This window comes from Salvia splendens, chromosome 21 (genome assembly GCF_004379255.2).
Source record: "Salvia splendens isolate huo1 chromosome 21, SspV2, whole genome shotgun sequence".
Taxonomy (NCBI): domain Eukaryota; kingdom Viridiplantae; phylum Streptophyta; class Magnoliopsida; order Lamiales; family Lamiaceae; genus Salvia; species Salvia splendens.
The window spans coordinates 9,119,828-9,191,916 of NC_056052.1; the positions used below are offsets into that span (position 1 = coordinate 9,119,828).

General features: G+C 39.3%; 1 protein-coding gene, 1 long non-coding RNA gene and 2 pseudogenes across 2 annotated transcripts; 3 read left to right on the top strand and 1 right to left on the bottom strand.

Annotated features, from left to right (window-relative positions):
* Positions 1–8,308: 8,308 nt before the first annotated feature.
* On the top strand, positions 8,309–40,107 carry LOC121784178 (annotated as a pseudogene).
* A 924-nt stretch (positions 40,108–41,031) lies between these two features.
* LOC121784179 lies at positions 41,032–42,782 on the top strand (annotated as a pseudogene).
* Positions 42,783–43,675: 893 nt separating this feature from the next.
* LOC121784180 lies at positions 43,676–45,209 on the top strand. Its single transcript, XM_042182351.1, has 5 exons — positions 43,676–43,683; positions 43,774–43,891; positions 43,973–44,042; positions 44,725–44,804; positions 45,006–45,209. The coding sequence occupies exons 1-5, from the start codon at positions 43,676–43,678 to the stop codon at positions 45,207–45,209; spliced, it is 480 nt and encodes a 159-aa protein (XP_042038285.1).
* A 3,084-nt stretch (positions 45,210–48,293) lies between these two features.
* Positions 48,294–49,476, bottom strand: LOC121784872. Its single transcript, XR_006046845.1, has 2 exons — positions 48,994–49,476; positions 48,294–48,845 (listed from the first exon to the last, which is right to left on the bottom strand). It is a non-coding gene; the product is annotated as an uncharacterized LOC121784872 (long non-coding RNA).
* Between the last annotated feature and the right edge of the window lie 22,613 nt (positions 49,477–72,089).

A 72,089-nucleotide genomic window follows, 5' to 3' on the forward strand; every position in this document is an offset into this window, starting at 1 on the left:
GATCTGTTGGAAGATTGTATTGAAATCTTCATGGACGACTTTACTGTCTACGGGGATGATTTTGATCAAGGGCTGCATAGCTTGAACAGGGTATTGGAAAGATGCCGCCAGAAGGACTTGGTTCTGAATTTTGAGAAATGCCAATTCATGGTCACAGAAGGGATAGTCCTGGGTCACGTAGTGTCAAACAGAGGAATCGAGGTTGACCCAGCAAAGGTAGCCGTCATTGCCAAACTTCCATACCCCACAAATCAAAAGGAGATCAGAGCCTTTTTGGGCCACGCTGGGTTTTATAGAAGGTTTATCAAAGATTTCGCAAAAATAGCCCAGCTGCTGACAAGACTTCTCCAAAATGATGTGGAGTTCGAATTTTCGGATGACTGCAAGGCCGCGTTTCAATTTCTGAAGAACCGATTGATAAGCTCTCCGATAATACGTGCCCCCGACTGGAATCACCCCTTTGAGGTGATGTGTGATGCTAGTGACTATGCTGTAGGGGCGGTATTGGGTCAAAAAATCGAAGGAAAAAGTTATGTCATCTTCTATACGTCAAAAACGTTGAATCAGGCACAGAAGAATTATGAGGTGACCAAAAAAGAGATGTTATCGGTAGTCTTTGCATTCGAGAAGTTCAGACCATACCTGCTAGGGTCTAAGGTGATAGTGTATACAGACCATGCGGCCATCAAATACCTTTTGGCGAAGAAAGAGTCAAAGCCGCGGTTGATCAGGTGGGTGCTTCTTCTACAGGAGTTTGATTGGGAAGCAGTAGATAAAAATGGATGTGAGAACAAAGTGGCAGATCACTTAAGTCGAATTCTGCAAAAAGATAACGGCGAAGCTATTCCAGATGCTTTCCCTGAGGAACATCTGAACTTGATCAAGTCAACATCTGGGTACCAATGGATCAACCAAGCAGAAGGAATTGATCAAGCCAACCAAGGGAACAAGGGACAGAATGCGAGGAAGGAACCATGGTTCGCGGACATGGCTAACTATTTGGTAACAAGGGAGTTACCCAGAAGCGATGAGATTACAAGGGCACAAAAGCTTAAGCTTAAAAGCGATTCTCGATACTTTTATTGGGACGACCCTTACCTATAGAAAATGGGGGCAGATCAAGTAATCAGACGCTGTATACCAGAATGGGAGCAGGAATATGTGATAATCCACTGCTAAAGACGAGATGCCTCAGATCCCCATTATTGTCTGTGAAATATTTGATGTGTGGGGAATGGACTTCATGGGACCCTTTCCCGCATCTGAGGGCAATCTCTACATACTGGTGGCGGTGGACTATGTATCAAAATGGATCGAGGCAAAAGCAACTAAGACGTGTGAGTCCAGAAAAGTGGCGAAGTTCTTGAAATCGAACATATTTACCCGATATGGGGTACCACGGGCTATCATCTCTGACCAAGGAACTCATTTCGTCAACAGAACTATTGAAGCCTTGCTGCGAAAGTATGGGGTCCACCACCGCCTATCCACACCTTACCACCCGCAGTCCAATGGTCAAGCTGAGGTTTCTAATAGAGAAATCAAGGCAATTTTAGAAAAAACGGTAAATCCTACGAGGAAAGACTGGAGCCGTCGTCTGGAGGACGCACTCTGGGCATACAGAACCGCTTTCAAAACTTCTACAGGAATGTCCCCATACCGGCTAATATTTGGAAAGATGTGCCATCTGCCGGTAGGAGTAGAGCATCAAGCTTACTGGGCCATCAAGGAAATGAATATGAATACCGACGCAGGAGAGGCAGAAAGGAGAATGCAGCTAAAGGAGCTTGAGGAGCTCCGTCTGGATGCCTATGACTCTGCCATGTGGTACAAAGAAAAGACGAAGATGTGGCATGATAAGAACCTCCGCAAAAAGGAACTCGAGGTAGGCCAGAAAGTGTTACTGTTTCAGTCCAGACTGAAATTGATGCCAGGGAAGCTCAAATCAAGGTGGATAGGTCCTTATACCATTGTCGCCATCCGAGCGAATGGAGCAATTGAACTACGAGGAGGTGATCCAGATTCACCCTCCTTCATGGTGAATGGTCATAGGGTGAAGCCATACAGAGAAGGAATGGAGGCATTTGTAGTGGACGACATTCCACTACTCATGCCTAACTCTTCCCAGTAATCAGGTAAAGGGGGTGATCAGGTACTCATGGTTAGTCTGCTTGATCAAGCGAAAAAGTCTTAATCTAAACTGATCAAGTGACATCCTAGGGGAGTAATAAGTGTAAATAGCTTTTAGTAAGTTTTTATTTTAATTAAAATTAAAAGATGGAAGAAGGGAAAGGAACTGATCAAGTAAGGCTAATTGAGTTTTTATCGAAATTTATTGTCCACTTGATCAGTGCAATTTGAATTTAATTGTGGTACAGTAATTAAGTTGAGCAGGGCAGGGGATGAAAGGACGTGCACAGTCACTTAAAAGGTGTCAGGAAGCGCCAACCGTCGCAGTGAAAGGACACCCTGGAGAGAGGGACGAAGCGTATCGGAGAAGCTAAGCCAACTGGCACCCTGAAATAGCACGCCCGTACTTCCATCTTTACACAAGCTGCCTAATTCTCATTCCTCGTGCTCTCTTCCAGAAAAATCCCAAGATTAAATCTTCTTCCAAAACATCATCTTTTTCACTAATACATACCCACATTCCCAGCGACAATGTTGCTTAAACAACTCTCAACTTCATCCTCATCCTCCAGTTCCCGCGCTGACAGCGATGGCCAAGAAACCTCTTCCCAAGCCCACATAGAAAACCCTAGCCCACCTACACCTACCACCGCTCCACCAAGAGCCACCGCTCCACTACCAGAAGTAGATGAAGAGGCTCAGCGGCGCCTGACCAGAATTCTCCGGAGTCTCCCCTCCGATTTGGACCCCGCAATTGCGTATGCCACCCTGAAAGCCCGATTGGGGGTTTCCTTGTCAAAAGACAGAGCCACGACCTCCACACCACAAAACCCTCCACCTCCTCAAACATAAGCCCCCTTTCGCATCTCTGAACCTAAACCCTTCATCCCCTTGGTACCGTACGGAGGGGACTATTTTGAAGAAGAAAGAGAGGAGCAACCCGCCACCGCGCCGACCAAAGGAACAGCCTCCGTGCCGCCGCTACATGCAGAAGGTGCGACTGTTTCTTGTACTCCGACACCATCCAAAGGCGGAGGCTCCAACTCCCCTACTCTCCTCGAGCCAACTCAATCCATCGAGGTTATAAATGTTGATGACGAGTCTACGGAGGACCTTCCGCCTCCTCCCAGCGAAATGTGACAACAAAGGGGGGCGGGATGGAACTTCATTCCTCAAGCAGAGGATGAATCGGTCCCGGAAGAGGAGGAGGAGCTGCTGCACCGCCGGGCGCGCAGGGTGGAAGTCAACAGATCGGTGGAGGAGGTGGAGGCCCGAACGGCCAGCATGCAGCGGGCAGAAGTAGGAAAGGAGGAAAGATTCAGGGTAGCACGGCAGCTGTTGAGCGAGCCAGATGAGTCGGAGAACCAAGGAGCCGTTGGGGCGATAAACCACGAGGCCGGAGAGGCTGAACAAGAAGGAAGGGCTGTTGAGGACAGCCGTAAAAAAGCTGAGAGGAAAAGAAAGGGGAAGGAGACTGCTGCTCCAAGAAGATGCGCCCCGCAACTCGGGGCATTGTTATTACTGACCAACCTGCCCCTCCAAGAGAAGGAGATGGGGGCAGTAACGCTGAGGAGAGGGAACTCCGGTGGGCCCGGACATCCCGCAGGCAACGGGGAAGATCTGCATCACCCCCAACCACCGATTATGCCAAGCAAACGGTGGTATTGACCACGGATCTCCTCCGGAAGATGCTATTATTTGAAAACCCTAAGTGGAATGAGGAGGTCCGTCAGAGGGAGATGGATGTAAAGCTGATGAAGGCAGGACAGAAACTCCATCAACCATCCCGGGCCACAATCCGGGTTGAGGAAAGATTTACCCAGTATATTACTGGGATTGGTTTTGAATGGCTGTTAGAGATCGAGGATACTTTCGTGCCTACGGATCTGGCTAAAGAGTTCTTCACATCCTTCCGGTTTACCGGAAGTACAAACTTGGAGGCCAAGAGCGTTTCCTTCCGGGTATTCGGGCAAAATCAGAAGATGACCCTAAATGAATTCTCTGTAAGGAAGGGGCTCTATACAGCGGCCCAGGTCGCCAGTGGAGAGTGGTTCGGGCGAGACATTGGCCTTCCTCACAGGAGGCCGGATTTCAATCAGCAAGCCGTCTGGCAGGCTCTGTGCAACGGACGAGCCCCCGAGTTCAAAACTTCTGAGTCTAGAGGGGAGCATATTGCTGACCCAGCCCTCCGCCTTGCCCAGGTCTACCTAGCCTGCAACCTCCTCGGCCAAACCAATACATAAGCGATCCTTACTTTGGCCGAGCTTTACTTTATGTGGAGCATGAAGGAGCAGAGGAGGGTGCACCTGGGCTACTGGATTGCCCAATCGATAAGTCAAATAGCAAATCACCCTGCTCGCCACCTTAACGTCTGCCACCTTCTCGGAGCCTACCTGAGAAGAAATTGGGTCCTGGAATTCCAAGAAGGTGTGGAGATCCCTAAGCGCTGCCCTAAACCAGAATTGTTTAACACTGACTTCATTGTAAGAATTCAGGTACTTGAGAGGCTACGCGACGGAAGACTCCGCTTCATTTCGAAAACCCGGAAAGAAAGGCAGGCAGTACAACAAGGAACTGGGCAAGACGAGGAAGAAGTGGCAAAGCGCGGGAGAAGAAGAATGACGATGGATCGATCGGCGAGCCCCGAAAGGCAGCCAATGCAGAGGTTGGAACTAACAAACGTTGCAGAACCAGAGGAGGCTGCACGCGCCACAAATGAATGGAGGCTCCGCATGGAGCAAATGCTGACGCAGCTAGTGGCAAATTCAGACGCCCAACTGGTCGCTCAATCCAGGGTTTTGCAGGCTATTCGCCAGCTGACCCTCGCTATGCAGACACCACTTCCCTCTACAAGTTCACCTCCACCTCGGCGCCCGTCATCCTCTAGGCCACCTCCAACATCTCCAAGTATCGCCCCCAGGAAGCCCTAAGTACAACCCCCCCAATCTCAGCTCATTTAAGTCCTAAAACAATTTTAGTTTTTATTTTGTTTTTGTTGGTATGTATAACTGTCATTCTACTCAGCATCACACTTAGACCTATTTTAGGTCTAAGTGTGAGAAGTATGCATGCCTATTTTCTCTTTGTTGTTTGCCTGCCTATGGACTTAGCATGTTTTGATTGTTGGCACTATCTCACACTTAGCCCAGTGTCAGGTCTAAGTGTGAGAAGTTTCCCTTGTTTGTTGTTATGTTGTTGCCTGTGCCTAACCCTTTTTTCCACTGCATCCAGTCCCTCGAGGACGAGTTCATATGCAATGGGGGGGGCGGGTTAGTTACAGTAGAATCATACATGCCCAAAATTTTTCAAAAATTAAAATTTTTTAGTTAAGTAATAAATAGGCAATATGCATGAAATTGGATAAATGGAAGATTTGATTACTTTTTGGAAGAGTTAGGAAAAGGAGTCAATATGCTTACATGTAAAAACTTGATTGCAAAAACTTGATCAGTTTGAACGACGCAAGTATGATGGAAACGCTCAATTTTTAAACCAACTGTGAAGCCTCTCTATATGTGAGTTATAAGCCAAAAGTAGAACACTTTCTACTATGTTACACAGAAAAAGATTTTACGAGAGGCTGACTTTTAGTATTGAGATGAAAATTGCACAAGTAGCAATGACTAAAGGCATTAGGACTGAGCCAGTTGAGCCGTTTCTTCCTTCGTTCCACGAACCCACCTCATTAATCAAGGCACCCCTTAGTTAACCACGTTGTGCCCAAACACTTCTACCCGTCCTTTGAAGCCTTAAAACCAAATTCTAGTTTCATATCACAAGGGAAAAGGGTCAAGGAAATGAAGTTTTTCAAGGGAAACAGAAGGGGATAGCAACAAAATAGTCAAAACAAAAGGGTAATCGGGTTGATCAAGTCAGAAAGTCAAGTAAAAAAAAAACATTGAGAAAGTTTGGGAAAAAGAAGGGGCAGGAAAAGGTTGTAACCTGACCCTGAAAATCGAAAGACGAAAGTTGAAAAGGCTAAAGGTCAAAAAATTGACCAAGTAAAGTATCCAGTAGGAAAATAACTATCCCATCTTGACCCAGCTAGTTCAGTCAAATCCTTGGTCTTTGACTCATGTGATTCCTTTTACAGTTTAAACTTTTATTTTTAAACTTAGAACCCCTAGGACCCTACCCTAATACGTTACTACCCCTTAAGCCCCGTTACGACTAAAACAAAGACCTTAAGGAACTATCTTGTGCAGTCCGATTCGAAGTATTAAATTTGTGGCAATACCGAGTGAACAGTCCTAACATCTCTGGTGAGAAGTGAGTGACTGAGTGAATCCAACAGTGGTTTGAAATTGAGCAATCTTGACGAGCTGACACCTTGACCAAGCCAACGCGAAAGAGAAGAAACATAAGCTACTGGCAAATGGATTGACTTCGACCTCGGGTATGATTATTGGAAATTTATTCGATCTAATGCATATATATGTTTTTGTTTTGAGTTTTGTTTTTCTTTTCGACTTTTACCTTTTTGAAATAAGCAAACCATGCCTGAAATTTGCCTTATCTTTTCTTTTCTTTTTTTTAATACTTGAGGACAAGTATGTTTTAAGTGTGAGCAGTTTGATAAGGCCTATTTCATGCATTGGTTTATGGGAAAAATGTATACTACTTGATCGGTTTACCGCGTAAAATGAGTGTTAATTGTGCAGAAATGCCGCTTGACCAAGGCAACAAGGCCAAACTGATCAAGCAAGTACAATCGGCGAAAAAGGCCAAAAATCAGGGGAGTTGAGCAAGGGGAGAACTCAAGCAGTTAGGCGGGGACCATTGGCAGCCAGAAGAAGGACATATGAGAATGAGCTGGATGTGGCGCACCATTCTGTTATCAAGGACAACGTTCTAGAAGGGGACACGTGCTGGAATATGAGACGCAAGGACGAAGCTGAGTCACGAAGTTGTTACTAAAAAGCGTCATCATTCTAGAAGAATAGCACGTAGCAATCAATGAGTCGTTCATTCTCCGCATGAGCGAATATTCCCTGTCAAGATCGTTATCCAGCTGGGAGTCAAAGACGAGCCTATAAATAGAGGACATGCCACCACAAGAAAATGATCCGCTCCTTTACTTTCTGTCTAGTTTAGCTTAGTTATCTAGCTTAGTTTAGTTTAGCTCTCTAGTTTAGTTCAGTTCTCTAGCTTAGTCAAAATGTCTAGATAGCCTAGTTAGAAGGGCGACCGAAGGGAGCGCTGCAGAATACTTGTTTTCTGTTAGCATAATCTTAAGTCTCCTGCCGAGATTCTTCTCGGTTTTTACCGCTTTCTTAGTTTTCGAAGTGTTAGTTTAGTTTAATTTTCAGTAGTTAGCTTAGTTTAAATTTCAAGCTTTGCTGAAATCTCCAAGTTTTAGTTTAATTGAAGTGCTTTCGTTTTCATCCTCGCATTTACTATTTCGTTTCGTCTGCAACTCACTTGATCAAGTAGTTAAATTTACCTTGTGCAAGTTAAATAGTTTAAATTCTGCCTAGAGTAAAATTAGTAGTTAAAACTCCCAAGTTAAAGCGTGGCAGCAGCCAAAACCCCCTGTTCACTACTCACACACTCGACACACCAACTTCTCTGTGGGATCGACCCCGAACTTGCCGCTTTACTGTTAAAGTTGTGCGAAATTGGGAGTTAGAAATTACTTTGGCAAGGAGGAAAGAGCGAGAACTAGAGTGCACTGATTAAGTGGCAACGACATTTGCTTGCTGAATCAATCGGTTCGGTTATCATTCCATATAACTTGATCCGCATTCTACCCGTGTTTTCGACCCTTTTCAAGACCTTCCAGTCGCGGCGTCGGATGAGGGTTTGGGATTTGGGGGTATGTTTTGATTGTTTAATTTATTGTTGGAAAAATGCATTTTGTATATATTCATCAACAAATAAAGAAAATGATTTTATTTTCTTAACATACTTTTTGTGTAAAAAAAGTATGTTGAGAAAATAAAATCATTTTTCATATTTGTTGATGAATACATACGAAATACATTTTTTCCAACAATAAATTAAACAATCAAAACATACCCCCAAATCCAAAACCCTCATCCGCCGCCGCGACCGCGACCGCGACCGCAACCCCTCCGCTCTGGCGACTGCAGCCACCATCACAAATCTGGTCGACCAAATCAAAGCTCATAATATACTGAAACAAGTTTTAGCTCTCAAACCAGTGAGCATCTTATCGATGAAAATGTACGTATAGAGAGTTTCTACACATTTCCGCTTTTTACAGAGTGAGAATTAACATATGAAGAGTTACCTTTTTCTCTACTTTATTTCAGAATTGAGGCTAGTGCCGGCGCTCTCACTAATTTTGAATTGCTTGATCTCTTTAGATCAAGAGGGGCTGGAAAGTATGCCTCACGAGCTATTGCAACCGTATCTCAATCTGAGTTCAAGGTTGGGGATTCCTATTTATGATCATCAACTTATGTTACCACTTCTTTATTGCATCTCTCATATCTTTTGTTTTACGTTTAGGTTTTTGATTATTTAGAGGGGATTGTTGCTTGCAATCAAAGAAGGGAAATTATCGATAACTTTGTTGCCGAGTGTCAAAAATTTGACCTTGCAAGGCAGTGATTCTTAATATTGTGAATATAAGACCAAGAAATTAACCTGAGATTTTCCCGGTAATCTCTATCATTTCTTGTTATTGAGTTCCTTATGTTTTGTTGTGTTGTTGAATTGTTATTCCTACATTGTTTTTCAATAAAGAGCCATCCACATCATTATATTTATCAATGTTGTAGGTCAACTTATGTTCAGTTTTCCTATCCAAGTTATACTGAAAATTGGCTGATCAGGGTGACCCTTTGTTCAAATACTAGGTGAAGATGTTATTCTGAATGAGTTTAAGATGATTTGGTATCGTGTCTGTTTGTTGTTGTTTAGGTTGCTCTGTTTTCAATACATACAGTTTAGTGCTGTTGCGAATTTTGCATTTATCTCAGTTTAATTTTGAGGGAAATCAGTGGTTTGGAAATTTGTTTCTGATGCCTTACACTTGAACTTTAGATTCACATTGGCTAGCTAAACCAATTATTATTTATGATCTCATTTGCTTTTTCACCTAGAGTCTGGAGTATTTTATTTCAGATAACGTACTGGAATCAGTTTAGGACGATCTGTATCTTGTCCATTTGTTGTTGTTTAGGTTACTCTGTTTTCAATGCATGCAGTTACACCACCATGGCAAATTTTACATATACCTCAGTTTAATTTTGAGGAACATCAGGGGTTTGGTGATTGGATGTTCACACTTCACACTTAAACCTTAGATTAACATTGGCTAGCTCCACCGAATTAATCCCTCCGTCCGCCAATTAAAGACACATTTTGACTCGGTGCGGGTTTTAAGAAATTGTTTGACTTTATAAAGAAAATGAGTAAAAAAGTTAGTGGAATGTGAGTCTCATTTATATATTTTTATTTTATAGTAGAATGAGAGTGGAATTAGTAAGTGGAGTATAAGGTTACTAAAAGTGGAAAAAAGGTAAATGTGTCTTTAAATAGCGGACACCCCAAAATGGCAAAACGTGTTAGGTTTTGGCAGACGGAGGGGATATTATTTATGATTTCATGTGCTTTGTTGCCTGGATTCTCGAGTATTTCATTTATGATCATTACCTAGAATTATTACGCTAAGAAAGGGGTATTGCTAAATAAAAGATGTCGACTTTTGTAAAAAGGAGTTATACTCAGCTGTGTGCATACAATGTAATGTTCACTAATAAGCAGTCTAATGAAATTTACGGGGGGGAGGGGGGAGGGCGCTCTTGAAACTGAATCAGCTTAGCAGATCTGATTCAAATGTTAGGATAACTTGTAGATTCAAATACCAAATGGTAAGCTGGTGAACTGTTAAGTTCTTTTCAGTATTTGTATTCCTGATCACATGATAGTGATGTGTTTAGGTTAAATTTTGAGCCATCAGTATGTCTATATCAGGATTCAGATTCATATAGTAATTCTCAATAGAAATGAGGAAATGTTAACGAAAAACATTCAAATTGGGTTGTCCATATTTTTTTCTAAACATCTAGAAAACTTTCACAACAATAATGTGGGATTGGGACATCCTGTGGTAATTTTATGAGTTGTTTTCTTTTGGAATATAACAAGACAATGTCTGAATAATTCGTTCCATGATGTTGTTATCTTGGGCTCTTCTTTAACAGACAGTCTTAGAAATCCAATATCGTACTTTCTGAGCGCTGTTAATGGTCTAGCAAATTCTTGCTTGTTAATTTTTGTTTTTTTCCCTTTCGCCAGCTCATCGAGGAATGCGAGTCACGTATGGAAGATAAGGCTGAAGAGCTTGTAGAGACCATCACTAGGATATTGCCACCTCATCCGTCTCAGGTGGATAAAGCAAACGAGGAAGCTACTGAGGGGGAAGAAGAAGAGACCGAGCCTGAACAGGCTGCTGAAGGGGATGGGTAGGGCAAGAAGAAGAAGAAGAGACTGAGCCTTAACCATACTATATAGTATACTTCTTTTACAACCTCTGCTTAATTTCTTTAGAGCATTAGCCATGAATTCTAATTAGTATAAGAAAGAAGATGGTAGTGTGAAATATTGCACAGTGACATCAAATTAACAACTGAACTCTCAAGAGCCAATTACTACATCAATGTCAAGTTTTTTTTTTGTGCTTTTGCAAAGCTAGTGATTTCTCTTTTCTAGGTTTTGCACAATAATAATTATACTACAAAAAGAAAATATCTCAAATTTGTCCCACTCTTGCTACAAATTTGATTTCATTTTAGGATACTTTGGGTTTCGGGCTAGACAGACCAAATTGTGTTGATTAGGCCCGTAGGCGTAGCCCGAATGAAGCGCAATTAGTTGTATCTTGTTCTTGTTTCTTGCTTCTTTTTTAAGAAATCCATCTATCACCTCCTTTTGTCCCATAAAAGGTATCCTAAATTAATGCTACTCATAAATCTTATCACTACAATGACACCTCACAAAAATCGTGTAGCAAAAGAGAGTTAAAAAAGAAAAAGCGGAGAGGTTGCGGTCGCGGTCGCGGCGGCGGATGAGGGTTTGGACTTGGGGATATGTTTTGATTGTTTAATTTATTGTTGGAAGAAATGCATTTTGTATATATTCATCAACAAATATAAAAAATGATTTTATTTATTTAAAAAAAGTATGTTAAGAAAATAAAATCATTTTTTATATTTGTTGATGAATAAATACAAAATGCATTTTTTCCAACAATAAATTAAACAATCAAAACATACCCCCAAATCCAAAACCCTCATCCGCCGCTGCAACCGCTCCGCTCCGGCGACAGCAGCCACCATCACAAATCTGGTCGACCAAATCACAACTCATAATATACTGAAACAAGTTTTAGCTCTCAAAGCAGTGAGCATCCTATTGATGAAAATGTACGTATAGAGAGTTTCTTCACATTTCTGCTTTTTACAGAGTGAGAATTAACATATGAAGGAGTTACCTTTTTCTCTAATTTATTTAAGAATTGAGGCTAGCGCCGACGCTCTCACTAATTTTGAATTGCTTGATCTCTTGAGATCAAGAGGGGCTGGAAATTATGCCTCACGAGCTATTGCAACCGTATCTCAATCTGAGTTCAAGGTTGGGGATTCCTATTTATGATCATCAACTTATGTTACCATGTTACCACTTCTTTATTGCATCTCTCATATCTTTTGTTTTTCGTTTAGGTTTTTGATTATTTAGAGGGGATTGTTGCTTGGAATCAAACAAGGGAAATTGTCGATAACTTTGTTGCTGAGTGCCAAAAATTGTGAATATTGACTTCCTTATGTTTTGTTGTGTTGTTGAATTGTCATTCCTACATTGTTTTTCAATAAAGAGCCATCCATGTCATTATATTTATCAATGTTGTATGTCCACTTATGTTGAGTTTTCCTATCCAAGTTATACTGAAAATTGGTTGATCAGGGTAACACCCGTACTTTTAATGTACTAAAAAAAATGTCGTGAACTAGTTAAAATAAAATTTTATGGTCATGCTATGCTTCTCGTTTTTTTTTATTTTTTGTGAAGAACAAGATAACGAAATTAAATAAGGTTCCGTGAATTTTTAATTATCGAAAGAAATCCGAGAATGCAAAGTATATAGATATTTGGGCTTCTCAATTAAAGTAGAGTCCATATGATTTTATAAAAAAAATGGATTTGGGCCATGGTAAATAGAAAAGTGCTATGACAATAAATGAAGTTGGGCTTGAATGATTTACAACAAAATAAACTATTTTGAGCCCAATACATTTCCAAAAATATGGGAGCAAGCCCAAAAATCTTCTTTTCTTCTTCAAGTGGAGACCCTCCAATTTCCAACTTCTCCACCGTCCATCTTCCACCATTAATCCTACTAACCAAAGGTCACACATTACTCCTTCATGTAACCTCTTCCCTAACTCTTCACAACGCACATTAAAACTTCAAACAAAAAAAAATCTAGAGTGAGAGCCGAAAGAGAAGGAAGTAGGATTTGCCACCATTCTTGCTCCTCCATCACCAAGTTCAAACCATTCTTGAGGTATAATCTATTTCCAATCCCAAAGCATGAAATTTTAGTAGCTAATTCATACATTTTATCTCATACATCTACCTCTCACAAAGTAATTCAAACAATTCAACAATTTAAAACCAATCGAACCTCGCCGCAGTTAGTCGAAAATGCGAAAGAACTTAACTTTGTAATAAGAACGTACCTTGCGGGATGTTTCAGGGTGGTTCCGGGCATGATCGGAGTATTTTCGGGGGAGGGGATGCGCCGGCAAAAGCGGCTGGCGAACGGCGGAGTCGCCGCCGGACCCTACGACGGCGGCGCTGGAGGAGGCCGGCGATAGCAGCAGCGGCGACAGAGCAGCCTTGGCGGCGAGCTGACGAATCGGCGACAGCAGCGGCAGTCTCCCACTGCCGAGGAGCAGCAGCAGTGACGACGCTCCGGGCCGTCCGACCATCATCGACGAGGCAACGAGAGAGAGAGACGACGGGATTGAGAGGGAGTGCTTGTCTCCTTTTCTTCCGTCGACGGAAATTGCATCGGGTGGTAGAGAAGAGCAGGAAGAAAAGAGGAAGAAGAAAAGGGGGAAGAGAGAGAGAGTGAGGCGTGGAGATTGGGGGAGAAAAAGGATTTGGACCTCTTTTGATTTAAAAGATTTGGGCCTCACAAATTAAAAATTGGATGTTTTGTTTGGTCCTTTTTTTGGGCTTTAAATTTTAATTGGAGGGATAAGGTGGGCTAAATAAATAAAACTGTGGGCCGTCAATTAAATTAAATCGTGGGAAATTATTTAATTAATTACCGGATAATCCGAGGGAATAATAATTTAACTTAGGTTCGAGATAAATATAATTTCGACGAGAAATAGTTGCGGTAAATTAAATCTGCGCTTAATTAATTTTTTTGGGAATTTTTTCGACGTCGTGGAAAAATGCGAGGAGCAAACGGAAGAAAGAATGGGCGTAAGCGGCCGACTGGCGTCGCACGCGACGCCTTCGACGGCCGCCGAATAATAAAAAATGCACGAAAAACTGAAAAAAAGAATTAAAAGATTTTAATTAGAGTGCATGCATTCTAAATATCTTCGTTACCGAGATTTGATGGGTACTTTATGTATTTTCCGAAAAGGTGGTTCGCACGGCCGCTGAAGTCGGAACGAGAAACTACTTAATGAAAACTCTAAGATTTTGAGGTGAGCTTTATTACTTAAACTATTTTATTTGAAATGATATGTTTATGGTGAAATAAGGGTGGTTTTAAATATTATGTTATGCCGTACTTTATGTTTTGAATTGCCTATCTGATTGTCTACTAGAATAATGTTCTACTAGACTTTGATGGTTAGCGAATTCGGGTCTAACTAGGGTCTAAGCCATACTTAGGCTAGTGCACTGATGGGGATCGTGAGCCGTCCCTTAGGTCGGCGGTCCAGTGATCGAGTTTGTGGCCACATTCTCGTTTCACATGATGGTTAAGATATGGTACATGATGGGGGATGACGATGATGTTTGCCTGCGCAGGCACTATTTTATTTAATGAATGATTTAGTGTTTCTTGGCCTTTTAAAGTAAAACTCGAGTTTTACTCAAGGATGGCTTGACATAACTAAATCGATAAATGTATTTCGGGCATGAGTTCACTGAGTGCATCAAGTACTCAGCCCCTGCATATGTTTTCCCTATGTGCAGGTTGAGCATGGATGGGAGGCGGAGGATGTTGAGCATTGGGCCAAGATCATGTTCAATAAACGTTTCGGTTGCTATTGTGTCTCCATACATAGTAGTAGCCAACTCTCAATTGCTTCCGCTACTCCAAAGTTTTACGAACTTCAATGTTTTTTTTATCTCGTCGAACTATTTCCATTCGCACTCTGTTGCTTCGTGATTTTAGATTTTGAATTGATAATGAAATTTCGTCTTTTGATCTACATGGCGTACTCTTTTGATTGGTTTTCCCCAGTAACACCCCTTACTCGGTTAGTTTTAACCAAATAAGTGACGTTACTTTTGGTACGATCGATAAACAAAACCTGCCTATTTTTTTTTCCATTTTGCAAACACTCAACATACAACACTATCATTAAAGAACCTAAACCTGATAACACAACTATTTACTACTATACATGGCAAAATAACATTAACCTGTTTCGATAGATATATATACAACTCCACTAGCAAAAAGAAGGTTATAACCTTACAATTGTAACCCAACTATTTACAACAAAAGAAACCTAAGCATGCCACGTGTAAACTCCGACTGTACCAGCAAAAAGGGAGGTGGTGACTTGACACGTGCTGCTGCCAACTAGCGAGTTCACTCGCTTCTATACTCTGCAAGAGGGAGAAGAAAGGGGGGTGAGCTTCGAAAAGCTCGTAGTGTAATCGCATTCCAGAATAAAACCTCTAAAACTTCAATTTATATTACTATCACACGTAAACACTTTATTACCTGGAATGTCGTACAACACAAATTCAATTTATATTGGCATCAATATACAAGTTCAAAACAATGTCACCCAGTATAAACATTCATAACAGTTTGAATCATTTAAAGGAATCACATATATCGTTTACAAACAGTACAACATCACAATCATATTAATCCTGTAATACTTTCAACAATAACTATCTATCACCTATCAATCAGAACTATATAACACGATACAACATAACTTTACCTGAGGAAAACACAACTGTTTAAAGAATTTAAAGCACAACCATATTATTTCAAAAATAGAGAGTCACATTCAGCCCCCAAGTTTTGCTTAGTGATGGACACGGGTACACGGACACTATCTGTAGCCTTATGAGGGCGTCTATCATGTAAGTCCGTATCGGACACTGTAATATTCCATATGGCCTATGCAAGGCAACTGTCATAGATTACCCATATAAGGTACATTTCAACTATCGATATATCATATAGACCCTCGCTTCGGTTATCCAGAAGACGAGTGATCAACATGTGTGCAGTACTGCTGTCCTATGGCATGCCAACTATACCCTGTGGTTCACTCAAGCAATGGGACATAACGCAACTATTGCACATCAACTTTCACATTATTCAACACATATAGCTATTTACATCACTTTGAAGTATACAAAATCCACACAATCATTTTTAAATTCTATGGCAAGCATACGAATCACACAAACAAGTAGTAATATTTATTGAAGTTAAGGGAATTAAATTCTAGAACACGCGTACACTACTTGTACACGTAAAAAAAACGATATTACTCGCTTAGTCAACCATGGAGGTGCCATTTTCCCTTATCGCTTGTGCTTGCACTGGGTTCACCTAATTTTCAAACAATCACATATGCAAATTATAAATAAACACTTAAAGCACAAGTATGGAAGCCAAAATATCACATCTATCTATCTCCCTTTTAGCATAAAAACCTTTTTTCTTAACTTTTAAAGCTTTAGAAAAATATTGACTGCATTACATCAACTTCATATAATAAACTGACTTAGCTCGGAGATAACTAGGGGTCGAACCCTACACCAAAATAAACCTCTAGGTGTCTATTTTAATTAAAAAAAAGGTTTTCCTCAAAATTCCAAGGGATTAGGGAGTTATGAACGTTTTACTACAGCCTGCCAATTTGTGACAGATTCTGGCGACGGTTTAGCATGAATTTTTAAAAATAGCAAGCGTTGACGAAACGATCTGAAATTTTGCAGACATCATCCCAAGACCTGATAGTATGCATAAACATATTTAGAACATAACTTCCAGCATGTTAAGGTGGCCGAAACTGACCAGTACAGCTGCATCAGAACAGCCTACTTACAAGCTATTTTCTATTTGTGTGTCATTGGGTAATTTCTCCAAACACTTCATGTTCAATACCAAGATTACATGGTTTTAGTCCAATTATGATTCATCTCCAACAAAAGCAATCCCAAAAACAGATTTTTCCTATCACTTTCATGCTTAAATATCATCATACTTCCAATTGCATAATTCAATAGCCAAATTACACCAAAACATCAAAACAACAAAATCCCCAATTCTATAAACCCTAATTTTCGACCAAACAAAAAGAATCACATCAAATTAACATTACTACTATACTTAGAAACATGAATGAGGAGGTTATGGAGGAATCTAACCTCTAATTTCAACTATTTTCCAAAGATAAGTGGAGGTGGGTTTGCAACCTAAGCTCCAAAATTGAGAGGAAAACGGGGGAATTGATAGCTTGAATTGATGAAGTGTGTTACTTGTTGCACTAAGAGCGGCCGGAGGAGGCACGGTGGCTAATCGGAGAGAGTGGATGGCTGTCAAAAATCTTCACAGAGAGGGAGAGAGAGCACGAAAGAGAGAGGAGAAAGATGAGGATGGGTATTATTTTTCTATTTTCTTGTCCTTATTTTTCCTTCCTAATTTTTCCAAAAGACACGTTTTTCCCTACTTACTCATCAACATCCCTTTATTCTTTTTCTTTATCTCATTCTTTTTCTTAATTTCCAAACTTCCTATAATTATCTATTCTATTCCTAACAAAAACATAAACATATAAAACCACTAACTAAACTATAAATCCTAATCTCTAATTTCTAATTCCTCTAAGATTGGGATATTACATCCCCCTTCTTCCCCGCTTCTTAATTCCCCCATTAGTCGTGACCCACCGTGCTTTCTATCCTTAGGAAGTGCGGTCGTGACAGAATGGTATCAGAGCAATTTTTCTTTCCGCTTTGGACCGAGAGTCTTTTATTCAATCTAGTCTAGACTCGTTTCGCTAGACTAAAAAAATATTCATTGAAGGCTCAACATTCCGTCTCGCCGCGCTCAACAAAAGAGAAGGTAAAATGTTTTGAGATGAGAAATGTTTATGCATTGATGTTGGATGTGATAATGATTGATAATATTATGAGTTGTAGACCTTAAAGGCCTTGGATGCAGGCTAATTGTATATGTGTGGACTATTGTCTCTATTAAGGCAATATATTTATCGATAGAACGAATGAGGCATAGAAAAGAGCGAATTTCAAGGGGTGATGAGTAAAATTTTGGACAATTGTACTAACGTATGTGTTAAACAGAATGCCTCCCAGACGCGCAGCAGTTCATCACGAAAACGAGGCCAGCAATGAGACCCAAAGTAGTGTGGGACGCGAAGGACAACAACCACCACCACTACCACCGCAACCAGAACGAAATATTGAAAGGGAATTTCGAAAAGAATGCCCTCCGGTATTTGATGGAATGGGAGACCCGGCCAAGGCTGAAACTTGGATACGTGCCATAGAGCGCATATTTAAATTCTTAAGGTGCACCGATCAGGAGCGCCTATCTTGCGTGATCTACCAGCTCATTGGGTCAGCAGAATATTGGTGGGAGACCAAGCAGCGAACGATGTCGCGTGAACAACTGGACGCCCTAACTTGGGATAACTTCAAGGAAGAATTATGTGATAAATACATTCTGAGGAGTTACCGTAAAGCTAAAGAGGCCGAATTTTATAATCTGAAGTAAGGGCGGATGACAGTGACTGAATATGACCTCGCCCTATGCGATATGTCTCGTTATGCACCAGAACAAGTGAATACCGATGAGAAAATGGCGGAGAAATTTTATGCTAGTCTGAGGCATGAAATAAGAATGGCTTTGGGATGCCGTGGAAGGCTCTCGTATGCCGAATCGATGTCTCGTGCTTTGGATGTGGAGGAAGCTATGCCACGAGAAAGGACAGCAACGCCTACTACTCCAACACCACCTACACCACAACAAAATTTCTGTGAGAAGAGAAGGTGGGATGGAAACCGAGAATCCTTTGACAACAAAAGGTTCCAAGGTACCCCAAACTCTGCACGGGGCAAGGGAAAACAAGCTACTCCCTACCAAGGTGGAGAGTACAGTCAGAGAGGGCCTCCCTGCGCCAAGTGCCAAAGGAATCATTTGGGTGAATGCAGAATTGGGACTAATGTGCGCTACAAATGTGGTGGAGTTGGACACTTTGCCAAAGAGTGCCCAAGCAACAACAATGCTGGTTATGAGGAGGCTACATGAGGACTCGAGGATAAAAGGAAAGAGAAGTACCCCGAGTTGTTTGTTAGAGATGAGCAAATTTCGGGACGAAATTTCTGTAAGGTGGGTAGAATGTAACACCCGTACTTTTAATGTACCAAAAAAATGTCGTGAACTAGTTAAAATAAAATTTTATCGTCATGCTATGCTTCTCGTTTTTTTTTTTATTTTTTGTGAAGAACAAGATAACGAAATTAAATAAGGTTCCGTGAATTTTTAATTATCGAAAGTATATAGATATTTGGGCTTCTCAATTAAAGTAGAGTCCAAATGATTATATAAAAAAATGGCTTTGGGCCATGGTAAATAGAAAAGTGCTATGACAATAAATGAAGTTGGGCTTGAATGATTTAAAACAAAATAAACTATTTTGAGCCCAATACATTTCCAAAAATATGGGAGCAAGCCCAAAAATCTTCTTTTCTTCTTCTTCTTCTTCTCCCTCATGGTCGAGTGGAGACCCTCCAATTTCCAACTTCTCCACCCTCCCTCTTCCACCATTAATCCTACAAACCAAAGGTCACACAATACTCCTTCATGTAACCTCTTCCCTAACTCTTCACAATGCACATTACAACTTCAAACAAAAAAAATCTAAAGTGAGAGCCGAAAGAGAAGGAAGTAGGATTTGCCACCATTCTTGCTCCTCCATCACCAAGTTCAAACCATTCTTGAGGTATAATCTCTTTCCAATTCCAAATCATGAAATTTTAGTAGCTAATTCATACATTTTATCTCATACATCCACCTCTCAAAAAGTAATTCAAACAATTCAACAATTTAAAACCAATCGAACCTCGCCACAGTTAATCAAAAACGCGAAAGAACATACCTTGCGGGACGTTTCGGGGTGGTTCCGAGCTTGATCGGAGTATTTTCAGGGGAGGGAAGGCGCAGGCAGAAGCAGCTGGCGGACGGCGGAGTCGCCGCCGTACCCTACGGAGGCGGCGCTGGCGGAGCTGGAGGAGGCCGGCGATAGCAGCAGTGGCGACAGAGCAGCCTCGGCGGCAAGCTGACGAATCGACGACGGCAGCGGCAGTCTTCCACCAACGAGGAGCAGCAGCAGTGACGACGCTCCGACCACCGGCGACGAGGCAACGAGAGAGTGAGACGACGGGATTGAGAGGGAGCGTCGATCTCCTTTTCTTCCGTCGACGGAAATTGCATCGGGTGGTAGAGAATAGGAGGAAGAAAAGAGGAAGAAGAAAAGGGGGGAAGAGAGAGAGAGTGAGGAGTGGAGATTAAGGGAGAAAAAGGATTTGGGCCTCTTATGTTTTAAAAGATTTGGGCCTCACAAATAAAAAATTGGATGTTTTGTTTGGTCCTTTTTTTTGGGCTTTAAATTTTAATTGGAGGGATAAGGTGGGCTAAGTAAATAAAATTTTGGGCCGTCAATTAAATTAAATCGCGGGAAATTATTTAATTAATTACCGGATAATCCGAGGGATGAATAATTTAACTTAGGTTCGAGATAAATATAATTTCGAAGAGAAATAGTTGCGGTAAATTAAATCTGTGCTTAATTAAATTTTTTGGGAATTTTTTTCGACGTCTTGAAAAAATGCGAGGAGCCAACGGAGGAAAGAATGGGCGTAAGCGGCCGACCGGCGTCGCACGCGACGCCTTGGGCGGCCGCCGAATAATCGAAAATGCACGAAAAACCGAGAAAACGAATTAAAAGATTATAATTAGAGTGCATGCATTCTAAATATCTTCGTTACCGAGATTTGATGGTACTTTATGTATTTTCTGAAAAGGTGGTTCGCACGGCCGCTAAAGTCGGAACGAGAAGCTAATTAAAGAAAACTCTAAGCTTTTGAGGTGGGCTTTATTACTTAAACTCTTTTATTTGAAATGATATGTTTATGGTGAAATAAGGGTGGTTTTAAATATTATGTTATGCCGTACTTTATGTTTTGAATTATCTATCTGATTGTCTACTAGAATAATATTCTACTAGACTTTGATGGTTAACGAATTCGAGTCTAACTAGGGTCTAAGCCATACTTAGGCTAGTGCACTAATGGGGATCGTGAGCCGTCCCTTAGGTCGGCGGTCCAGTGATCGAGTTTGTGGCCACATTCTCGTTTCACATGATGGTTAAGATATGGTACATGATGGGGGATGACGATGATGTTTGCCTGCGCAGGCACTATTTTATTTAAGGAATGCAAAGTATATAGATATTTGGGTGAATGCAGAATTGGGACTAATGTGTGCTACAAATGTGGTGGAGTTGGACACTTTGCCAAAGAGTGCCCAAGCAACAACAATGCTGGTTATGAGGAGGCTACATGAGGACTCGAGGATAAAAGGAAAGAGAAGTACCCCGAGTTGTTTGTTAGAGATGAGCAAATTTCGGGATGAAATTTCTGTAAGGTGGGTAGAATGTAACACCCGTACTTTTAATGTACCAAAAAAATGTCGTGAACTAGTTAAAATAAAATTTTATCGTCATGCTATGCTTCTCGTTTTTTTTTATTTTTTGTGAAGAACAAGTTAACGAAATTAAATAAGGTTCCGTGAATTTTTAATTATCGAAAGAGATCCCAGAATGCAAAGTATATAGATATTTGGGCTTCTCAATTAAAGTAGAGTCCAAATGATTATATAAAAAAATGGCTTTGGGCAATGGTAAATAGAAAAGTGCTATGACAATAAATGAAGTTGGGCTTGAATGATTTAAAACAAAATAAACTATTTTGAGCCCAATACATTTCCAAAAATATGGGAGCAAGCCCAAAAATCTTCTTTTCTTCTTCTTCTTCTCCCTCATGGTCGACGGTTTCTTCAAGTGGAGACCCTCTAATTTCCAACTTCTCCACCCTCCCTCTTCCACCATTAATCCTACAAACCAAAGGTCACACAATACTCCTTCATGTAACCTCTTCCCTAACTCTTCACAATGCACATTACAACTTCAAACAAAAAAAATCTAAAGTGAGAGCCGAAAGAGAAGGAAGTAGGATTTGCCACCATTCTTGCTCGTCCATCACCAAGTTCAAACCATTCTTGAGGTATAATCTCTTTCCAATCCCAAATCATGAAATTTTAGTAGCTAATTCATACATTTTATCTCATACATCCACCTCTCAAAAAGTAATTCAAACAATTCAACAATTTAAAACCAATCGAACCTCGCCACTGTTAATCAAAAACGCGAAAGAACATACCTTGCGGGACGTTTCGGGGTGGTTCCGGGCTTGATCGGAGTATTTTCAGGGGAGGGAAGGCGCAGGCAGAAGCAGCTGGCGGACGGCGGAGTCGCCGCCGTACCCTACGGCGGCGGCGCTGGCGGAGCTGGAGGAGGCCGGCGATAGCAGCAGTGGCGACAGAGCAGCCTCGGCGGCAAGTTGACGAATCGACGATGGCAGCGACAGTCTTCCACCAACGAGGAGCAGCAGCAGTGACGACGCTCCGACCACCGGCGACGAGGCAACGAGAGAGAGAGACGACGGGATTGAGAGGGAGCGTCGATCTCCTTTTCTTCCGTCGACGGAAATTGCATCGGGTGGTAGAGAATAGGAGGAAGAAAAAAGGAAGAAGAAAAGGGGGGAAGAGAGAGAGAGTGAGGAGTGGAGATTGAGGGAGAAAAAGGATTTGGGCCTCTTATGTTTTAAAAGATTTGGGCCTCACAAATAAAAAATTGGATGTTTTGTTTGGTCCTTTTTTTTGGGCTTTAAATTTTAATTGGAGGGATAAGGTGGGCTAAGTAAATAAAACTTTGGGCCGTCAATTAAATTAAATCACGGGAAATTATTTAATTAATTACCGGATAATCCGAGGGATGAATAATTTAACTTAGGTTCGAGATAAATATAATTTCGAAGAGAAATAGTTGCGGTAAATTAAATCTGTGCTTAATTAAATTTTTTGGGAATTTTTTTCGACGTCTTGAAAAAATGCGAGGAGCCAACGGAGGAAAGAATGGGCGTAAGCGGACGACCGGCGTCGCACGCGACGCCTTGGGCGGCCGCCGAATAATCGAAAATGCACGAAAAACCGAGAAAACGAATTAAAAGATTATACTTAGAGTGCATGCATTCTAAATATCTTCGTTACCGAGATTTGATGGTACTTTATGTATTTTCTGAAAAGGTGGTTCGCACGGCCGCTAAAGTCGGAACGAGAAGCTAATTAAAGAAAACTCTAAGCTTTTGATGTGGGCTTTATTACTTAAACTCTTTTATTTGAAATGATATGTTTATGGTGAAATAAGGGTGGTTTTAAATATTATGTTATGCCGTACTTTATGTTTTGAATTATCTATCTGATTGTCTACTAGAATAATGTTCTACTAGACTTTGATGGTTAACGAATTCGGGTCTAACTAGGGTCTAAGCCTTACTTAGGCTAGTGCACTGATGGAGATCGTGAGTCGGTCCAGTGATCGAGTTTGTGGCAACATTCTTGTTTCACATGATGGTTCAGATATGGTACATGATGGGGGATGACGATGATGTTTGCCTGCGCAGGCACTATTTTATTTAAGGAATGATTTAGTATTTCTCGGCCTTTTAAAGTAAAACCCGAGTTTCACTCAAGGATGGCTTGACATAACTAAATTGATAAATGTATTTCGGGCATGAGTTCACTGAAGTGCATCAAATACTCAGCATCTGCATATGTTTTCCCTATGTGCAGGTTGAGCGTGGACGGGAGGCGGAGGATGTTTAGCATTGGGCCAAGATCATGTTCAATAACCGTTCTGGTTGCTATTGTGTCACCATACATAGTAGTAGCCAACTCTCAATTGCTTCCGCTACTCTAAAGTTTTACGAACTTCAATGTTTTTCTTTAACTCGTCGTACTATTTCCATTCGCACTCTGTTGCTTCGTACTCTTTTGATTGGTTTTCCCCCTTCTTCCCCACTTCTTAATTCCCCCAATTAGTCGTGACCCACCGTGCTTTCTATCCTTAGGAAGTGCGGCCGTGACAATCAGTGTGACCCTTGGTTCAAATACTAGGTGAAGATGTTATTCTGAATGAGTTTAAGATGATTTGGTATCGTGTCTGTTTGTTGTTGTTTAGGTTACTCTGTTTTCAATACATACAGTTTAGTGCTGTTGTGAATTTTACATCTATCTCAGTTTAATTTTGAGGGAAATCAGTGGTTTGGAAATTTGTTTCTGATGCCTTACACTTGAACTTTAGATTCACGTTGGCTAGCTAAACCAATTATTATTTATGATCTCATTTGCTTTGTCATCTGGAGTCTGAAGTATTTTATTTTAGATAAATTACTGGAATCAGTTTAGGACGATCTGGTATCTTGTCCATTTGTTGTTGTTTAGGTTACTCTGTTTTCAATGCATGCAATTACACCACCATGGCAAATTTTACATATACCTCAGTTTAATTTTGAGGAACATCAGGGGTTTGGTTATTGGATGTTCACACTTCACACTTAAACTTTAGCTTAACATTGAATAGCTCCACCGAATTAATCCCTCCGTCCGCCAATTAATGACACATTTTGACTCGGTGCGGGTTTTAAGAAATTGTTTAACTTTATAAAGAAATGAGTAAAAAAGTTAGTGAAATGTGAGTCTCATATTTATATATTTATTTTATAGTAGAATGAGAGTGGAATGAGTAAGTGGAGTATAAGGTTACTAAAAGTGGAAAAAAGGTAAATGTCTCTTTAAATGGCGGACACCCCAAAATGGCAAAACGTGTTAAGTTTTGGCAGACGGAGGGGATATTATTTATGATTTCATGTTCTTTGTTGCCTGGAGTCTCGAGTATTTCATTTATGATCATTACCTAGAATTATTACGCTAAGAAAGGGGTATTGCTAAATAAAAGATGTCAACTTTTGTAAAGTGGAGTTATACTCAGCTGTGTGCATACAATGTAATGTTCACTAATAAGCAGTCTAATGAAATTCAGGGGGCGCGCTCTTGAAACTGAATCGGCTTAGCATATCTGATTCAAATGTTAGGATAACTTATAGATTCAAATACCAAATGGTAAGCTGGTGAAATGTTAAGTTGTTTTCAGTATTTGTATTCCTGATCACAAAATAATGATGTGTCTAGGTTAAATTTTGAGCCATTCAGTAAGTCTATATCAGGATTCGGATTCATATAGTAATTCTCAATAGAAATGGAGGAAATGTAAACGAAAAACATTCAAGTTGGGTTGTCCATGTTTTTTTTCTAAACATCTAGAAAACTTTCACAACAATGATGTGGGATTGGGACATCCTGTGGTAATTTTATGAGTATGTTTCTTTTGGAATATAACAAGACAATGTTTGAATAATTCATTCCATGATGTTGTTATCTTAGGCTCTTCTTTAACAGATAGTCTTAGAAATCCAATATCGTACTTTCTGAGCGCTGTTAATGGTCTAACAGATTATTGCTTGTTCATTTTGTTCTTTACCTTTCGCCAGCTCATCGAGGAATGCGAGTCACGTATGGAAGATAAGGCTGAAGAGTTTGTAGAGACCATTACTAGGATATTGCCTCCTCATCCGTCTCAGGTGGATGAAGCAAACGAGGAAGCTGCTGAGGGGGAAGAAGAAGAGACCCAGCCTGAACAGGCTGCTGAACGGGATGGGGAAGGGCAAGAAGAAGAAGAAGAGACCGAGCCTTAACCATACTACATAGTATACTTCTTTTTCCACCTCTGCTTAATTTCTTTAGAGCATTAGCCATGAATTCTAGTTAGTATAAGAAGGAAGATGGTAGTGTGAAATTTTGCACAGTGACATCAAATTAAGAACTGAACTCTCAAGATCCAATTACTACATCAATGTCAAGTTATTTTTATGTGCTTTTGCAAAGCTAGAGATTTCTCTTTTCTAAGTTTTGCACAATAATAATTATACTACAAAAAGAAAATATCTCATATTTGTCCCACTCTTGCCACAAATTTGATTTCATTTTAGGATACTTTGGGTTTCGGGCTAGACGGACCAAATTGTGATGATTAGGCCCGTAGGCGTAGCCCAAATGAAGCGCAATTAGTTGTATCTTGTTCTTGTTTCTTTTTTAAGAAATCCATCTATCACCTCCTTTTGTCCCATAAAAGGTATCATGAATTAATGCTACTCATAAATCTTATCACTGCAATGACACATTACAAAAATCATGTAGCAAAAGAGAGTTAAAAAAGAAAAAGCGGAGGGGTTGCAGTCGCGGTCGCGGCGGCGGATGAGGGTTTTGGATTTGGGGGTATGTTTTGAATGTTTAATTTATTGTTGGAAAAAATGCATTTTGTATATATTCATCAACAAATATAAAAAATGATTTTATTTTCTTAACATACTCTTTGTGTAAAAAAAGTATGTTAAGAAAATAAAATTATTTTTTATATTTTTGATGAGTATATACAAAATGCTGTCACGACCGCCCAAACAAGGGGTACCACAACGCGGCGATCGTGACCGACATGCATGGACAACAATTTAAAAGAACACCTTAATTAAAAGATTTTAAGGTAATTTTTTTTTTGAAAAGACCTAAGGTAAAATACTTTTAAAAAGGGATAACGGAAAAACTAGACTTAAGAAAACACATCAATTAAATAACTAAAGTAAAGCAAGCATTAACTCAAATCCCGAAGAAAACCATTTTCAAAAGACAACGTAAACACACGTTTAAATCCTAACACCACCATACATGTTCCAAACACAAAACGAAAAGCTTAAGGTCTTAAGACATAATTTAAAGCATAGCAGCGGATAATTAAGGTTCAAGGAGAGTCAAGGATCACGCCTATGTATGACGACACAACGTATCCTAAGGTCTCTAGCCAGCTCAACATCCACCGCAACATCCCGCTCAACCTGCACATAAGAAAATAATATGCAGGGCTGAGTACTTGTTGTACTCAATGGGCTCATGCCGAAAACATTTATATAGTTATGTCATCCATACCAGTGATCTCGAGTTTTATACGTAGTAAAGAAAATATCACGAGAACACAAAAATGTTTCATAGACTGGCCAGTCAAATAGTCTCCCCACTTTTCACATCAATCCAACAATCACAATCACAGTGCGACGAAAGTGTGGCCACACTATTCGCCCACGAGACCGGCCGACTTGCAAGGACGGCTCACGATCCCACCAGTGTACACAGCCCGATAGGGTTTACGGCCCTACTCGGACCCGAATTCGTTTCACAATACAGCCATATAACCTAACGGAGTAAACTCATACGAACTAGGCATCAGGCACACAATCTCATAACAAAAACAGTCCTTGGCATGACATAACAGTTAAACCACCCTTGTATCTCAACATAATATTTTTCGGAAAAAAAAGAGGTTTGAAAAGAAAGCCCACCTCGTTCTCTTAGCAATTCACAACCCAACTTAGCAACTCTCGATCCTCGAGTTCACGAGTACACAACACCCTTGTCAATGACAACACAAGTCAGCCTCACACAACAACATATTACTATGCATGTTCTATCGTTTCTCTCTCATCGTTTTCCTCAATTTCCCAAACCCAACATACATCTCAAAGGTGTAAAACACACGTAACACATTTCAACATTTAAGCACATTCCTTGGACATACATGCATCATACAATACTTTTAAACTTGAAAAATAAGTGTCATTTAATCAAGGCAGAAAACTGGCAGAATTGCGCGACCGTGTTGTAAAAATCACTATAATTTCACCCGACCTCAAAACATGCTAAATTTTGGTCACGATACAGAGGACACATTCAAGTTCATCCATGAAAATTTTCATATCGAAATCACGTCATTTATTCAGTAATATCACATATTGAACTCTCTGGTCGGAACATACAATTCCTGACAGTATTGCGCAGTTCATTTAAAAAATTCACCATAAATTCATACGATGCCCAAAAAGGCTGAAAATTTAACACAACACAGAAGACAATTCAAATATTCATATAGTTTAAGAATCACATCGATCGGAGGTCATTTGGTCAGTAAAATAGAAAACGAAACATACATGGCGAGAACTCACGTTTCTGGCAGATTTGCGCAGTCAACTTCAAAGATTTATTAAAATTTCATTTTTCGATAAAACAGGCTGAAAATCACACGAGACACAGAAAACACCTTGAAGTTTACTCAGTAAAAGTTTCATAGCCAAATTCGTTCGTTTGATGGGTCGAATACAGATCATAAATCACTGGTTGTGCATCACAGATTTCTGGTTCAAGTTCGAAAATAGGGTTTTTAAAACATCCACAACAAAAACACCGATTCTTCATGCTCGAAAACACACATTCATGCTTACACGTTCCTCATACACATATTTGCATACAAACTCATATCATTCACAAATACTTCGATCCAACACACATGATTTCAATCAACAACGTAAAAATCAAACAAGTTCTTATGAACACACAATTTTCCTCCCGTTAAAACTTGCGATCTATCAAACCTACACTCTCTACATGCATGTAGGACTCAAAACACGGTTCGAAAATTCCATGTACACAATAAGGAATTTATTTGGTATTTTTTTGGAGAATATATTCATAACTTAGGAAGTAAAAATAATGAATATAAGGGAACAATTAAATTAAATCTCCAAGTAGGAAATAATAGGGGTGGGGGCCGAAAATTATTGGGTAATTGCACAAGGAAATTATTTAAATCCCCAATTAAATAGAATAGGATTTAAATTAGGTAATTTCTTTATAGGAAAAGGCTCCCATAAAATAGGTAACAAATAATTAAATTCCCACAAGGAAAATATGCATAGGGGGCGTGTGACATGGAAGAGAATAGAAGAAAAATATTCACATCCCCAATTAATTTGACATAGGAATTTAATTTGAATAAAAAAAGGATTCCACAAATTAGGAAACAAGTAAAATATCCTCCATATTTTATTGGAGGGGGCCGAAAATTTGGCTCAATTAGCCAAGAAAAAATCCCAACTCTCTATTTATTTTTGGATGAGGAAATAAAATATAACATGATTTAATTGGATTAAATTCAAAAGAAGGAGGTCAATAAAGCCAATTAAATCAAAAGGAAAAATAATCCAATCTCCTATTGGAGATTTTCGAAACTCCCAAGGAAAAGTGGGATGGAGTTCGAATTTCATGTAGTGTAATTTAGGGTCCATTGGTTTGGATTTAATTTGGATTATTGTCCCAAAATAATTAATTAAATCCACAAAGAGAAGTATTATTTCAATAATTTCGGAATGACCGGAAATATCAATTAATTGACTCGAGAAAGGATTAATGCATGATCCTATTAATCTTTTCCCCACATTGGAAAAACGATAAAATCTCAAGCTCATCATTCCACAATTATCACGACAATTTATTTCACGCAAAGCACTTAATCACATAAAATCAAACGTTTCAAAATTCCAAACTTCCAATAACATAATAAAAAGGTCACAAAAGTTTGGGATGTTACATCCTTCCCCTCTAAACAGAAATTTCGTCCTGAAATTTGATCGTTTCACACAAACAGCTCGGGAAACTTTTCTTGCATCTTATCTTCTAACTCCCACGTAGCTTCCTCGGGACCATGGTGCTTCCACAACACCTTCACGGACGCTATCGTCTTGTTTCGTAGCTCTTGTACCTTCCGATCTAGGATTGCTTCGGGCCTTTCCTCATAGCTCATGTCGGGGGTTAGGATCACTTCCTCTTAGTAAATCACATGTTTGGGGTCAAACACGTACTTGCGCAACTGCGACACGTGGAACACGTTGTGCACGTTCCCAAAGCTGGGAGGTAACGCAAAACGATACGCCACAGGACCTACTTCATCGATGATCTCGTACGGTCCTACAAAACGCGGTTTCAGCTTGCCTTTCACTCCAAACCTCACAACTCCTCTCGTCGGGGATACCTTCAAGAACACTTTGTCACCAACGTCGAATTTGATGTCCGTTCGACGCACGTCAGCATACGACTTCTGCCTATCTTGAGCTTCCTTGATCCTTGCGCGGATTTGATGCACAATTTCGGTCATCTCCTTTATAGCGTCGGGTCCTAACATCTTCCTCTCGCCAACTTCATCCCAATAAAGTGGGGATTGACACTTCCTGCCATACAAAGCTTCGTACGGAGCCATATCGATCGTCGCTTGATAGCTATTGTTGTAGGCGAATTCGACCAATGGTAGAACAGTTTCCCAACCTTCTCCTCGATCTAGGACAACGGCTCGCAACATATCCTCAAGCGTCTGAATCGTCCTCTCTGACTGTCCATCCGATTGCGGGTGATAAGCAGTGCTGAAGTTCAGTTGTGTGCCCAATTCGCGTTGCAAACTCATCCAAAACTTCGATGTGAACTTCGTATCGCGGTCGGACACGATGGTCTTTGGCACTCCATGCAATCGCACCACTTCATTCACGTAGAGCTTAGCTAACTTATCCGCGCCATAAGTAATCTTAATCGGTAAGAAGTGCGCGCTTTTAGTAAGTCGATCAATGATCACCCAAATCGCAGTGTTGCCCTTCTGTGACTTTGGCAATCCCGTCACGAAATCCATAGCTAGATGCTCCCACTTCCATTCGGGGATTTCAAGCGGTTGTAACTTCCCATATGGCCGTTGGTGTAGGGCCTTCACTTGTTGGCATGCTAGACATCGTTCCACATATGACGCTACGTCCCCTTTCATTCCATTCCACCAAAACCGTTGCTTCAAGTCCCGATACATCTTCGTGCTTCCGGGGTGTGCGGTGTTAGGCGTGTCGTGCGCTTCACTCAAAATCTCCTCTTTTAGCGTCTCATCGCTCGGCACACACAATCGTCCATCGTACGTCAAGGCATTATCCGCCTCCTCGTGGTAATGGCCAAGCTTCTCGGCTCTCACCTTTGCACGTAATTCCTCTAACTTTTCATCACGTCGCTGGGCTTCTATGAGCTTGGTTCTTAAATCTGGCTCAATCACTATCGTCGCCAAATTTGCACCTACTGTCTCGGGCGCTTTCACTATTTCCAAACTCATCTTGTCGAACTCGTGAATCAATGCTTCCTCTTGCGTTCGGAAATAAGCCAGTTGAGGTTGGTTCTTCCTACTCAAGGCATCGGCGACTACATTCGCCTTGCCCGGATGATAGTTAATACCACAATCATAGTCCTTCACGACCTCTAACCCACGTCGTTGTCGCATGTTTAGCTCCTTCTGCTCGAAGAAGTACTTGAGACTCTTATGATCGGTGTAGATTTCGCATCTCACCTCATAGAGATGATGTCTCCAAATTTTCAGTGCATGAACCACTGCTGCTAACTCCAAATCATGAGTCGGAAAATTCAACTCATTCGGTCTCAATTGTCGGGAAGCGTATGCTATTACTTTCCCATCTTGCATTAACACGCATCCTAGTCCTACTTTCGACGCGTCCATATAGACGGCGAAGTCCTTGTCGGGTTCGGGTACCGCTAGGACTGGTGCTGTAGTCAATTTCTCTTTCAATAGTTGGAAGCTCGCCTCGCACTCTGGCGTCCAAACTACCTTGATTCATTTCTTTAGTAGTTGCGTCATCGGTCTCGCAACCTTAGAGAATCCCTCGATGAAGCGTCGATAATATCCTGCCAATCCCAAGAAACTGCGGATTTCACTTGGCGTTTTCGGCGACTTCCAATTCTGCACAGCCTCGACCTTTGCTGGGTTTACTTGAATTCCGTTTGCCGTCACAATATGACCAAGGAAGTTCACTCGAGTCAACCAAAACTCACACTTACTGAACTTGGCATAAAGCTTCTCCCTTCGCAACGTTTCCAACACTGTTTGTAGATGCCATCTATGTTCTTCCTCGTTCTTCGAGTATACCAACACGTCGTCGATGAAGACTAACACAAACTTGTCAAGATACTCGTGGAAAACTCGGTTCATCAAGTCCATGAAAACGACTGGGGCGTTGGTCAGCCCAAATGGCATCACGACGAACTCATAATGGCCATAACGAGTGCGAAAAGCAGTCTTAGGCACATCCTCTCGTCGGACCTTTAGTTGATGATACCCTGATCTCAAATCCATTTTCGAGAATACGCCCGCTCCTCAAAGTTGGTCAAACAAGTCATCAATCCTAGGCAGTGGGTACTTATTCTTCAAGGTCATCTTGTTGAGCTCACGATAGTCGATGCACATCCTCATCGTCTCATCCTTCTTCTTAACAAACAAAACTGGTGCTCCCCATGGTGACACACTGGGTCGAATGAACCCAAGTCTAATAGTTCATGCAACTGAACCTTCAACTCGGCCAACTCCTTACGGGCCATTCGGTAAGGTGCTTTTGATACTGGCGCCGACCCTGGTTCCAAATCAATAGTAAACTCCACCTGTCTGTCGGGTGGCGGTCCTGGCAAAGCTTCTGGAAACACCTCGGGAAAATCTCGCACTACTGCCACGTCTTCCACTTTCAAATCCTTCTTTTCATCCCCATTCAAGTACACCAGATACGCCGGACGTCCTTTCCTTATCATCGTAGTTGCTTGCAAAGCGGAGATTATGGAGGTTCGTCGGTTCATGGAGATCCCATACAAGATAGTTGGCTCTTCGCCTGGGGCTTTAAAAGAAATTTGTCTCTCTTTACAGCGAATCGTTGCGTGGTTCTCGGTAAGCCAATCCATTCCCAAAATTATGTCTACATTCTCCAAAGGCATAACGTGCAAGAGTTGGGCCACTACTCCTAGTTCTCCTAACACAAACTCTATGTTCGAGCAAGTTCTCACAATGTCAACCAATCCTCCAACCGGTGAAGATACATTCAAATTCGGTTCAAGCTTAGCAGTAACCAGTTCTAAGGCATTCACACATGACATGGAAATAAAAGAATGCGAAGCACCCGTATCAAACAACACAATAATAGGTAGTTGTTGGAGCTTTCCCATACCTGCCAAATTTTCCCTGTCCTTGATGGCTTGGGGTTCCTTCCCTTGATTCCCTTTGAGCGCATACGCCCTTGCTTGCTGTGGGGCCACTTGTCGGATTGGTTGAGGCTGCTGTGGTGGTCTCTGTCCTTGCCCATTCTTCACTCCACCCTTTTTGTTGTTTGGGCACTCTCGAGACATGTGCCCGTTTCCACCGCAGGTGTAACACCGAATGCCTCCAACTCGGCACTCCCCAACATGATGCTTGGAACACCGATTACAGTAGGGTGTTCTCTGCGGGTTTCCCCTCTGCTGTGGTACCATTTGGAGCCCATGATTCTGCGGTTGCCGGAAAGTGGAGAAGCGCCTCTTATTGTCAAAAGGAGCTCGGTTTCCCTCCCACTTCCTTTTGTCTCTAAAGTTCGTCGGGGGTGCAGACGGTGCAGGATTTGTTATCCTCTCGTTCTTGGGTAGCGCTTCTTCCACGTCTAGCACACAACCCAACACCTCAGAATAAGGAATTCCCCTATGACTCGCCACAGCTACCCTTATCTCGGGTCTAAGGCCGGAACAGAACTTCGCAGCCATCTTCTCGTTTGTATCCACCAATTCTGGCGCATAACGAGTTATCTTACATAGGGTGCGGTCGTACTCCGTGACCGTCATGGTTCCTTATTTTAACGTGTGGAACTCCACTACCTTCGCCCGCCGATAACTCATGGGAACATATTTGTCGTAGACTTCTTCCTTAAACTCTTCCCAAGTAAGCGCCTCACGGCGAGCGGGATCCATGGTTCTCTTCTTCGTTTCCCACCAAAAGTCAGCGGGTCCTGTCAGCTGATACGTCACGCAGGCCAGGCGTTCCCTGTCCGTGCATCTCATAAACTCAAAGATACGCTCAATGTCGCGTACCCATGCCTCCGCCTTCGGGGGCTCTCCCAATCCATCGAACTTGAGTGGGTTCTCTTTCCGAAAGGCTTTGATGTACTCCCTTTCGTTTGGTTGGGGTAGAGGTGGTGGTGGAGGCGGGGGTGGATTCCCGACACTTCCTTCTGTCTGTTCCCCCACGTTGTTCTCCACACGCGGACGACGTCTACGTCTTGGAGGCATGTTGATCTAAAACGCAGGTTAGCACCGTTGTGAGTACATCGTTATCAAAACACCACCACTTTCATGCATGCGTACAGCACAATAAAAACACAAGTACTTAAAGGCATATAAAAAGGGAAACTTCCATAAACAACGTGGAAAGGAAAAACAAAAGCATTCGTTCGGAAAAACAGAAAGGTACTACTTCCATCGTCTAGTGTTAATATCCTCTTCCGGGTCTTCTTCCTCTTCCGGGTCTTCTTCCCCTTCTACGTGGTACTCATCAATCATACGGAGATCTTCTTCGTCATCCATACTATCATCCGTGTTAACATCCACGTAGTCATCTTCGAAACCCGGGACCATGCCTTCTTGTGGTACGGATCCTCTTACTGCCGTAGGTTTAACCTCGACCACATCTTTGTCTTCCCAAATGGTTTCAGCTTCTTCTTTCTCTGTCGATGGTGGTCGCTCGGAATGTGAGTCAATCAACGTACACGTTAAGGCCTTTAGAAAACCTTTCATGTCGCCGGCCATCATCTGGTTTCTTGGTTCGTACCACGTGAACCGACTGGCTGTTGTTTCCATCCAAGACTCCCAATTGTCGGGCATCAACTCGATTAGCCTTTTAATGCCACCATAGGCCGATACATGGTACCCGCAAACATCTCGCCATAGCGTCTCAAAACGGGCGACAACCTCTCTCAAGGCCTTGCCTTCCTCTCTCTCATAGTGGTCGTAATCGTAAATCGCTTGTTGCATTCTGGCACTATACTGACTGCTCTTAAGCGCGGTTCATTTCGTTCGTACCATCTACGTGCAGACGAAAATTTCTTTTAAAACACCAAATTGTACTATTGTTTGTAAAAAAAAGTTGTTAAGTTTGTCGCGCAGTTTGAAAGTTTGTTGTTGTCTTAACGTATTCATACCATCTCGATATCACATTTGTACATACAATTATCACGCCAATCATACTCGTATTCCATGCAATCATGCTATTACAACATCATATTCACGCACATAATGCATGCTTAAGTTATCATACCAATCAAGTTCATGTAATCATTCCATTACAACTCATCCTTATGCATATCATTCATTCACATGCATAGCTTGTCTACGTCATATCATAAATTTTATACATCGCTTTCACATTTCATCAACAATCTTAAACCATACCTCACTTTCATCGGTTGAGCGTGATGCTTTGGATGTTGAGCCTTCGTGACACTTCTAGTCAAATAAGGCGCTAACTTAGACTTAAAGTGAAAGAAGACTCTCGGACCAGAGCGAAAGAACAAAGCTCTGATACCACTCTGTCACGACCGCCCAAACAAGGGGTACCACAATGCGGCGATCGTGACCGACATGCATGGACAACAATTTAAAAGAACACCTTAACTAAAAGATTTTAAGGTAAAAATTTTTTTTGAAAAGACCTAAGGTAAAATACTTTTAAAAAGGGATAACGGAAAAATTAGACTTAAGAAAATACAACAATTAAATAACTAAAGTAAAGCAAACATTAACTCAAATCCCGAAGAAAACCATTTTCAAAAGACAACGTAAACACACGTTTAAATCCTAACACCACCATACATGTTCCAAACACAAAACGAAAAGCTTAAGGTCTTAAGACATAATTTAAAGCATAGCAGCAGATAATTAAGGTTCAAGGAGAGTCAAGGATCACGCCTATGTATGACGACACAACGTATCCTAAGGTCTCTAGCCAGCTCAACATCCACCGCAACATCCCGCTCAACCTGCACATAAGAAAAATAATATGCAGGGCTGAGTAGTTGTTGTACTCAATGGGCTCATGCCGAAAACATTTATATAGTTATGTCATCCATACCAGTGATCTCGAGTTTTATACGTAGTAAAGAAAATATCACGAGAACACAAAAATGTTTCATAGACTGGCCAGTCAAATAGGCTCCCCACTTTTCACATCAATCCAACAATCACAATCACAGTGCGATGAAAGTGTGGCCACACTATTCGCCCACGAGACCGGCCGACTTGCAAGGACGGCTCATGATCCCACCAGTGTACACAGCCCGATAGGGTTTACGGCCCTACTCGGACCTGAATTCGTTTCACAATACAGCCATATAGCCTAACGGAGTAAACTCATACGAACTAGGCATCAGGCACACAATCTCATAACAAAAACAGTCCATGGCATGACATAACAGTTAAACCACCCTTGTATCTCCACATAATATTTTTCGGAAAAAAAAAGAGGTTTGAAAAGAAAGCCCACCTCGTTCTCTTAGCAATTCACAACCCAACTTAGCAACTCTCAATCCTCGAGTTCATGAGTACACAACACCCTTGTCAACGACAACACAAGTCAGCCTCACACAACAACATATTACTATGCATGTTCTATCGTTTCTCTCTCATCGTTTTCCTCAATTTCCCTAACCCAACATACATCTCAAAGGTGTAAAACACACGTAACACATTTCAACATTTAAGCACATTCCTTGGACATACATGCATCATACAATACTTTTAAACTTGAAAAATAAGTGTCATTTAATCAAGGCAGAAAACTGGCAGAATTGCGCGACCATTTTGTAAAAATCACTATAATTTCACCCGACCTCAAAACATGCTAAATTTTGGTCACGATACAGATGACACATTCAAGTTCATCCATGAAAATTTTCATATCGAAATCACGTCATTTATTCAGTCATATCACATATTGAACTCTCTGGTCGGAACATACAATTCCTGACAGTATTGCGCAGTTCATTTAAAAAATTCACCATAAATTCATACGATGCCCAAAAAGGCTGAAAATTTAACACAACACAGAAGACAATTCAAATATTCATATAGTTTAAGAATCACATCGATCGGAGGTCATTTGGTCAGTAAAATAGAAAACGAAACATACATGGCGAGAACTCACGTTTCTGGCAGATTTGCGCAGTCAACTTCAAAGATTTATTAAAATTTCATTTTTCGATAAAACAGGCTGAAAATCACACGAGACACAGAAAACACCTTGAAGTTTACTCAGTAAAAGTTTCATAGCCAAATTCGTTCGTTTGATGGGTCGAATACAGATCATAAATCACTGGTTGTGCATCACAGATTTCTGGTTCAAGTTCGAAAATAGGGTTTTTAAAACATCCACAACAAAAACACCGATTCTTCATGCTCGAAAACACACATTCATGCTTACACGTTCCTCATACACATATTTGCATACAAACTCATATCATTCACAAATACTTCGATCCAACACACATGATTTCAATCAATAACGTAAAAATCAAACAAGTTCTTATGAACACACAATTTTCCTCCCGTTAAAACTTGCGATCTATCAAACCTACACTCTCTACATGCATGTAGGACTCAAAACACGGTTCAAAAGAGAAGGAGGAGAAAAGGTGTGCAAATATACCTTCCTTTGACAAAACGAATCGGTAGAACGAAGAATGAGGCGATTCGCCGGAGGATCTCGAAAATAACTTCAACGGATTGCAAGAACAAGAGTTGGATGGAAGATTTTTGGAGATGGGAGAGTGGGGGAAGATGAAAAACGTGTGGGAGAGAGAGAGAGTGAAAGTGGCGAAAATTTGAGGAGAATGGGGGCTAGGGTTTGATAAATTGGTATTTATTTGCTAGGTTTAAGTCCATGAATGAATTAAATAAATAAATTGTGGGGAATTAAAATATAGGCCAATGAATAAAAATCCCACAATTGAAAGAATAAAATAGGCATGTGGGAGAGTGGAATTTTCGAAAATTCCATGTACACAACAAGGAATTTATTTGGTATTTTTTTGGAGAATATATTCATAACTTAGGAAGTAAAAATAATGAATATAAGGGAACAATTAAATTAAATCTCCAAGTAGGAAATAATAGGGGTGGGGGCCGAAAATTATTGGGTAATTGCACAAGGAAATTATTTAAATCCCCAATTAAATAGAATAGGATTTAAATTAGTAATTTCTTTATAGGAAAAGACTCCCATAAAATAGATAACAAATAATTAAATTCCCACAAGGATAATATGCATAGGGGGCGTGTGACATGGAAGAGAATAGAAGAAAAATATTCACATCCCCAATTAATTAGACATAGGAATTTAATTTGAATAAAAAAAGGATTCCACAAATTAGAAAACAAGTAAAATATCCTCCATATTTTATTGGAGGGGGCCGAAAATTAGGCTCAATTAGCCAAGGCAAAAATCCCAACTCTCTATTTATTTTTGGGTAAGGAAATAAAATATAACATGATTTAATTGGATTAAATTCAAAGGAAGGAGGTCAATAAAGCCAATTAAATCAAAAGGAAAAATAATCCAATCTCCTATTGGAGATTTTCAAAACTCCCAAGGAAAAGTGGGATGGAGTTCCAATTTCATGTAGTGTAATTTAGGGTCCATTGGTTTGGATTTAATTTGGATTAATGTCCCAAAATAATTAATTAAATCCACAAAGAGAAGTACTATTTCAATAATTTCGGAATGACCAGAAATATCAATTAATTGACTCGAGAAAGGATTAATGCATGATCCTATTAATCTTTTCCCCACATTGGAAAAACGATAAAATCTCAAGCTCATCATTCCACAATTACCACGACAATTTATTTCACGCAAAGCACTTAATCACATAAAATCAAACGTTTCAAAATTCCAAAATTCCAATAACATAATAAAAGGGGTCACAAAAGTTTGGGATGTTACATCAGCCACCATCACAAATCTGGTCGACCAAATCACAGCTCATAATATATTGAAACAAGTTTTAGCTCTCAAAGCAGTGAGCATCCTATCGATGAAAATGTACGTATAGAAAGTTTCTACACATTTCCGCTTTTTAGAGAGTGAGAATTAACATATGAAGCAGTTACCTTTTTCGCTACTTTATTTCAGAATTGAGGCTAATGCCGGCGCTCTCACTAATTTTGAATCGCTTGATCTCTTGAGATCACAAGGGGCTGGAATGTATGCCTTACGAGCTATTGCAACCGTATCTCAATCTGAGTTCAAGGTTGGGGATTCCTATTTATGATCATCAACTTATGTTACCACTTCTTTATTGCATCTCTCATATGTTTTGTTTTTCGTTTAGGTTTTTGATTATTTAGAGGGGATTGTTGCTTGGAATAAAACAAGGGAAATTATCGATAACTTTTTTGCGAGTGCCAAAAATTTGACCTTGCAAAGGCAGAGATTCTTAATATTGTGAATATAAGACCAAGAAATGAACCTGAGCTTTTCCCGGTAATCTCTATCATTTCTTGTTATTGAGTTCCTTATGTTTTGTTGTGTTGTTGAATTGTCATTCCTACATTGTTTTTCAATAAAGAGCCATCCACATCATTATATTTATCAATGTTGTATGTCCACTTATGTTGAGTTTTCCTATCCATGTTATACTGAAAATTGGATGATCAGTGTGACCCTTGGTTCAAATACTAGGTGAAGATGTTATTCTGAATGAGTTTAAGATGATTTGGTATCGTGTCTGTTTGTTGTTGTTTAGGTTACTCTGTTTTCAATACATACAGTTTAGTGCTGTTGCGAATTTTGCATCATCTATCAGTTTTGAAATGTGTTTCTGATGCCTTACACTTGAACTTTAGATTCACATTGGCTAGCTAAACCAATTATTATTTATGATCTCATTTGCTTTGTCACCTGGAGTCTCGAGTATTTCATTTATGATCATTACCTAGAATTATTACGCTAAAAAAGAGGTATTGCTAAATAAAAGATGTCGACTTTTGTAAAGTGGAGTTATACTCAGCTGTGTGCATACAATGTAATGTTCACTAATAATTAGTCTAATGAAATTCAGGGGGGCGCTCTTGAAACTGAATCGGCTTAGCATATTTGATTCAAATGTTAGGATAACTTGTAGATTCTAATACCAAATGGTAAGCAGGTGAACTGTTAAGTTCTTTTCAGTATTAGTATTCCTGATCACAAGATAGTGATGTGTCTAGGTTAAATTTTGAGCCATCAGTAAATCTATATCACAATTCGGATTCATATAGTAATTCTCAATAGAAATGGAGGAAATGTAAACGAAAAACATTCAAGTTGGGTTTTCCATGTTTTTTCTAAACATCTAGAAAACTTTCACAACAATGATGTGGGATTGGGACATCCTGTGGTAATTTTATGAGTTGGTTTCTTTTGGAATATAACAAGACAATGTTTGAATAATTCGTTCCATGATGTTGTTATCTTGGGCTCTTCTTTAACAGATTGTCTTAGAAATCCAATATCGTACTTTCTGAGCGCTGTTAATGGTCTAACAGATTCTTGCTTGTTCATTTTGTTCTTTACCTTTCGCCAGCTCATCGAGGAATGCGAGTCACGTATAGAAGATAAGGCTGAAGAGCTTGTAGAGACCATCACTAGGATATTGCCACCTCATCCATCTCAGGTGGATGAAGCAAACGAGGAAGCTGCTGAGGGGGAAGAAGAAGAGACCCAGCCTGAACAGGCTGCTGAACGGGATGGGGAAGGGCAAGAAGAAGAAGAAGAGACCGAGCCTTAACCATACTACATAGTATACTTCTTTTACCACTTCTGCTTAATGTCTTTAGAGCATTAGCCATGAATTCTAGTTAGTATAAGAAGGAAGATGGTAGTGTGAAATTTTGCACAGTGACATCAAATTAACAACTGAACTCTCAAGATCCAATTACTACATCAATGTCAAGTTATTTTTTTATTCTTTTGCAAAGCTAGTGATTTCTCTTTTCTAAGTTTTGCACAATAATAATTATACTACAAAAAGAAAATATCTCATATTTGTCCCACTCTTGCTACAAATTTGATTTCATTTTAGGATATAGACGGACCAAATTGTGTTGATTAGGCCCGTAGGCGTAGCCCGAATGAAGCGCAATTAGTTGTATCTTGTTCTTTTTTCTTGTTTCTTTTTTAAGAAATCCATCTATCACCTCCTTTTGTCCCATAAAAGGTATCATGAATTAATGCTACTCATAAATCTTATCACTGCAATGACACCTCACAAAAATCATGTAGCAAAAGAGAGTTAAAAAAGAAAAAGCGGAGGGGTTGCGGTCGCGGCGGCGGATGAGGGTTTTGGATTTGGGGGTATGTTTTGAATGTTTAATTTATGGTTGGAAAAAATGCATTTTGTATATATTCATCAACAAATATAAAAAATGATTTTATTTTCGTAACATATCCTTTGTGTAAAAAAAGTATGTTAAGAAAATAAAATCATTTTTTATATTTGTTGATGAATATATACAAAATGCATTTTTTCCAACAATAAATTAAACAATCAAAACATACCCCCAAATCAAAAACCCTCATCCGCCGCCGCGACCGCGACCGCAACGCCTCCGCTCCGGCGACTGCAGCCACCATCACAAATCTGGTCGACCAAATCACAACTTATAATATACTGAAACAAGTTTTAGCTCTCAAAGCAGTGAGCATCCTATCGATGAAAATGTACGTATAGAGAGTTTCTACACATTTCCGCTTTTTATAGAGTGAGAATTAACATATGAAGCAGCTACCTTTTTCTCTACTTTATTTCAGAATTGAGGCTAGCGCCGGCGCTCTCACCAATTTTGAATCGCTTGATCTCTTGAGATCAAGAGGGGCTGGAATGTATGCCTCACGAGCTATTGCAACCGTATCTCAATCTGAGTTCAAGGTTGGGGATTCCTATTTATGATCATCAACTTATGTTACCACTTCTTTATTGCATCTCTCATATGTTTTGTTTTTCGTTTAGGTTTTTGATAATTTAGAGGGGACTGTTGCTTGCAATCAAACAAGGGATATTATCGATAACTTTTTTGCGAGTGCCAAAAATTTGACCTTGCAAAGGCAGAGATTCTTAATATTGTGAATATAAGACCAAGAAATGAACCTGAGCTTTTCCCGGTAATCTCTATCATTTCTTGTTATTGAGTTCCTTATGTTTTGTTGTGTTGTTGAATTGTCATTCCTACATTGTTTTTCAATAAAGAGCCATCCACATCATTATATTTATCAATGTTGTATGTCCACTTATGTCGAGTTTTCCTATCCAAGTTATACTGAAAATTGGATGATCAGTGTGACCCTTGGTTCAAATACTAGGTGAAGATGTTATTCTGAATGAGTTTAAGATGATTTGGTATCGTGTCTGTTTGTTGTTGTTTAGGTTACTCTGTTTTCAATACATACAGTTTAGTGCTGTTGCGAATTTTGCATCATCTATCAGTTTTGAAATTTGTTTCTGATGCCTTACACTTGAACTTTAGATTCACATTGGCTAGCTAAACCAATTATTATTTATGATCTCATTTGCTTTGTCACCTGGAGTCTCGAGTATTTCATTTATGATCATTACCTAGAATTATTACGCTAAGAAAGGGGTATTGCTAAATAAAAGATGTCGACTTTTGTAAAGTGGAGTTTTACTCAGCTGTGTGCATACAATGTAATGTTCACTAATAAGCAGTCTAATGAAATTCAGGGGGGGGGCGCTCTTGAAACTGAATCGGCTTAGCATATTTGATTCAGATGTTAGGATAACTTGTAGATTCAAATACCAAATGGTAAGCTGGTGAACTGTTAAGTTCTTTTCAGTATTTGTATTCCTGATCCCAAGATAGTAATGTGTCTAGGTTAAATTTTGAGCCATCAGTAAATCTATATCAGGATTCAGATTCATATAGTAATTCTCAATAGAAATGGAGGAAATGTAAACGAAAAACATTCAAGTTGGGTTTTCCATGTTTTTTTCTAAACATCTAGAAAACTTTCACAACAATGATATGGGATTGGGACATCCTGCGGTAATTTTATGAGTTGGTTTCTTTTGGAATATAACAAGACAATGTTTGAATAATTCGTTCCATGATGTTGTTATCTTGGGCTCTTCTTTAACATATAGTCTTAGAAATCCAATATCGTACTTTCTGAGCGATGTTAATGGTCTAACAGATTCTTGCTTGTTCATTTTGTTTTTTTCCCTTTCGCCAGCTCATCGAGGAATGCGAGTCACGTATGGAAGATAAGGCTGAAGAGGTTGTAGAGACCATCACTAGGATATTGCCACCTCATCCGTCTCAGGTGGATGAAGCAAACGAGAAAGCTGTTGAGGGGGAAAAGAAGAGACCCAACCTGAACAGGCTGCTGAACGGGATGGGGAAGGGCAAGAAGAAGAAGAAGAGACCGAGCCTTAACCATACTACATAGTATACTTCTTTTACCACTTCTGCTTAATGTCTTTAGAGCATTAGCCATGAATTCTAGTTAGTATAAGAAGGAAGATGGTAGTGTGAAATTTTGCACAGTGACATCAAATTAACAACTGAACTCTCAAGATCCAATTACTACATCAATGTCAAGTTATTTTTTTATTCTTTTGCAAAGCTAGTGATTTCTCTTTTCTAAGTTTTGCACAATAATAATTATACTACAAAAAGAAAATATCTCATATTTGTCTCACTCTTGCTACAAATTTGATTTCATTTTAGGATACTTTGGGTATCGGGCTAGACGGACTAAATTGTGTTGATTAGGCCCGTAGGCGTAGCCCGAATGAAGCGCAATTAGTTGTATCTTGTTCTTGTTTCTTGTTTCTTTTTTAAGAAATCCATCTATGACCTCCTTTTGTCCCATAAAAGGTATCATGAATTAATGCTAATCATAAATCTTATCACTGCAATGACACCTCACAAAAATCATGTTGCAAAAGAGAGTTAAAAAAGAAAAAGCGGAGGGGTTGCGGTCGCGGTCGCGGTCGCGGCGGCAGATGAGGGTTTTGGATTTGGGGGTATGTTTTGATTGTTTAATTTATTGTTGGAAAAAATGCATTTTGTATATATTCATCAACAAATATAAAAAAAATGATTTTATTTTCTTAACATACTCTTTGTGTAAAAAAAGTAAGTTAAGAAAATAAAATCATTTTTTATATTTGTTGGTGAATATATACAAAATGCATTTTTTCCAACAATAAATTAAACAATCAAAACATACCCCCAAATCCAAAACCCTCATCCGCCGCCGCGACCGCGACCGCACAAATCACAGCTCATAATATACTGAAACAAGTTTTAGCTCTCAAAGCAGTGAGCATCCTATCGATGAAAATGTACGTATAGAGAGTTTCTACACATTTCCGCTTTTTATAGAGTGAGAATTAACATATGAAGCAGTTACCTTTTTCTTTACTTTATTTCAGAATTAAGGCTAGTGCCGACACTATCACTAATTTTGAATCGCTTGATCTCTTGAGATCCAGAGGGGATAGAATGTATGCCTCACGAGCTATTGCAACCGTATCTCAATCTGAGTTCAAGGTTGGGGATTCCTATTTATGATCATCAACTTATGTTACCACTTCTTTATTGCATCTCTCATATGTTTTGTTTTTCATTTAGGTTTTTGATTATTTAGAGGGGACTGTTGCTTGCAATCAAACAAGGGAAATTATCGATAACTTTGTTGCGAGTGCCAAAAATTTGACCTTGCAAAGGCAGAGATTCTTAATATTGTGAATATAAGACCAAGAAATGAACCTGAGCTTTTCCCGGTAATCTCTATCATTTCTTGTTATTGAGTTCCTTACGTTTTGTTGTGTTGTTGAATTGTCATTCCTACATTGTTTTTCAATAAAGAGCCATCCACATCATTATATTTATCAATGTTGTATGTCCACTTATGTTGAGTTTTCCTATCCAAGTTATACTGAAAATTGGTTGATCAGTGTGACCCTTGGTTCAAATACTAGGTGAAGATGTTATTCTGAATGAGTTTAAGATGATTTGGTATCGTGTCTGTTTGTTGTTGTTTAGGTTACTCTGTTTTCAGTACATACAATTTAGTGCTGTTGCGAATTTTGCATCTATCTCAGTTTAATTTTGAGGGAAATCAGTGGTTTTGAAATTTGTTTCTGATGCCTTACACTTGAACTTTAGATTCACATTGGCTAGCTAAACCAATTATTATTTATGATCTCATTTGCTTTGTCACCTGGAGTCTCGAGTATTTTATTTATGATCATTACCTAGAATTATTACTCTAAGAAAGGGGTATTGCTAAATAAAGGATGTCGACTTTTGTAAAGTGGAGTTATACTCAGCTGTGTGCATACAATGTAATGTTCATTAATAAGCAGTCTAATGAAATTCAGGGGGGGCGCTCTTGAAACTGAATCGGCTTAGCATATTTGATTCAAATGTTAGGATAACTTGTAGATTCAAATACCAAATGGTAAGCTGGTGAACTGTTAAGTTCTTTTCAGTATTTGTATTCCTGATCACAAGATAGTAATGTGTCTAGGTTAAATTTTGAGCCATCAGTAAATCTATATCAGGATTCGGATTCATAGAAATACAATATCGTACTTTCTGAGCGCTGTTAATGGTCTAACATATTCTTGCTTGTTCATTTTGTTTTTTTCCCTTTCGCCAGCTCATTGAGGAATGCGAGTCACGCATGGAAGATAAGGCTGAAGAGCTTGTAGAGACCATCACTAGAATATTGCCACATCATCCGTCTCAGGTGGATGAAGCAAACGTGGAAGCTGCTAAGGGAGAAGAAGAAGTGAGCGAGCCTGAACAGGCTGCGGAAGGGGATGGGGAAGGGCAAGAAGAAGAAGTAGAGACTGAGCCTTAACCATACTACATAGTATATTTCTTTTACCACCTCTGCTTAATTTCTTTAGACCATTAGCCATGAATTCTGGTTAGTATAAAAAGGAAGATGGTAGTGTGAAATTTTACACAGTGACATCAAATTAACCACTTAACTCTCAAGAGCCAATTACTTTATCAATGTTAAGTTATTTTTTTGTGCTTTTGCAAAGCTAATGATTTCTCTTTTCTAAGTTTTGCACAATAATAATTATCCTACAAAAAGAAAATATCTCTAATTTGTCCCACTCTTGCTACAAATTTGATTTTATTTTAGGATAATTTGGGTTTCGGGCTAGACGGACCTAATTGTGTTGATTAGGCCCGTAGGCGTAGCCCGAATGAAGCGCAATTAGTTGTATCTTGTTCTTGTTTCTTGTTTCTTTTTTAAGAAATCCATCTTTCACCTCCTTTTGTCCCATAAAAGGTATCCTGAATTAATGCTTCTCATAGATCTTATCAATGCAATGACACCTCACAAAAATCATGTAGCAAAAGAGAGTTAAAAAAGAAAAAGCGGAGGAGTTGCGGTCGCGGTCGCGGCGGCGGATGAGGGTTTTGGATTTGGGGGTATGTTTTGATTGTTTAATTTATTGTTGGAAAAAATGTATTTTGTATATATTCATCAACAAATATAAAAAATGATTTATTTTCATAACATACTTCCAAATCCAAAACCCTCATCCGCCGCCGTGTCACGACCGCCCATACTAGGGGTACTACAAACGCGGTGATCGTGACCGACATGCATGGATAACAGTTTAAAATGAAAACTTAATTAACTTAAAGGAAGAAAAACATTTTAGTTTAAAAAAGTTGAAGGTTATAATTTTTTTTTCTATTAATTAGAAATGACTTATCATAAAATACTTTTAAAAGAACAACGGGAAAAATAAACTTAAGAAAATCAATTAACATCTAAGGTAAAACAAACATTTAATTTAATTCACGGAAAACACCATTTTCAGAAAGTCAACACAATTACTTGGTTAAAACCTAACACAACCATACATGTTCAAACACAACACGAAAGAGATTTAAAGTCTTGAGACATAGTTCAAAATATAGCAGCGGAAAATAAGGTTTAAAGAGAGTCAAGGATAATGCCTATGTATGAAGACACAACGCATCCTAGGTTCTTAGGCCAGCTCAACATCCACCGCAACATCCCGCTAAACTTGCACATAAGAAAAATAATATGCAGGGCTGAGTACCTGTTGTACTCAATGTGCTCATGCCGAAAACATTTTATAATAGTTATGCCATCCATACCAGTGATCTCGAGTTTTATGTAGTAAAAAATATCACAAGAACACAAAAATAATTCAAGTCCGGCTAGACATAGTAAACTCATACGAACTAGGCATCAGGCACACAATCTCATAAACAAAAATAACTTGGCATGACATAACAAGTTAAACCACCCTTATAACGCCACATAGTGTTTTCAGAAAAATAAAGATGTTTGAAAAGAAAGCCAACCTCGTTCGCTTAACAATTCACAATCCAACTTATGGCAACTCTCGTTCCTCGAGTTCACGAATACACTATCACCCTTGTCAACGACAACACAAGTCAGCCTTCCACAAAATCATATTACTATGCATGTCCTATCGTTTCTCTCTCTCATCGTTTTTCTCAATTACCCAACCCAACATTCGTCATAAAGATGGAAAAACACACCGTAATATATTTCAATTTATCACACGTGATCACATTATTAGACACGTTCCTTGGACATACATGCATCATATAATACTTTTAAACTTGAAAATAAGTGTCATTTTATCAAGGTAGAAAACTGGCAAAACTGCTCGACCGTGTTGTAAAAATCACTAAAACTTCACCCGACCTCATATGAAGCTAAATTTGGCTCACAACACAGAAGACACATTCAAGTTCATCTAGACAAATTTTCACACTGAAATCAAGTCGTTTAGTCAGTCAAATCAAATATTAAACTCTCTGGTCGGAACATAAAATTTCTGGCATTACTGCGCAGTTCATTTGAAAAATTCACCATAAATTCATACAATGCCCAAAAAGGAAGAAAATTTTACACGACTCAGAGGACACTTCAATTTTCATATATACCAAGAATCACATCAAACGGAGGTTATTTGGTCGGTGAAACCGAATACGAAACATTCTTGGCGAGAACACAAGTTTCTGGCAGAGATGCGCAGTCAACTTCAAAGATTTAGTAAAAATTCATTTGTCGACAAAAAGGGCTGAAATTCACACGAGACACAGAAAACACCTTGAAGTTTACTCAGTAAAACTTTCATATCAAAATTCGATCGTTTCATGGGTCAATTACACATCAGAAGCTACTATTCGAACGTCACAAATTTCAGGCTCATAATTTCGAAATTAAGGTTTCTTCTTCAATCAAACAAATACAAATTTTTCATGCTTATAACACACAATCATGCTTAAAAGTTCCTCATAATCATGTTTGCACATAAACTCACATTATTCACCAAGGTTTCTGTAACGCCCCACTTTTCGAACCCTAATTTTCGAACTAAGACGATATCATTTATTTCTTTTAATGCCTTGAATTAAATGACGAGTGGAATTGTTATGTAAATTCTTTGGTGACCTAATTTTGGTTCAGAATTATGATTGTGGGTTGACTGAGTCAACTTCATTGAAAATGTGATGAAGTTGTTTTGAATAATTGATGTGGGGTGAATTTATTTGTTTTCGAATAATTGATGATTTATTTTCAAGCTCGAATTTTGTGATGGTAAAATCACATTGTGAAATTAATTAAATCCTTTCCTTCTGGATAATTTATTTGACTCAACTCCGCGTTGGATTCAATAAATTAAATAAATACTACAAGTCCAACCCAATTAAAAAAAATATATAAAACGTTGGCTACACATTTTAAATAAAATACTGATGCTCCAAATCCCAAATGAGTTATAGATCCTTATTCCTTGTATTGGTTTCCAAGAATTCCCTTGTTATCAATTTAAAAATAAAAAAATATGGAGAGATTCTCCCCTCCTCTCTTATACGGTTATTTTCTCTTCTCCCCTTTGATCTGCCAATAATGTTTAGACAAGGTAACAATTAAACCCCAATTAATAGTGAAATCAAATACACACAATGAAAGGCAAATATTCCTTCAGCACATTTGCGTTTTTACCAATCCTCAATCCGCACCAAAAATAAACCCCAATCACCTTTAATTGCTTTTATTTTGAGAATCAATTACCTATTCTACGTTCCCCTCCCACGCTCCATAATCGCTTCTCCTCTGCAAATCTTTCCTAATTTGTGACCACAATCAAAGTGAAATCAATCACCAGAAATGACTCTCAATACACGGTATATTAATACCCATACCCTAAACCCTTTTCCTCACACAAATTCGCAGTCACTCATTCTCACTTTGCACCTCAAAATTTCCTCAGGCTGCGGAGGGAGCAGTAGGATGAAGGAGCTCATCCTTTCCCAACCAAATCCTAATTTCAACACGGTAATCATTCTTTTCACGGTTTTCCCTTGTTTTTTTTTCTTCGTAAGGTGATTTCCCACCAGAACCTTTTCTTGACAGAAATTTGGAACCAAATTCGGAAAGGGGGAAACCTGAAGCTTCGATCTCCTGTCAAAGCCGATTTGTTCAGCGAAGGTATAAAACTCACCCTCTCTATTAATTCTCCAAACATCGAGCATATCGCTTATTGCGTCAATCGAAACTCGAGAACCGAATTAAAACAATCAACTTAATTAAAATTAAGAACTTATCTTACGGGGCTAATCGGGTGGAATCGGGGCTGCCGGAACGGTGACGCCGAGCGACGACGGTGGTGTGCGCGGAGTGGCGAATTGGAACCGACCAGCAACTGCTCGATATGGACCACACCTGAACGGTGACGAAGCGGGCGAACCACGACGCGATCCAGCCTGACAAATTTGGGGATCTTGTTTTGTCTTCTTGTAAGAGAAATTGAGGAAGAGATAGAGAGTTAATTGGTGGGTGCTTCTGTAATCTTCAGATCCAGTGTTGCAAATTTGAATAAAAAATCTGGGATGTTCTTGGTTGAGAATTTGCAGAAGAGAGAGGCGACGAGTTTTGGAAGGAGATTTGTGCTCTCTTGTTTCTTTCTTAAGAAAAAATATATGTACCCTCCTTTTAACATTATTTTAATCTAAAGCATGTCTTTTTTTTTGTTAAATGGAACAGGTGGTATGTACGTGTAGGCATAATAGTTAATAGGAATAAGTTTCCACTTATTTTATTTCATTTGTTAATGATAGTTTTAAATAAAGGGGGCCATCTGTGTTGAACAAAAGAAAATGGAAGGATGACTGTACGTGTAGTTAGGGCTTGAAAAATATACCGAAATACCGAAATACCGCACTTACCGTACCGAAAAAATACCGAAAATACCGAATTTTCGGTATATCGTACTTTTCGGTACGGTATCATACCGTACCGACAGTTTTAGGTACGGTAAAGGTTGTAGTTTGCAAATACCGCGGTATACCGCATCATACCGCAAATTTACGGTATATACCGCAAATTTACGGTATATACCGCAATTGCGGTATGATGCGGTATACCGCAAATACGGTATATACCGCATATATATACCTGGGTTTTTAATTTTTATTTGGATTTTTCTTTAATCGAGAAATTAGGATTAAGAGTTAATCTGCTGACGTGGGTGATTACTCATTCTTTAGTCATACGCGTGCTATATAGATTATCGAATAGTAGTAATTATTTTATTGATGAAATTTTGAATAAGTTTACAATATTTGCAAGTATTATGAAGATCATATAAAAAAAATAGTACAGATCTCCGTATTTAATAAATTCAATGAAAAATAATAGTTTATGGCCTTATATTTTAATAAAATATGAGATGAGGTATAATGTACTCCATCCATCTTTCAAAAATAGTCTCATTTTATTATTTTAGATCAAATAATACTTTTACATCATAAAATGATAGTTTGAGGGGATAAAATGATAGTTTCAAATGATAAAATGATACTTTTGTTTAATAATGATAGTTTTAGATTTTTTGAAAGATAAAATGATACTTTTGCATCATAAAATGATAGTTTGAGGGGATAAAATGATAGTTTCAAATGATAAAATGATACTTTTGTTTAATAATGATAGTTTTAGATTTTTTGGAATATAAAATGATACTTTTACATCATAAAATGATAGTTTGAGGGGATAAAATGATAGTTTCAAATGATAAAATGATACTTTTGTTTAATAATGATAGTTTTAGATTTTTTGGATGATAAAATGATACTTTTACATCATAAAATGATAGTTTGAGGGGATAAAATGATAGTTTCAAATGATAAAATGATACTTTTGTTTAATAATGATAATTTTAGATTTTTTGGAAGATAAAATGATACTTTTGCATCATAAAATGATAGTTTGATGGGATAAAATGATAGTTTCAAATGATACTTTTGTTTAATAATGATAGTTTTAGATTTTTTGGATGATAAAATGATACTTTTACATCATAAAATGATAGTTTGAAGGGATAAAATGATAGTTTCAAATGATAAAATGATACTTTTGTTTAATAATGATAGTTTTAGATTTTTTGGAAGATAAAATGATACTTTTGCATCATAAAATGATTGTTTCAAATGATAAAATGATACTTTTGTTTAATAATGATAGTTTTAGATTTTTTGGATGATAAAATGATACTTTTACATCATAAAATGATAGTTTGAGGGGATAAAATGATAGTTTCAAATGATAAAATGATATTTTTGTTTAATAATGATAGTTTTAGATTTTTTGGAAGATAAAATGATACTTTTGCATCATAAAATGATAGTTTCAAATGATAAAATGATACTTTTGTTTAATAATGATAGTTTAAGATTTTTTGGAAGATAAAATGATACTTTTGCATCATAAAATGATAGTTTGAGGGGATAAAATGATAGTTTCAAATGATAAAATGATACTTTTGTTTAATAATGATAGTTTTAGATTTTTTGGATAATGAATTGATACTTTTGCATCATAAAATGATAGTTTGAGGGGATAAAATGATAGTTTCAAATGATAAAATGATACTTTTGTTTAATAATGATAGTTTTAGATTTTTTGGATGATAAAATGATATTTTTGCATCATAAAATGATAGTTTGAGGGGATAAAATGATAGTTTCAAATGATAAAATGATACTTTTGTTTAATAATGATAGTTTTAGATTTTTTGGAAGATAAAATGATACTTTTGCATCATAAAATGATTGTTTGAGGGGATAAAATGATAGTTTCAAATGATAAAATGATATTTTGTTTAATAATGATAGTTTTAAATTTTTTGGATGATAAAATGTTTTCTTTATAAATTAACTTGAAATTTTCATTTTTTGTCTTGGGACGTGAAATGCAACATGTGATTAAGAATATTACTCGTGTATATATTTATCCCAATAAAAATAGAAACCTCCTATGATGTAAGAGCATCCACAACCGTGCTCTTGCCAGCGAGCACGGTTGTGGGCCCGGACCCACTTTTTCTGTCAAGAGCACAACACCCACAGTTGTGCTCTTCCGCAAGGACGAGCACAATTCAATTTAAAATTTAATTAAAAAAAAACATTTCCATAATATTGAAATTCATTAAAAAAACCTAAATAATATTACAAATGACAAATAAAATAAAAACGACATAATTAAAATCCTAAAAATTAAAAATTACATAATTAAAATACTAAAAATTAAAAATTACATAATTAGACTCCTAAAAGTTAAAAATTACATAATTAAACTCCTAAAAATTAATAATTACATAATTAAAATCCTAAAATTTGAGATTGAGAGAGTTGTTTGGTATAATGTCATTTTTTGTGTTTGAAATGAGACTATTTATAGATGAAAGTATGAATTTTGGGGTAAAAATAATGAAAGAAAATAAATTAAAAGTGTGGAAAAATGGATATATTTTATTAGAAAGTGAGAAAATATTTTTTTATTAATTTTGAATTTTTCAGATTTTTTCGATTTTTAATAAAAAATGATAAATCAACGGGCCAATCAGAGCATGCCACGTCGACGCCTCGTGCTCTTGCCGTTGGCACGGACGTGCTCTTAGCTAATAGCACGTCCGTGCCAGCGGCAAGAGCGCAGCGGCGGCGGAGCTCGTCCTTGCCAGCGGTCATTTTCGTGCATGTATCATCAAAATGACAAACTTTATTTTCCGACAATATTTTCGATTGCAAAAATATTGACGCAAAAGGTGATTTGCTATATGCTTCTTGTTGCATTTTATTGACACATTATTGACGCAAAATATTGTGTTTTCCGCATTTCTATTCATTCTTTATAAAGCTGAAGTTGCAGCAAAATATTGAGGCAAAATATTGTGATTTCTGCAAAGTTGCAGCAATACCATATTGTATTTTTATGCGGTATTCGGTATACCGTACCGTGATTTCGGTATACCGCAATATGAGGTATACCGAAATCACGGTACGGTATACCGAAATGTCGGTAAGGTATCGGTATCGGAATTTTGGTATACCGCCTTTTCGGTATACCGGTATGCGGTATACCGAAAAAAGCGGTACGGTAAAGGAATGCATTTTGGCCATACCGCACTTTTCGGTACGGTATGCGGTATGGCCATTTCGGCGCGGTATACCGTACCGTTCCAACCCTACGTGTAGTCTGGGAAGGGAGTATTTTCATTTGTGTAAATTAAACCATCTTTCTTTCTTTTGTTGAATGAGTGTGCTTAATTAGTTTGGGCCGATTCTTTTAAGGCAGTGGTCGACTCCTTTTAAATCTCTTGGGCTTGATATATACTGACTCTTTTATTAGACTACGTGGTGTTTTAAATTTTGGGCAGTGTTAATAAAATTTGTTGGGACGTGAGCGGGCGAAATTAATTGAAAAAAAAAATCAAGATTTAATTGGAAAAAATTCATAATCATATCGGTGGAATAATTGAAGCATTAGGATGCATGCATCTTAGCTTATGCTTGACTTCTCATGTTGATATACGTGCTCTTCCAATATTTAAAGGTGATATATTGCGCGTGAAACCTGATTCCAAGGGAAAGGATATAGCAGAGACTTAAGCGCTTTGAGGTGGGCTTTCTTTTAAATAAGGACGATGTCGTAAATGTTTTATCGATGGGAATGAAATTTGTGTTTATCATGCCTTGTTTGATTTTAACGTGCCTATCTGATATGGCATTATGCCATTATTATCTAAATCGAATTCGGGTCCTCGTAGGGCGGCAAACCCTACTTGGACTAGTGTACACCTATGGTAGATCGTGTGCTAGCGTACGGGCTGGCCGGTCTAGTGACCTGGTTTGCGGCCGTATTCCTTGTCATGTATTGGCAGATATGGTTAACGTCTATGGGAAAATGACTGATCAGTCGACGTTTTACAATGGGAAATGATTTTGAGTGCCTCGGGCTTTTCTAAAGCTAAACCCCGATGGTTACTTACGTATGGCATGATAAATAATATTATTTTTATGAAAATGTTTTCGGCATTAGTCCACTGGGTATCTTTATAGTACTCAGCCCTGCATATGTTTTCTCTATGTGCAGGTTGAGCAGCGACGAGCGGTTGGTGGTGTTGAGCAGAATTAATAATATGATATGGTTGTTTTAAAACTCCGAGTGTCGTTGTGTCTTCACACATGACTTCACTCTTCTCTTGGATGCTTCCGCTGTGATGTTTTATTTTCTCCACTTATATTTATTTAACTCTGAAACTTTTTGATGAAATGTTGAAAACTCGTTATCTTTTGAATAATGTCAAACCTTGGTCTTTCATTTATTAAACATAAATACCTTTAGTCTTTTTAATTATTGAACTGTAATTTTGGTCAAACCTCTATTGAAACCCTAGTCTTCTATGCCCGTTCATTAAGCCCCTTTAAGTCGCGATCGCCCGCTTTTATTAACCCTAGGGTGCGATCGTGACAGTTTCAAATCAAACTTCACATAACTTAATAAAAAACGCATAACTATCAAAGTTCTCATGCAACCACACTTTCCGACCGATAAATTTTGCGATCTATCAATCCTACACCCTCTATATGCATGTAGGATTCAAGAATAAAGTTTCAAAGAAGGAGATGAGAAGAAAAACTTAGTTATACCTTCTTGAATCAAGAAAACGAACGGTAGAAACAAGAATGGAGGCGATTCGTCGGAGACTCTTGCAAATAAACTTCAACGGATGCAAGAACAATGATTGAATGAAGGATTTTTGGAGAGAATGGAGAGTGGGAGAAGTGAGGCGTGTGAGGAGAGAATGAGGGAGAGGGAGGCGTGTGAAAATAGTGGCTAGGGTTAGGGTTTAGCCTATTTTATGTACTAGGTTTAATTCACACCAATTAATAATTAAATTGTGGGAGGAATAAAATAAAAAAAAATCCTACAATCATGGAGCAAAGTAGGCGCGTGGTTTTGAAGGTGAGAAATTCAAAATTTGCTGATTTAATTAGCAAGGAAAAATTGCAATATTTACTTGGAGAGAATATATTCTGAACTTAGGAAACAAAAATAATGAATAAAAGGAAACAAATAAATTAAATCTCCAAGTAGGAAATAATAGTAGGGGGCCGAAAATCACTAGAGGAATGTACAAGAAAATTATTTAAATCCACAATTAAATAGAATAAGATTTAAATTTGGTAATTTCTTTATGGGAAAAGACTCCCATATAATAGGTAACAAATAAATAAATTTCCACAAGGAAAAATAAGAGCATGGGGCGTGTGATATAGGTAGGAAATAAAAGGAAATATTCACATCCCAATTTAATTAGAATAGTATTTGATTGTATTAATGAATAAAAAGTGATGTCCACAAAGTAGGAAACAAACTTAAATTCTCCATTACAAAAATAATGAGGGCCGGAAAATATTGCTTAAATGGCCAAGGAATATATGTCACTACGACTCTGGCCTTGAGGAGCGTGAGGAAAAAGACAACTCAAGAGGGGAGCGGCGGAATGGAGAAGACGCCCGAAGCGGAGCCGGTATCTCAAGAAGTAGCAAGGGAGGACATAGATTTGAACTAGTCAGCCCAGAAGCGGACTCTTATGACTGATGAGGAGTTCGATTCCATTTTGAACCAAGCAGGAGAAGCTACTGCCTCGGAGGCTGAGGGTCTAGACCTCGCTTCGAAGGCAGTAGGCGTGAGTGAAGAGACGAAGGGAGTAAGTGAACCAGAAAGTCCGGCATACCAGCCGGAAGAAGAGAAGGGTAATACGATTACGGAAGCCAAAGAAACAGAAACAAAGGCAGCAGAACCAGAGGTAGAAACACCTGCCCCAATGGCACCTCAGGTAGTAAAGCCGGTTCCCGTCAAGCGGAGACTGGTAGTGAAGACGGATTCCAAAGCAGACCGACCCAAACCACAGAGGGTATCGCAACGGTGCTTGGGTAAGTGGGAATCCAGCAAGGCGAAACCAAACAAGGCGGCAGATCCGCTGAAGATCGTGAGTGACGACGAACGGACAACTCCCACAAAACCTGGGGAGGAGTCCTCACCTTTTGCCGACCCAGAGGATACCAAAATGGTAGTCGAGGAAGCCTCTCCGGTGTAAGTGGATCAGGGAGTGGAAAATGAACGGATGGCTGAGGGTCTGGACCTCGCATCCAAGGCAGTTAGCCCCGAAAGACCGGAGAAGGAAGACGCCAAAGTGGAGAGTAGCCCCACTACCCACGAGGAAGCCCGATACCAAGAGGAGAGGAAACAGAAAGGCAAGGCCGTTATGAGGAAATATCCTAGTACCAAGAAACCGCGTATCGTGAACACCGGGATCGTCATTACTGAAGCAACTCAAAGAACCCCACCAAGCCGGCGGGAGTTAAGTGACGGCGAGTATACAGCCAACACTGAATCATATTCCGACAACAATATCTCTCTGGACGATGAGGAGTATACTGAGCAGCAACTCTTGGATGATCATAGAGAGTTAGTCCACCCACCGGTAGAGAGATTAAGGTACCGGAGGTTGACGGTTGACCTCACTGACGACGTGGTAGAATAGATGAAGTTGTTCGACTCCAAGAAGCTCCAGGCCGCCTACCGCACAAAGGATGTTGAAAGAGTCTGCAGGGCAGAGGATGATGACTCAGAGGTAAGCAGCTATGGAGGCGATAGTATCCGACTTAGGGGAGGAGAACCACCGGATGCTGATAGAGATGAACAGGATGGCGTCTGTGATAGACGAGACATTGAAAGAAGTAACCAGACAGAGGACTGAAGAGGTAACAGAAGTAAGGGGCAGTGTCGCCCAGGATACCGGAATGAACGTACCAAAGGAACCCGTGTCAGAGAAAGAAGAGGCCGAGGTGCCGGCGAATGCCGAGGAGGCGGCGGAAGTTGATGAGGAACAAGCTGGGACCGAGAATGAACCTTCACCTACACCACCTGCCCGCGGAGGAGCAGGCGACACAAATAGACCCCCCCGACCGCAAGTTAGTGTTTCTTTTCTTTTCTTTTTTCAGTTTTTCGTATCTTAATTTGTTGCTGTTTTTTTAGGTAGGGTAATTGTGTTAAACTCTATTCCTCACAATTAGCCTAGTCAATAGTCTAAGTGTGAGAAGTCCGGAGTTTATTTGGTCAAATACATGTGTTTCTGTTTATGTGTTTACAGTGCATGTCTAGCTCACACTTAGCCCATTCCTTGGTCTAAGTGTGAGGAGTTTATCTGTATATGTGTTTTGTAAATTGTTGGTTTCTGTTTAGGTCATAGACTCTCCCACTTAGCCTATTTCATAGTCTAAGTGTGAGAAGTTTTTGTTCTTAGTATGTCATTTTTGTTTGTCTTGTTTGTTTGTCCATCGTACTGGCCATTACCTTTTCCACTTCAAAGCCTCATCTGGGGGCAGACACGTGTGATGTGGGAGGGGGGACGCACTGGCCAGTATGAAATGTGTACATATGTGTTGTCTGTGAGTTTTTGTGTAGTGTCTTAGGTCTAGCTTTTTTTAATTAGGCTTAAAACTCAACCGTCCCGAGCTGGCGGTGAGGGCAATTGAAGGAATAGAACGAGCTGAACAATGGAAACCACTCCCTTAGTATCCCCCTGGCCAGTATAGATGAAGCGAGTATGAAAGAAAAGCCCACACTTAAAGCCAAAACTCGAAAGCCCTCTTAAATGCGAGATAAAAACCCTAAAGTGGAACCACTTTCCACTATATTCAGAGAAAAAAAAGAGAGAGGCTACCACAGGGTGCCTAGGGTGAAGTGACCGCGTGTAGCAACGCTGAGGTAGTAGGAACTCCCCCTCTAAAAAAAAAAAAAAAAAAAAAAAAAACTACCCTTAGAACCCATCTTTCTAACCCTAAACACCCCGAAATAACCCCTCAACCATCAGGACTGTGTGCAAAACAGAAGGGCAATAAGGCTACTGGCTAGAAGGACATACAAGGAAGGAAACCAACTGGAGGCAAAAGCGTAAAGGAAAAGGAGAAAATCGACCAGGAGATCATCCCAGGTCCCAAAAAAAAATTAAGAAGGAATAAGGGTGGCGAAGCCACGAGAGAAAAATTGGAAGAAATGGTCGAAAACACTTGACCACAAAGAGAAGGAATAAGGGTGGCGAAGCCACAAGGAAGCTACTGACCAGTTGGTGTCCTATTTCAGAAAGCGTCAGCCAAGGAAGAGCAACGTCCGAGTGCCAAATGTATACAGTCCCCTACATCAAAATAAGTTGGAGAATTTTAAGCCTAGAGCCTTAGGAACAACCACCCCAGACACTACAGCCAATGGTCCCATTACAAGCCTAAAAGACCTACAGCAGCTGCGAGTGAGATCTGAGTCCGAACCATCCGTGGTCTAGCACTTAGAGAGAATAGTCCTCACATTCCTAGAGAGTATGAGAGCTTGAGAGAACCAAGTGTTTGGCCGAGAGTGTGGGCGATCTTGACAAGCTGATGTACTGACCAGAAAGGAAAAGGGGGGCGGCGGAAATTCAAGGTTGTTCAAAGCCGGATCGCACCTAATCCTAAGGGGAAGGATGGTTGAAAATATAGCCCGGTTAATGTGTTTTAAGTGTGTTTTGTCTATTTTGTGTGTCTTGTCATTTGCGTATTTCTTCTTTGTGTAGTGTCCAGAGTCTAGTTAAGTTAGAGTCGGTCAGGGGAGTAACCAGGCTAGAATACGACTTACTTCTTTTGTTTGTCTTCACGCTTGAGGACAAGCATGTGGTAAGTGTGAGCAATTTGATAAGTCGCATTCTAGGCCTTGGTTACTGGTCAGTATGATGTGCATAAGTGAAATATATCTGCAAAAAATAGTTGTTGAAGTGTGCATGAAAGGCGTTCTAGCCAGTATGGTAACGATCGGAGAGCTCAAGTGAAAAGGGCGTCCGGATGTCACTATCCTGACCAGTATGCATGCCAAAAGGCTCGAGATGGAGAAGAAGGATAGCTGGGAAGATCAACCGCAAGCAAGGGGGCAAAAGAGTCATTTCACGTTCGAAGTCTACCCTAAAAATTAAGGGAGGGCTCCCTATAAAAGGAAGCCACATGGAGAGAGAATCATCATCCAGTAGTTAGAAAACTCGTAAGCTTAGCTAGCAATCTCTGTTCGGTAGATCACTCCTTTAGCATTATCCTTCGTGTTTCTCATTCCTCGCCACAGCCATGGTCACTTGAGACCAGAAGTTCCAGAAGCTCCGGAGTACCAGACGTTCTCGTTCCAGCCAGTGTGTTCCATCGTGTTACTGTTCTATCGCCCGGAGTGGCACAACACTTTTTACTTGCTTTCTTAGTTTTCACACTTAGTTTTCTTTAGTTGGATCTGCTGTGTTCTCAAACATTTCCGTACTTTGAAGTTTTTAGTTGTGATCCAAATGTTTTCTAAATGCTATGAAGTTGTTTTCGTTTCGGTTCGTTTCGTTGTCTTTCTTCCTTTCCGCCTAGATAGCTTAGATCTAGTTGTTACGGTAACCTCTAGTATTGAATCGCATGTTTAAATTTACATAGTTAATCTTTCTGTGTGGGCAACACAAGTTGTTTTTAGTGTTTAGATCTGAATGGCTAAGTGTGGAAATCCAATTTACGTGAGCTTTTTCATCACCTTGCATGTTGACCAGTGAGCGTAATTGCAGTTTCAGGATTCGATCTTGTTTAAATTGATGATTAATTGTAGATCCGTGTTCTTGAGTTGTTAATCTGTGTTTAATGGTGTAGAATCTGGTTGCATATCTGATTTTAGTTTGTGTTTGTTGAAGAAGATGATGTCCATGCCCAATGTTGGGGACCACTTTGCTTTTTAGTTACTTTTCGCTTTTGTCCTTTACTTTTCTGCATGTACCCTACAGATCTGACAGCCTAGCCACCCGACTACCACTTATTCCCTGCTTTTCAATTTAGTCTTTTATAGAAACCTAGTACCTTCCGTATATTTTTGTTACACCCCATTAACCAATTTCCATGTACACAACTACATGTCGACCTCCTTTCACCCCTCCTAGCCAGTAGGACACCACCTTAATTTCCCAACTAGGTAGAAACTCAACCCGAGCGTGGTAGCAAACCAAACCATCCAGAATGTCACCACAACTACTCCAAACCGTCACCATCTCTGTGGGATTCGACCCCTACCTTCACTATACTACCCAGTAGGAGGGTTGAGGATTTATTGATACCAGGTTCAGGATTAGCCGGGGATTCCATACTGATCAGTAGGATAGACCTCTGCTTGAAACGACACCCTACACAACCTGCTCTTTCAGCTGCCGAAGGGTATGGGGAAGGGCAAGAAGAAGAAGAGACTGAACCTTAACCATACTACATAGTATACTTCTTTTACCACCTCTGCTTAATTTCTTTAGAGCATTAACCATGAATTCTAGTTGGTATAAGAAGGAAGATGGTAGTTAACAACTGAACTCTCAAGAGCCAATTACTATAATAATGTCAAGTTATTTTTTTGTGCCTTTGCAAACTAGTGATTTCTCTTTTCTAAGTTTTGCACAATAATAATTATACTACAAAAAGAAAATATCTCAAATTTGTCCCACTCGTGCTACAAATTTGATTTCATTTTAGGATACTTTGGGTTTCGGGCTAGACGGACCAAATTGTGTTGATTAGGCCCGTAGGCGTAGCCCGAATGAAGCGCAAATAGTTGTATATTGTTCTTGTTTCTTGTTTCTTTTTTAAAAAATCCATCTATCACCACCTTTTGTCCCATAAAAGGTATCCTGAATTAATGCTACTCATAAATCTTATCACTGCAATGACACCTCACAAAAATCATGTAGCAAAAGAGAGTTAAAAAAAAACGGAGGGGTTGCGGTCACGGTCGCGGCGACGGATGAGGGTTTTGGATTTAGGGGTATGTTTTGATTGTTTAATTTATTGTTGGAAAAAATGCATTTCGTATATATTCATCAACAAATACTAAAAAGAACTTAACAGTTCACCAGCTTACCATTTGGTATTTGAATCTAAGAGTTATCCTAACATTTGAATCAGATATGCTAAGCTGATTCAGTTTCAAGAGCCCCCCTGAATATCATTAGACTGCTTATTAGTGAACAATACATTGTATGCACACAGCTGAGTATAACTCCACTTTACAAAAGTCGACATCTTTTATTTAGCAATACCACTTTCTTAGCGTAATAATTCTACGTAATGATCATAAATGAAATACTAGAGACTCCAGGCAACAAAGCACATGAAATCATAAATAAAATCCCCTCCGTCTGCCAAAACCTAACACGTTTTGCCATTTTGGGGTGTCCGCCATTTAAAGACACATTTACCTTTTTTCCACTTTTAGTAACCTTATACTCCACTTACTCATTCCACTTTCATTCTACTATAAAATAAATATATAAAAGTGAGACTCACATTCCACTAACTTTTTTACTCATTTTCTTTATAAAGTCAAACAATTTCTTAAAACCCGCACGGAGTCAAATGTGTCTTTAATTGGCGGACGGAGGGATTAATTCGGTGGAGCTAGCCAATGTTAATCTAAAGTTCAAGTGTGAAGTGTGAACATCCAATCACCAAACCCCTGATGTTCCTCAAAATTAAACTGAGGTATATGTAAAATTTGCAATGGTGGTGTAACTGCATGCATTGAAAACAGAGTAACCTAAACAACAACAAATGGACAAGATACCAGATCGTCCAAAACTGATTCCAGTAATTTATCTGAAATAAAATACTCCAGACTACAGGTGACAAAGCAAATGAGATCATAAATAATAATTGGTTTAGCTAGCCTCAATTCTAAAATAAAGTAGAGAAAAATTTAACTGCTTCATATGTTAATTCTCACTCTGTAAAAAGCATAAATGTGTAGAAACTCTCTATACGTACATTTTCATCGATAGGATGCTCACTGCTTTGAGAGCTAAAACTTGTTTCAGTATATTATGAGCTCTGATTTGGTCGACCAGATTTGTGATGGTAGATGCAGTCGCCGGAGCGGCGGCGGATGAGCGTTTTAGATTTGGGGGTATGTTTTGATTATTTAATTGTAAAAAGAGTATGTTAAGAAAATAAAATCATTTTTTATATTTGTTGATGAATATATACAAAATGCATTTTTTCCATCAATAAATGAAACGATCAAAACATACCCCCAAATCCTAAACCCTCATCTGCCGCCGCGACCGCGACCGCGACCGCAACCCCTCCGCTTTTTCTTTTTTCACTCTCTTTTGCTACATGATTTTTGTGAGGTGTCATTGCAGTGATAAGATTTATGAGTAGCATTAATTCAAGATACCTTTTATGGGACAAAAGGAGGTGATAGATGGATTTCTTAAAAATGAAACAAGAAACAAGAACAAGATAAAACTAATTGCGCTTCATTCGGGCTACGCCTACGGGCCTAATCAACACAATTTGGTCCGTCTAGCCCGAAACCCAAAGTATCCTAAAATGAAATCAAACTTGTAGCAAGAGTGGAACAAATTTGAGATATTTTCTTTTTTTAGTATAATTATTATTGTGCAAAACTTAGAAAAGAGAAATCACTAGCTTTGCAAAAGCACAAAAAAATAACTTGACATTGATGTAGTAATTGACTCTTGAGAGTTCAGTTGTTAATTTGATGTCACTGTGCAAAATTTCACACTACCATCTTCCTTCTTATACTAACTAGAATTCATGGCTAATGCTCTAAAGAAATTAAGCAGAGGTGGTAAAAGAAGTATACTATGTAGTATGGTTAAGGCTCGGTCTCTTCTTCTTCTTCTTGCCCTTCCTCATCCCCTTCAGCAGCCTGTTCAGGCTCGGTCTCTTCTTCTTCCCCCTCAGCAGCTTCCTCGTTTGCTTCATCCACATGAGACGGATAAGGTGGCAATATCCTAGTGATGGTCTCTACAAGCTCTTCATCATTGTGATCCATACGTGACTCGCATTCCTCGATGAGCTAGCGAAAGGGAAAAAAACAAAATGAACAAGCAAGAATATGTTAGACCATTAACAGCACTCAGAAAGTACGATATTGTATTTCTAAGACCGTCTGTTAAAGAAAAGCCCAAGATAACAACATCATGGAACGAATTATTCAAACATTGTTTTGTTATATTCCAAAAGAAACCAACTCATAAAATTACCACAGGATGTCTGAAGGTAGCGGTGAGTATAGTGTGTTTGCTTTGTGGAAATGCAATGTGCTATACTAGGGCGAGATACTACGTCCGGTGAATCCACTAGATCACTTGGTCTAGGAACTCAAATGAACACAGAAAACTCTGTCGTTGTACACACACAACTCCTCCTTCAAAGATCTCTCAACCCGGATACTATAGATTAGTATAGAGAAGTAGGGGTCGATCCCACGAGGATGGACTCGTAGAAAGCATTTAAAGACTCTTGACACCACGCAAACTGGGTTGAGGTAAAACTATTACTAGACCTAGGTAGAAAATGTAACACTAGACCTAGAAAGCTGTAAGCGTACTGACATCAATCGTTCTTATGACAGACAAATATTAAATTCACTTCCTAGACCATGTAAATCACTACTTAATTTAGCTAGACAGAAAGTACGCAAGCAGTGGGGACCATAATTCCAGAATTAGCATGTACGGTAGAAAGGCTTCAAATAACAAACCGAAACTCTAAACTAACAGCGACATGCATCTTTAACTGAATCGAACACGAAGATGAAGAAAACAGAGCACGTACCTAGATTCGAACATAATATAAAAGTTCGGTCGTCGGAAACTTGCAACAAACTGAAAATAACACAGATCTACGTAAACTAAACGGAATGAAACAAAAACACGAAGGCTAGGCATAAAATTAAAACGACTCTGTTCAGATTCACGTCGGATGCTTAATCCACTCCGGATCCAAGCGATCCGGACCAAACAACAACCTCAACCAACTCCATAACTTCCGATCTAAAAGATCTACTCCGATCAACACAGAATTCAAACCTCCAATTCAACCACCATTATACTCCGATCACCCCGATCCAGCCATTACTCTGTGCAGATTCAGTGACCAATTGCGAAACGCATCCAACACAAGTAAACTAACTCAAACTCCTGAAAATCACAAGATTATCTTCAAAATCAACATCAAGGACATAACAGAAAATTAAACCTACGTAAACCTTCAAAATAAACGGCAAACAGAGCGCCGAGCTTCGAACGGCGAAGCTCGGTGAAATCCACAAAATACGAGAAAGTAAAATGGAACTTGTTTCTTCGCCCTCTATAGGACGGTGTTGCAACCCAATTTTGAGATATGAGAAAGCTAAAATGTGACCCAGAACGCAAAACCCCCCAGAATTTCCCCTTCAGAACCTAAGTGTATAGAATTAGTGAGCTAGCAACAAACTGTTAATGAGGCCTCCCCCGAGAAGGTCCCTCTAGCATGCATGCTTCCTTCGTTTTATAGGCGCGGACATAATCTTCTAGAGGCTTCGTAGAAATCTCCATTCTACCCTTCGGCTCCGAGATTTCCTCCGTCTTGCAAATTTTCCTCCACAATGCTCACTTTTTCGCCAGTTTCCTCGGACGTGCGATTGTCCTCTTCTTTTCCTAGACCTGGCGAAATTCTTCTACACACCTGGCTTAAAACGTGTGTTAGACCCAGTAAATCCATGATCTTATCCCCTAGACCTATGCATGAAATTAGCCTTATCAAACTGCTCACACTTAAACCTTGCATGTCCTCAAGCATGAAAGACAAGAAAAAGAAATAAGGCGAATTTCAATGCACGGTTCCAAGAACGACTCTACAAAAAAACAAAAAAACAGACTCCTAGATCTATACATACTACAGACTTATATAAAAAAACGAAAACACAAAGGAAAGCAAAACACAATAGCATGAACCAGTTTCAACTTTCAGGCTACCGTCCCCACAAGCTCAAGTTCTATCCGATCGTCTACAGTCTTCAAATCTTCCCCTTTCCCTCTTCTACCTAAACGGTCTGTCAGTTCATCAAGATAGCCCATTGATTTCCCAGCAGTTAGGTTCGCTCGATCACTCATTCCTCACCAGGGATGTTAGGACCGAAACGCTCCAAAGTTAAAGTTACACCACTGATGCGTCGGGTTATGAGAGTTTCTCCTTCTTACTTCTTCTTTTCCCTATGGATTCTCTGGGTCAGGTTGCGATTGCATTCCTGCCGTAAAGGATATTTTATGTATATATTTTTTTTCACATATATTTTTTTCTTTACCTATATAAATCCCTTTTCCCCTGGACTTCGTCCAGCTTATTCCTCCTTTCCTATTCTATTTCTCCCTGGACTTCGTCCAGCTTATGCCTCCTTTCCCTAGACTTCGTCCAGCTTATACCACCGGTTCCTGGACTTTGTCCAGCTTATACCTTCGTTACCCATTTTATCTCCTTTATACTCTACTCCCTAAGCATCAAGTGGCAACCCATTTTTACATGTTAGCTCAAACTGTTTAGGCTTATAACTCGCTCTTATAGTAGGGCTGCACCGCTAGGTTATCTAAGGCCTTTTCTATCATCCTTATTTCATTCACACCGCTTTTAGTTTATTAAGGAAAAAAGGCATCAAAGTTGACAAATATCCTATCTTCAATCGCTCTCAATCAATCGCATTTATCCGCAGCAACGGTGCCATTTGAAGGTAGCGGTGAGTATAGTGTGTTTGCTTTGTGGAAATGCAATGTGCTATGCTAGGGCGAGATACCACGTCCGATGAATCCACTAGATCACTTGGTCTAGGGACTCAAATGAACACAGAAAACTCTGTCGTTGTACACACACAACTCCCCCTTCAAAGATCCCTTAACCCGAATACTATAGATTAGTATAGAGAAGTAGGGGTCGATCCCACGAGGATGGACTCGTAGAAAGCATTTAGAGACTCTTGACAAAAGCGGCTGCTGCAACGCAAACTGGGTTGAGGTAAAACTATTATTAGACCTAGGCAGGAAATGTAATACTAGACCTAGAAAGCTGTAAACGTACTGAGATCAATCGTTCTCATGACAGAGAGATATTAAATTCACTTCCTAGACCATGTAAATCACTACTTAATTTAGCTAGACAGAAAGTACGCAAGCAGTGGGGACCATAGTCCCAGAATTAGCATGTACGGTAAAAAAGCTGCAAATAACAAACCGAAACTCTAAACTAACAGCGACATGCATCTTTAACTGAATCAAACACGAAGATGAAGAAAACAGAGCACGTACCTAGATTCGAACAGAATATAAACGTTCGGTCGTCGGAAACTTGCAACAAATCGGAAATAACACAGATCTACATAAACTAAACAGAATGAAACAAAAACACGAAGGCTAGGCATAAATTTAAAATGACTCGGTTCAGATTCACGTCGGATGCTTAATCCACTCCGGATCCAAGCAATCCGGACCAAACAACAACCTCAATCAACTCCATAACTTCTGATCTAAAGATCTACTCCGATCAACACAGAATTCAAACGATTCTACTTAACTCAGCTACAACACCAATTTCAAACCTTCTATTTAACCACCAATATACTCCGATCAACCCGATCCAGCCATTACTCTGTGCTGATTCAGTGAACAATTGCGAAACGCATCCAACACAAGTAAACTAACTCAAACTCCAGAAAATCAGAAGATTAACTTCAGAAATCAACATCAACGACATAACAGAAAATTAAACTTGCATAAACCTTCAAAATAAACGGCAAACAGAGCGCCGAGCTTCGAACGACGAAGCTAGGTGAAATCCACAAAATAAGAGAAAGTAAAATGGAACTTGTTTCTTCGCCCTCAATAGGACGGTGTTACAACCCACGTTTGAGATATGAGAAAGCTAAAATGTGACCCAGAACGCAAAACCCCTTGAAATTTCCGCTTTAGAACCAAAGTGTATAGAATTAGTGAGCTAGCAACAGACTGTTAATGAGGTCTCCCCCGAGAAGGTCCCTCCAGCATGCATGCTTCCTTCCTTTTATAGGTGCGGACATAATCTTCTAGAGCCTTCGTAGAAATCTCCATTCTACCCTTCGGCTCCGAGATTTCCTCCGTCTTGCAAATTTTCCTCCACAATGCTCACTTTTTCGCCAGTTTCCTCGGACACACCTGGCTTAAAAGGTGTGTTAGACCCAGTAAATCCATGATTTTATCCCCTGGACCTATGCATGAAATTAGCCTTATCAATGTCCCAATCCCACATCATTGTTGTGAAAGTTTTCTAGATGTTTAGAAAAAAACATGGACAACCCAACTTGAATGTTTTTCGTTTACATTTCCTCCATTTCTATTGAAAATTACTATATGAATCCAAATCCTGATATAGACTTACAGATGGCTCAAAATTTAACCTAAACACATCACTATCTTGTGATCAGGAATACAATACTGAAAAGAACTGAACAGTTCACCAGCTTACCACTTGGTATTTATATCTACAAGTTATCCTAACATTTGAACCAGATATGCTAAGCTGATTCAGTTTCAAGAGCGCCCCCCCATGAATGTCATTAGACTGCTTATTAGTGAACATTACATTGTATGCACACAGTTGAGTATAACTCCACTTTACAAAAGTTGACATCTTTTATTTAGCAATACCCCTTTCTTAGCGTAATAATTCTAGGTAATGATCATAGATGAAATACTCGAGACTCCAGGCAACAAAGCACAGGAAATCTTAAATAATATCCCCTCCGTCTGCCAAAACCTAACACGTTTTGCCACTTTGGGGTGTCCGCCATTTAAAGACACATTTACCTTTTTTCCACTTTTAGTAACCTTATACTACACTTACTCATTCCACTCTCATTCTACTATAAAATAAATATATAAAAATGAGACTCACATTCCACTAACTTTTTTACTCATTTTCTTTATAAAGTCAAACAATTTCTTAAAACCCGCACCGATTCAAAATGTGTCTTTAATTGGCGGACGGAAGGATTAATTCAGTGGAGCTAGCCAATGTTAATCTAAAGTTCAAGTATGAAGTGTGAACATCCAATCACCAAACCCCTGATGTTCCTCAAAATTAAACTGAGGTATATGTAAAATTTGCAATGGTGGTGTAACTGCATGCATTGAAAACAGAGTAACCTAAACAACAACAAATGGACAAGATAACAGATCGTTCAAAACTGATTCCAGTAATTTATCTGAAATAAAATACTCCAGACTACAGGTGACAAAGAAAATAAGATCATAAATAATAATTGGTTTAGCTAGCCTCAATTCTAAAATAAAGTAGAGAAAAATGTAACTGCTTCATATGTTAATTCTCACTCTGTAAAAAGCAGAAATGTGTAGAAACTCTCTATACGTACATTTTCATCGATAGGAAGCTCACTGCTTTGAGAGCTAAAACTTGTTTCAGTATATTATGAGCTCTGATTTGGTCGACCAGTTTTGTGATGGTAGATGCAGTCGCCGGAGCGGCGGTGGATGAGCGTTTTGGATTTTGGGGTATGTTTTGATTGTTTAATTGTAAAAAAAGTATGTTAAGAAAATAAAATCATTTTTTATATTTGTTGATGAATATATACAAAATGCATTTTTCCATCAATAAATTAAACAATCAAAACACCCCCAAATCCTAAACCCTCATCCGCCGCGGCGACCGCGACCGCAACCCCTCCGCTTTTTCTTTTTTCACTCCCTTTTGCTACATGATTTTTGTGAGGTGTCATTGCAGTGATAAGATTTATGAGTAGCATTAATTCAGGATACCTTTTATGGGACAAAAGGAGGTGATAGATGGATTTCTTAAAAAAGAAACAAGAAACAAGAACAAGATAAAACTAATTGCGCTTCATTCGGGCTACGCCTACGGGCCTAATCAACACAATTTGGTCCGTCTAGCCCGAAACCCAAAGTATCATAAAATGAAATCAAACTTGTAGCAAGAGTGGGACAAATTTGAGATATTTTCTTTTTTTAGTATAATTATTATTGTGCAAAACTTAGAAAAGAGAAATCACTAGCTTTGCAAAAGCACAAAAAAATAACTTGACATTGATGTAGTAATTGGCTCTTGAGAGTTCAGTTGTTAATTTAATGTCACTGTGCAAAATTTCACACTACCATCTTCCTTCTTATACTAACTAGAATTCATGGCTAATGCTCTAAAGAAATTAAGCAAAGGTGGTAAAAGAAGTATGGTTAAGGCTCGGTCTCTTCTTCTTCTTCTTGCCCTTCCCCATCCCCTTCAGCAGCCTGTTCAGGCTCGGTCTCTTCTTCTTCCCCCTCAGCAGCTCCCTCGTTTGCTTCATCCACCTGAGACGGATAAGGTGCCAATATCCTAGTGATGGTCTCTACAAGCTCTTCAGCCTTATCTTCCATACGTGCCTCTCATTCCTCGATGAGCTGGCGAAAGGGAAAAAAATGAACAAGCAAGAATCTGTTAGACCATTAACAGCGCTCAGAAAGTACGATATTGGATTTCTAAGACCGTCTGTTAAAGAAAAGCCCAAGATAACAACATCATGGAATGAATTATTCAAACATTGTTTTGTTATATTCCAAAAGAAACCAACTCATAAAATTACCACAGGATGTCTGAAGGTAGCGGTGAGTATAGTGTGTTTGCTTTGTGGAAATGCAATGTGCTATACTAGGGCGAGATACCACGTCCGATGAATCCACTAGATCACTTGGTCTAGGAACTCAAATGAACACAGAAAACTCTGTCGTTGTACACACACAACTCCTCCTTCAAAGATCCCTCAACCCGAATACTATAGATTAGTATAGAGAAGTAGGGGTCGATCCCACGAGGATGGACTCGTAGAAAGCAAGTAAAGACTCTTGACACCAGGCAAACTGGGTAAAGGTAAAACTATTACTAGACCTAGGCAGGAAATGTAACACTAGACCTATAAAGCTATAAACGTACTGAGATCAATCGTTCTCATGACAGACAAATATTAAATTCACTTCCTAGACCATGTAAATCACTACTTAATTTAGCTAGACAGAAAGTACGCAAGCAGTGGGGACCATAATTCCAGAACTAGCATGTACGGTAGAAAGGCTGCAAATAACAAACCGAAACTCTAAACTAACAGCGACATGCAAATTTAACAGAATCAAACACGAAGATGAAGAAAACAGAGCACGTACCTAGATTCGAACAGAATATAAAAGTTCAGTCGTCAGAAACTTGCAACAAACCGAAAATAACACAGATCTACGTAAACTAAACGGAATGAAACAAAAACACGAAGGCTAGGCATAAAATTAAAACGACTCTATCCAGATTCACGTCGGATGCTTAATCCACTCCGGACCAAACAACAACCTCAATCAACTCCATAACTGCCGATCTAAAAGATCTACTCCGATCAACACATAATTCAAACGATTCCACTTAACTCGGCTACAACACCAATTTCAAACCTCCAATTCAACCACCATTATACTCCGATCACCCCGATCCAGCCATTACTCTGTGCAGATTCAATGAACAATCGCGAAACGCATCCAACACAAGTAAACTAACTCAAACTCCAGAAAATCACAAGATTATCTTCAGAAATCAACATCAACGACATAACAGAAAATTAAACTTGCATAAACCTTCAAAATAAACGGCAAACAGAGCGCCGAGCTTCGAACGGCGAAGCTCGGTGAAATCCACAAAATACAAGAAAGTAAAATGGAACTTGTTTCTTCGCCCTCTATAGGACGGTGTTGCAACCCAATTTTGAGATATGAGAAAGCTAAAATGTGACCCAGAACGCAAAACCCCAGAATTTTCCCCTTCAGAACCCAAGTGTATAGAATTAGTGAGCTAGGAACAGACTGTTAATGAGGCCTCCCCCGAGAATGTCCCTCCAGCATGCATGCTTCCTTCGTTTTATTGGCGCGGACATAATCTTCTAGAGGCTTCGTAGAAATCTCCATTCTACCCTTCGGCTCCGAGATTTCCTCCGTCCTGCAAATTTTCCTCCACAATGCTCACTTTTTTGCCAGTTTCCTCGGACGTGTGATTGTCCTCTTCTTTCCTAGACCTGGCGAAATTCTTCTACACACCTGGCTTAAAACATGTGTTAGACCCAGTAAATCCATGTTTTATCCCCTAGACATATGCATGAAATTAGCCTTATCAAACTGCTCACACTTAAACCTTGCATGTCCTCAAGCATGAAAGACAAAAAAAAGAAATAAGGCGAATTTTAATGTACGGTTCCCAAGAACGACTCTACAAAAAAACAAAAAAATAGACTCCTAGATCTATACATACTACAGACTTATATAAAAAAATAAAAACACAAAGAAAAGCAAAACACAATAGCATGAACCAGTTTCAACTTTCAGGCTACGGTCCCCACAAGCTAAAGTTCTATCCGATCATCTACAGTCTTCAAACCTTCCCCTTTCCCTCTTCTACTTAAACGGTCTGTCAGTTCATCAAGATAGCCCATTGATTTCCCAGCAGTTAGGTTCGCTCGATCACTCATTCCTCACCAGGGATGTTAGGACCGAAACGCTCCAAAGTTAAAGTTACACCACTGATGCGTCGGGTTATGAGAGTTTCTCCTTCTTACTTATTCTTTTCCCTATGGATTCCCTAGGTCAGGTTGCGATTGCATTCCTGTCGTTAAGGATATTTTATGTATATATTTTTTTCACATATTTTTTTTCTTTATCTATATAAATCCCTTTTCCCCTAGCAGCTTATTCCTCCTTTCCTATTCTATTTCTCCCTCGACTTCGTCCAGCTTATACCTCCTTTCCCTGGACTTCGTCCAGCTTATACCACCGGTTCCTGGACTTTGTCCAGCTTATACCTTCGTTACCCAGTTTTTCTCCTTTATACTGTACTCCCTAAGCATCAAGTGGCAGCCTATTTTTACATGTTAGCTCAAAGTGTTTAGGCTTATAACTCGCTCTTATAGTAGGGCTGCACCGCTAGGTTATCTAAGGCCTTTTCTATCATCCTTACTTCATTCACACCGCTTTTAGTTTATTAAGGAAAAAAGGCATCAAAGTTGACATATATCCTATCTTCAATCGCTCTCAATCAATCGCATTTATCCCCAGCAACGGCGCCATTTGAAGGTAGCGGTGAGTATAGTTTGTTTGCTTTGTGGAAATGCAATGTGCTATGCTAGGGCGAGATACCACGTCCGATGAATCAACTAGATCACTTGGTCTAGGAACTCAAATGAACACAGAAAATTCTATCGTTGTACACACACAACTCCCCCTTCAAAGATCCATTAACCCGAATACTATAGATTAGTATAGAGAAGTAGGGGTCGATCCCACGAGGATGGACTCGTAGAAAGCATTTAGAGACTCTTGACAAAAGCGGCTGCTGCCACGCAAACTGGGTTGAGGTAAAACTATTATTAGACCTAGGCAGGAAATGTAATACTAGACCTAGAAAGCTGTAAACTTACTGAGATTAATCATTCTGA

Coding starts and splice junctions, on each gene's coding strand:
- LOC121784180 (XM_042182351.1), top strand. Junction 44,043..44,724: donor TATCGATAACTTTGTTGCGA/GTGCCAAAAATT, acceptor AATGAAATTCAG/GGGGGGCGCTCTTGAAACTG. Junction 44,805..45,005: donor GTAGATTCAAATACCAAATG/GTAAGCTGGTGA, acceptor CCCTTTCGCCAG/CTCATTGAGGAATGCGAGTC.